General features: G+C 41.6%; 3 protein-coding genes across 6 annotated transcripts; 1 reads left to right on the forward strand and 2 right to left on the reverse strand.

Moving 5' to 3' along the window:
• Positions 1–1,561: 1,561 nt before the first annotated feature.
• Positions 1,562–37,806, forward strand: LOC130907507 (NACHT, LRR and PYD domains-containing protein 12-like). Of its 4 annotated transcripts, XM_057822812.1 has the most exons (13): positions 1,566–1,922; positions 2,041–2,079; positions 8,880–9,178; positions 9,598–11,485; positions 21,231–21,401; positions 23,713–23,886; positions 24,033–24,206; positions 24,289–24,462; positions 36,030–36,203; positions 36,359–36,532; positions 36,925–37,095; positions 37,169–37,342; positions 37,415–37,806. In XM_057822812.1, the coding sequence occupies exons 3-13, from the start codon at positions 9,148–9,150 to the stop codon at positions 37,449–37,451; spliced, it is 3,342 nt and encodes a 1,113-aa protein (XP_057678795.1). In that variant the 5' UTR covers positions 1,566–1,922; positions 2,041–2,079; positions 8,880–9,147; the 3' UTR covers positions 37,452–37,806. The 4 variants fall into 4 exon arrangements, with proteins under 4 accessions (XP_057678963.1, XP_057678879.1, XP_057678795.1 ...); XM_057822896.1 differs by lacking the exon at positions 2,041–2,079 and having other exon boundaries at positions 1,563–1,922; positions 21,288–21,401; XM_057822721.1 differs by lacking the exon at positions 2,041–2,079.
• Positions 37,807–47,245: 9,439 nt separating this feature from the next.
• On the reverse strand, positions 47,246–50,006 carry LOC130909495 (uncharacterized). Its single transcript, XM_057826088.1, has one exon. It carries the CDS (start codon positions 49,607–49,609, stop codon positions 47,663–47,665), a length of 1,947 nt encoding a protein of 648 aa, XP_057682071.1. The 5' UTR covers positions 49,610–50,006; the 3' UTR covers positions 47,246–47,662.
• Positions 50,007–57,427: 7,421 nt separating this feature from the next.
• On the reverse strand, positions 57,428–58,966 carry LOC130909550 (uncharacterized). The gene has a single exon (XM_057826223.1). It carries the CDS (start codon positions 58,914–58,916, stop codon positions 57,534–57,536), a length of 1,383 nt encoding a protein of 460 aa, XP_057682206.1. The 5' UTR covers positions 58,917–58,966; the 3' UTR covers positions 57,428–57,533.
• Between the last annotated feature and the right edge of the window lie 7,607 nt (positions 58,967–66,573).

The raw sequence follows: 66,573 nt of genomic DNA on the forward strand, positions 1-66,573 counted from the left end.
GTCAACCCCAGAATCCCCGCGTTACCGTTACAGCAAAACAAAATGTCCCTTTAGCAATGAAAATCGCTTACCGTGACAAGTGAGTGGGAAGCCAGCAACACTCCAGTAAAGCGGCAAAAGGACAAAGCTGGGCGATCCGTACGCTTAATCCATCAGCGGACTTCACGGGTCGCCCGGAAACGTCCGCTTTTGTAAGGACGCACCCCTCGGAGGCGGAGAGGCCAACTTCCGCCTCCGAGCTGCGCGGCCCCGTCCAATGGTGTTGGTGGTGTTATATTTATATAGCGCTTCATTACAGCTACTTTTGGTTCAGCCCCCTTGAAAAGGACTTTTCACATGGGACAAATGAGCTGTGCTGCAACAGATGTAAATATTATGGGTGCAAAACAAGTTATCTTGTGAGATTCTCTCCTAGCTATGGAACTCAGGCGCGTACTATGGTACAAAACAAGTTATCTCGTGAGCTAGCTATGGAACTCAGGCACGTACTAAGGTGCAAAAAAAGTTATCTCATGAGATTCCCTACTCAAGCGCGTATCCTAACTATGGGAACAAGGTGAAAAACAATAGAAGTTGTTACAATCTATGTCACAGAAGCAATCATACATCACAAAGGCATAATGTAATATTTTCCCCCGTCAGACATTAACACAGCCCATTGCCCATTGGACAAATGAGGCAAAAGCCCTCCTGCAGGGTGAAGTGCCACCAATCTTCAGGTTGAAGAAAAGGAAATATAATACCATCGCTGAGGGGGTACAAGACAAAGAGATGTGGACCAGAGAAACGATCTAATATATCTTCAATAAGACAATAAAAAAATGTTTAAAAAGTATAGCACATTACAACAATGTTGTCATTTCTGATGATGAATGAATGAATGTTTGAAATAAAGCACCATTACTTGGAGCAGTTGAAGTAGTTGCACTCTCATTAATGATTTTAAATGGCAAAAGGTAAAATAAGAAAATAGATTTGATTGCACTATAGAGAGATTTTTTTTTTTTGCTAGATGAAACTGTTGTTATTAAGCTACAGCATATTAATGTGTCCCCTTTTTAAAATGCAAAAAATTTTAAATATAACATCAATTTCTAAAATTTCTTCACTATCGGAGTAAATTTGACAATTGACTAACTAAAGCACACACTGTGCGGGATCACCCTCTCGAATCACTGGCGATTTTTCAGGACTCATAAACCTTGATTGCATTCAAGTGTATTTTAATTTTGATGTGCCTGTGTGCTTGACAGTGATTGCGCACGCCTAAAGAGTTAATCTCACGTTTTTCGCTAAATTAATGGAGTACGTAAGTAAAATATTATTTCAATCATAATTAATGAGTGATGTCAAAACAAACAAAAACAAGACGTGTGAAAAGTAAAGTCATTACATTTAAATGGACACAAGTGGCTGTTCCGGTTTTGCGGAGCCCAAGCGCGGCTTTATGATGTCATTTCCGGTCTGAGAGCTGCGATATTGGATCATTTCCTGTCTGCGGGATGTGTACTGAGACGAGCAGCGCAGGGTACAGAGAGAGGCGGGTTGCAGCTAGACTCTCTTGGAATTTTGTTACATTCTGCATATCTACATTACCCAAAATGAGCGCGAAAACCCCCACAGTATTAAACAGATTGTCATTATCAAGTTAAATGTGAGGAAGATCAATAAACTGTGTCGGAGAAAATTGAGCAATGTCACGTGATGAGTCATAGAGAGGAAACAACATGCTTTCAAGTAAGCATTTCAAAGCAGCATGCTTCTAAGTCATTGGGCAGATAAAGCTTGCTGATGTGGAAGTGAGTTTTTTTGTTGTGACTACCGTCAACAACATCAGCTCAACAGCAGATTACAAAGTTCAAAGACAAAGTCATTCTGTCGTTGTCTCCTGCGTCAAGACTCATCGGTTGCCTGGCTTCAAGGTACCTGTTGGTTTATCGCACAGTTATTAGTTAAAAAAAAAAAAAAAACTAGCAAAGTGGTTGCTAGCGCCACATTGGACCTTAAATATTCCTCTCTTGCTTGGACCAAAATTGGCAGAGCGTAAGCTGCTAGAGGAAGACGAACGTTGGAAAGCCGGTAATCCTTTGATTCTACGTGACAATAACTAGATAATTTCATTTTAGCCATGCCCATAATAAATGTGTCGAAGACTGTAAGCTATAACTTCGGAAGCTAACGTGCCAGTTAGGCTACACCAAGCTAACGTTTGAGCGAACATGAAAGAGAACCTTAACTTTACAGCGCCGAACACGTCAAGACTTTTACTTATCCATATAATTTGGCATCAGTACATGAGAAGCTGTTTGGCATTCGCATTATCAAGAACGTTGACTTTTGGAAAGAAGCACCTTTGAAGTTTGCATTCAGCTAGAATGAGACACTCAGCAGTTAAAGTGCATGTGACACGAAAAAGCGTGTTTATTTCATAATACACGCCGTATTTTATGCTCCTGAATAATATGGACCGCTTGGATGTGCGTGGAAGCGATCGCTATATTTAGTTTTTTGAATCCCGCGCTGTGAAAATGAGTAACTTCCGGCTTCGGTCTTGCATTGAGGAGGAGGGCGCTGTGACGTGTACGGTAGAAGGCGTCCTCTTCACTATACAGCGTACTGTTGTGTATGAGTACGAAGGATTCAGCTGATTTTGCGGATTAATACGTTTATTTTTCGCATCACGCCAGCCAAACGGCTGCAGAAAAATCATTTTGTATGAGGGAGAGGCGTAAGCGCCTTTTTGGAGATTCAAAAGGTTCCCATTCACCATGGATATTTGTCAAAACAAGCCCGACTACTGTGGGACCATTGGACTTACAACAGGGGTCTCAAACCGATTCCACAAAGGGCCGCAGTGGGTCCTGGTCTTTGTTCCAACAGATCCAAAACAGACAGTTCAACCAATGAGGTTTCTGCTAAAGTAAGCAGCACCTGACTGCAATTAACTGATTACACTTGTTAGACACCAGATTGGTGAAAAGGGATTGTTCTCGTTTGGTTGGAATGAAATCCAGTACCCACTGCGGCCCTTTGAGGACCGGTTTGAGACCACTGACTTACAAGGAAGTGAGTAAACATCTTAGTTAGTTTAATGTCAAATATTAATACAGCTATTACATAGTAAACATTACAAATTTTCTTTAAATAAAGGACTACTTACGTTTGATCATTGATAGGCATGTAAAAAGCTTTCCTCATGCACGTTTGCTGCACAACAACTGAAGCCACCCTCCTCCGGGGAACGATCTGTAAATTGCTCTCCGCCGGGCGGTTTGCCGATCCGCGAAGACAATCGATAACCCAGTAGTCATGTCAAATAATCCAGGCTAGTTATGTGTGATTTTCCGCTTCGAAGACTTTGAAACATCACTCGGTTCGGGTTAGCATGTCGACTAGCTGTCACGCCTTTTGGTTTGTTTACATTCTCCGAAGCCGGGGAAGGGAAATGACATGTGTCCGGTTTAGGTGTCATAAAATATCGTTCGGGAGGTGCGACAGTAAAGGTGAAGTTGACAGTTTTGACCATTATGGAGTAATTTTGCCATGTCGTCCTGAATAAATGCATTTTTATTGTTTCATATTCCATTTAGCACAAGACTTATTTGTCATGACCATGCCATTTATTTAGCTATTGGGGGAAAATACTTGGATAAAAAGAATATCCTGGAAAAACAGGAGTAGAGAGACTGAAACAATGACATTTTGCGGCTCTCTTCGTCGCGTTTTCCTCATTCTGAATAATTCCCCCTCAATGGACGGAATAGTAAAACCGATTAGCTCAGTCTACCGCTGACGTCATCCACCTGTTGGGGACGCTAAAGCCCTATAATGGTAGGCGTGGAACATGTGAAGCAGACGAGATGATCGGGCGACAAGGTGGGGGCGTCCACTGGCTTATGAAGATGGCTGATTGTCATTGCCAGCAGCTGTGGCCGCTCTACTCGTCTGGCGTCCAACCTGCAATCAATAAAAACACTCACACCTGCCAAAGGTGGGCCAGGGCTCAGGAGGGAGGGGCCGAGGCCCTAACATTCTGAAGAAAAAAAATATGGAATCACTCCAGTTTGAGTAGAAAATACAGACACCCAGTTAATTTCCTTTCCTTAATCAGGCCCCTACCTCAGATTAGATCTGCTCGTTAGTCAGGAGTTAAAAACAGTGCAGTTATCACACCTTGGAGGGCTGCTGGACCAAGTGGATTCACAAGAATCATGGCTCCAACAAGAGTGGTGTCTCTTTAGACCAGTGCTTCTCAATTATTTTCTGTTACGCCCCCTCCAAGGAAGACGTAATTGTTTCGCGCCCCCCCCCAAACTCTCTGCCGCCACTGTAAATAGTATCATTTGTCTATAAAATTACTATTATAAATACACAACCTTGTGTCCTTTTTTTCTAATGAAGAAAAAAAGTAACATAGATCAACTTATAATAAAGTATAACTTTATTAACATTGTTTTGTTTGTAACAGAGAAGACTTGACGCGCATCAATTTGCCTGAATTTCAAAAAAAGTCACATACAAACTGTAAAAATACACTCAAGGTACATTTTTGACCATTCGATACAGAAAAATAAAATGTAATAAAATCAGTAAATAATAACAAATTCAAATTGATTAGAAACATTCACTCATGGAGACGATATGCCAAAAAATTTGACCGAAAAAACAAAACTGAATAAAAGAAAGAAAAAAAAGTGTCTTTGGACGGAAGGACAGTTTTTATTTTTGCTGCTCACAGTATTACCTCCTTTGTAATGGTGTGGAGTTATTTTGCAATGAGCATGCTAACAATGCTGACTGGTTTACTGATATAACACTGACAAAGCAGGACGATTGTTGGCAATATTCGGCACGTTTTCGCTGAAAAACAATCAAGCGGCTTATCAATGAGATTGGGGTCTAATGTCTTTAAGTGGCGTCTTAATTGATTTGGCTTCTGGCTGTACGCTATAATTATTTTTAGACACCGTAAACAGTGGTCTTTCCTCATCACCCACTGTATTAAAAGTCAAAGCTAAAAGGCAAACGGCACGAAAAAAGCGCATTCTCGGCGGCCGAGGTAGAACCGTAGGTGAGGGCGGTCGTCGTGACGATCCCAAGCCGAAAATGGCACTTCTCGGGCGGAGACGTGAGAACCAGAGAAGACAGTGGGTCGCTGCGTGAGAATCCAGTCGGAAAACGGCTTTCGAAAACGGCGGCGGCGCACTGCTCTTCATATCTGTTTTCTGTGTGCTGAGTGCTCTTGCTTAGTTCGAAAATACTGCGCGCACTCTGAAAATGAGAGCGCCACTGCCACCCACTGAGTGGACACTTTATTCCAGTACGGCAAAAAGGAAAAAAAAAGCATGTTCCCCGAGGTCACATGCGCCCCCCCTGGCATCGCTCTGCGCCCCCCAATTTGAGAAGTACTGCTTTAGACCAAGGAGAGGATCATCAAACTTCTTGAAGATAATGCTACATGTATGGTTGCCAAAGATGTGGGCTGTTCACAGTATAAAAAAATCTGGACCAAGTACAAACAGCATGGCAAGCATGTTTTTTGAATTGTAGCAGGGCAAGGTTGTTAAAGTTAAGCGTACTCGTAGACATCCAAGCAACTAAAGGCCATATGTCTTGAAAACAGATGATGTACAACAAGATGAAGAAAATGAGGTAATAGGAGGAAGCTGGAGTCAAGGTATGTGACAGAACTGTGCTGAATCGCCTAAAGGAAATGGGGATTTCATACAGGAAAGCTAAAAGGAAACCATCATTGACACTTAAACAGACATGAACAAGACTGCAATGGGCTAAGGAGAGGCAATCATGGACTGTGAATGACTGGATGATGGTTATTTTCATTGTTGAGTCAAGAATCTGCATTGGACAAGGTGATGATGCTGGAACTTTTGTTTGGTGCCGTTCCAGTGAGATTTACCAAGATGACTGCCTGAAGAAAACATTAAAATTCCTTCAGTCCTTGATGATATGGGGCTGCATGTCAGGCAAAGGCACTGGGGAGATGGCTATGGTTTAGGGGCAGTTTACATGGCGACTCTGCGACTCGAAGACGCAATAACTGAGTAGCGGAATTGCCTCGCGTGCATATGGTGTCGGCGAAGACGGAAGGCGAAGGCAAAAAATTCTGAATCCTGCCTCGAAAGTGGAAGAATTCGATTGAGGGGGGCTTGCTTCGTGAGCATATCAAAGGCTACTGCCGCGCTGATAACGTCAGCATTGGGCGTGCGCAGCGGTGCTATTTAACATTAAAAACTGCAAATGGCGGAACATCAGTTTTAATTTACTATTTCAATAATAATTTTATATTTAAATATGTTGAATGTTTCCATTTTGTGCCTTTTGGAGCAAAAGGAAAATGCCATTGCTTCGAATGGGCGGCCATGTTTTCTTCCGGGCTGAGGAGCCACGTGGGCTCGGAGCGCATCACTCGCTGTCGCCTTGTAAATCTGCACTGCCCCCTAGGGCCTTGCATGAATACTACATCGTTTTCATGCGGAATTGCGACATTATTTGAATGGAGACGAAACCATGTAAATGCACATTTGACATTTTTCGTCTTCTCGGAGAGTCACCATGTAAACCGCCCCTTAATCTTCAATAAATGCACAAGTTTACGTTGAAATTTTAGACCGCTTTCTTCACCTATGTTCACACCGGCCGCGAAATATCGCGTGACAATGCGTGCTGCGTGCGATGCCGTCGGTGTTCACACCGAAATCGCGAGAAGTCAGCCCGCGAAACTGAATAACTTCCGGTTCAGCCCTTGTTGTGTATCCGGTTGCAACAATTCAGACGCGTAGGCAAAAATAGCATACAAAAGATGTCGATGATCGTGAGACTTGCTGCTCTATATTTGCTGTTAAAACTTCACCGAAGAAGAAGAACGTCGGCGCAGGATGTGGGTTCACAGCACAATTCGACAGCACCGCGAGCTCAGTGAATACCACCGGCTTTTCAACGAATTGCACATGGATGAAAGCCGCTTTCAGCAGTACACCAGACTGATCGTAGCCCAGTATGACGACCTATTGTCTCGTGATGGTCACCACATGGTCACCGGCAAGACACCAACTACAGGCTCGCCATCTCTGCTGGTGAACGCCTTGCGATATTCCTTCGGTGAGTGGAACCTGTGAATTAATATTTGCCATTTCCAAATGCTGTGTTTGAAATAGGTCATACAAACAATTGACCCATTGACGCCAAAATTTAAGAATAAAAAAAGTTTAATTTCGGTTCTTTGAGTATGTGCTAAATCAAGTTGAAATAGTTAATCAAAATACATTTAAATACTACTAATAAATAAATACTTTTAAAAAAAACGTAAAAGAGATACGTTTAATTTTATGTATGCAAATGTGATATGAATGTTAATTTTGCTGTCCTTGGCATCTTTATTTCATTTGTGCTGTAGCTGTTAAGTAATTTCAATTTACACTTTACAGTATTTTTAATTCACTTATCTTGCCAATGTTTGGATCAGTTAGTTTGGCTTTGTTCCTGTTTTCTTTGCCCCTCGTATTAAAACTGTGAGGTCGTTTCATATACCCATTGCTTGTTCCTAGTCACAGTAGATAGTGTGGCATTCTAATCGCTTCTCATTTGATGTGTTGCAGGTTTGTGGTGACTGGGGACTCGTACAGGTCTATTGCAAACAGTTGGGGTGTTCACGGTCTCAAATATTGTGCCGCAAGTTTCAGCAGCCATTTGGGAGTGCCTGGTGGGAGAGTTCATGGCTGTGCCCAACACTGAAGGGATGGAGGTCCAATGCCATAGATTTCGAGCAACGCTGGGGTTTCCCAAACTGCTGTGGAGCCATAGATGGAAAAATGTCATCATAAAGGCACCTGACAACTCTGGATCACAACTTTTCAACTACAAGGGTACCTTTTCCCTTGTATGGTTGGCAGTTGTTGATGCCGAGTGTTGTTTTAGTGTTATTGATGTGGGAGGTTACGAGAGGACAAGTGTTGGAGGCATCCTTGCAAACTCCATTTTTGGCAAGGCTCTGGTGTCTGGAAAGCTTGGATTGCCCACTGACCTAGCTCTCCCAGTTGCAGAGCACAAAGGACCCCATCCTCATGTTTTTGTGGCTGATGAGGCCCTCCCGCTGCGCAAGAACCTCATGAGGCCCTTCTCTGGTCGAAGCCTGACTTTCCCGGGCCTTGTGCGACCTGAAAATTATGAAATTGTGTATGAAAGCATCTTGTGGGCTTCACAATTACATTAGGATATCCACACCAGAAACAGCTGAAACACCGAATGCCACAGCTGATGTCGATTGCCCTCCTCTCCCTGAAGAGAGGCCATTGCAGTGCGGGAAGCATTCATCGCCTATTTCACAAATGAAAGTGCATTACAGTAGCAAGAATGTAAAGTTTTTTATCATTATACCGCATGGACTACATTTAGCATGTCAGCATTATCTGTAATGGCGTGCCCTTTTATTAAAATTCACTTGTACTGGCAACTCTTGTTCTGTTCTTTGTGCGCATTAATTAAGAGCCTGGAAAAAACAAAGCGTATGGCGTTCGGCATTTGTATATTGACTTCAACATAGCACATTGCGCCTTGGTGCCTTGCTCACCTTTAACAGTAATTATTTCCCTGGTAAAAAGCCAGGGTGGCATTATCAGGCAAATGTTTAAACTTTTTAAATCCTGATGGTGCTCCGCATTTTCAACATGCGTGATATACATATTGTCTGCTAACTTATTCTTTTGATGTGGGTTTACTTATTTATTGTGCATTCGTGTGTGCAAAAAAGCGTGCAATGACCGCGGCCCCAGGGATAGCTTGCTTTGGGCACCAAGAAACGCCACTGGTCACATCACTCAAATGGTTTACGAGCTCAAGTTAATAAAAGTTGTTGTCCGCAGATACACGATCGTTGGTCACTTCTCTCGCGCATTTACAAGGAGAAAGGATGGATCTGGACACTGAGCGAAGCTGCTGTTGAAAACGCTGATGGATCTGAGGGAGGACAATTTCGAGTACTTCAAGTTCTAAACAGACCTGCCTAAAAGCGTAAGTAAAAACCCGTGCCGTGTGTACATTGCTGACAAGCTGGTGATCAAGCACGGCGAGAAGACTCTGGATGAGACCATCAAGATTCTGGAGAAGATAGGCTACAAGAACTTGGCCAAGATGTTGCATCACAACAAGCTGCAAAGAAGAGGTTAGTCCCCAAAGTAGCTTCTGGGGTTAGAACGCAGGTGACATGAAAACTGCAGAAGTCAACCGTGAGATGAAGAAAAATTACTTGTCCCGAAACCCTGACCCAGTCTGCATGAAATTTGAGTTGGACTGATTCAATTGAACCTCCATTCTGAAATACTGCCCCAGGTGTTCCTGGTACCCTGGAAAATGATTGGAGCCTTATCAGTTTTCTCACAAATTGCATATGTTTCACTTAAGCACATATTGCAAAAAAAACAGGTGGACTTTGAGTTTATGGAGAGCTTTAATCAAAAAGGCTACTGCTCTCTCTAGGTGTGATGTTTCCCTATTCATGTCTCTGGTTGCTGTGTGCCCTGGGGTTGTATTCAAGGCTGTTTTTTTTCCCGTCCATAACGGGTCACCTCTGCTTTCTTGCAGGTGCCGTCTATGATGTTCAGATTGCCAGATTAAAGGCGGACCTGCAAGGCAACCTGCAACGTATATACAGCTATGTTCCCGAGGGCAACACCGAGCGCTGGCAGCAGCAGCCTCTGGCGGACGTCTACACAGAGCTGGACGTCACCTATGGGGCCGAAGTCAGCCCCGACCAACAACATGAGGTCCTTCAGATGGAGACGCGTGCTGCAGCGGCGAAGGAGTCTATCCTGCCGTGTGACATCTTTAAAAGCCATGACGGGAAGCCTCGCCCAATACGCACACTCCTCACCACCGGCTTTGCGGGAATCGGCAAAACCTTCTTGGTTCAAAAGTTTGTGTGCGACTGGGCCAGCGGTAATACAAATAAGGATGTACACTTCATATTTCCCTTCGCCTTCCGGGAGTTGAACACGGACGAAGGGAAAAGCTTCACGCTGGCAGAGTTCGTACGGCGGTACGTTTGCGAGAGCAGGCACATGAGCAAGGAGACGCTGGACTGTATATTTTCCGAACTGCAAACGTCCGGGAAGCGGGACTACGAAAGCAGTGGGATCAAGATCTTGTTCATCTTGGACGGACTGGACGAATGCAACTTAAAATTGGACTTGAAGAATGAGTTGAAAGTAGACATGGACGTGACGGAGGCCTACCCGCTGGAGGTGCTCCTGGCGCACCTCATCAAGAGGAACCTGCTTCCCTGCGCCCGGGTTTGGATAACCACCCGGCCAACGACGGCCCACGATATCCCCTCCGACCTCATCGACAGCAGAACCGAGGTGAGAGGATTCAGCGATTCCCAGAGGCTAGAGTACTTCAGGAAAAGATTCCCAAATGAAGAGCGCGTCACGAAGCACATCCAGAAATCTCGCACCATCTTCATCATGTGCCACATGCCCATCTTCTGCTGGCTCACCGCCACAGTTCTTCAGGAACATTTGGACAAAGGGAAGGAGAGAGAGCTTCCCACGACGCTGACCAACCTGTACTCAGAGTATGCTTTTAACCTCTTTGAAAAGTTCAAGGAGAGACAGACAACGGAGTACTTCGGAGACGTGAAAGCACTAGCAAAGCTGGCATTTCACCACACCATGAGTATGCGACAGATCTTCTACGAGAAGGACCTGGCGGACAGCGGCCTTGATTACAGCCGAGCCGCAAAACACTGTGGAATATTTACACAGGTGTTTCAGGAGGTACGTCCGCTGCGGAGAAACCAACAGGACAAGATATTTCAGTTCATCCATCTGACCATCCAGCAGTATATGGCCGCACTCTACGTGATGATGTGCCTCTTCCACGACAACAACAATGTACTGGCTGATTCAGAGCTGGCACCAGATTTTTTTTTCCAAGAGGAAGAACAAGAATCAGAAGGAGAAGGAACAGAATCATATGGTGAAGAAAAAGCAGAAACAGAAGGTGGTGATTGGAAAATCATAGAGGTCTTCCGGTCAGCTCTCCTGAAAGCCTCAGAGAGCGAAGGAAACTTGGACCTGTTCCTCCGCTTCCTGTTTGGGCTTTCTGTGCCGTGCAACCAGGAACTAGTGGGGGAACTGCTGAAAGCTCCACAGGACTGTGGGCAAAGCAGGTCAAAAACAGTCAAGTTGCTTAAGGATAGGATAAAGCGGAACCCTCCAGAGAAGAACATCAACTTGTTCTACTGCTTAAATGAGCTGAAGGACGACTCCTTGCTGAAGCAGTTACAGAAGAAAAGACGTTCAAGATGTTTCGACTGGCAACCAATGACAAATGACATGTGGTCGGCCCTGGCCTTCTTCTTGCTGACAGACGACGAAACCATGGAGTCCTTTTGCCTTCGTGAATACGACGCTTCGCCTATATGGCTCGAGAAGCTGTTGGTGGTGGTCAAGGCTTCTCGAAAATCAAAGTACGTGTTTTTAAAGTCTTAAAGCACAAAATCAAGGCACATATCCAAAAACAAGTGCAACAAGTTGCAAATCATGACGACTAAACAAACCAACAACAACTGCAAATCACAAAACGGACAAAAAAAGTTTAAAACCATTGCATATCACAGAACCTAACAAATCCTCAACAAATATTGGCCAGCTTTCTTTCTGAAAGAAAGAGGACTCTGGCATGAAAATGGGTCAGGGATTAAAAAGGTGAGAAGGGTGTGGAGGAAATACAGGACTGTCTCAGATAATTAGAATATTGTGATAAAGTTCTTTACTTTCTGTAATGCAATTAAAAAAACAAAAATGTCATACATTCTGGATTCATTACACATCAACTGAACTATTTCAAGCCTTTTATTATTTGAATATTGCTGAATTTGGCTTACAGCTTAAGAAAACTCAAAAATCCTATCTCAAAATATTAGAATATCATGAAAAAGTATACAAGTAGGCTATTCAACTAATCACCTGAATCATCTAATTAACTCGAAACACCTGCGAGGGTTTCCTGAGCCTTAAAAACACTCAGCTTGGTTCAGTAAACTAAATCACAAGTATGGGGAAGACTGCTGATCTGACTGCTGTCCAGAGGACCATCATTGATACCCTCCATCAGGAGGGTAAGACACAAAAAGAAATTTCTCAAAGAGCAGGCTGTTCACAGAGTGCAGTTTCAAAGCATATCCACAAAAAGTCTGTTGGAAGGGAAAAATGTGGCCGGAAACGCTGCACAACCAAGAGAGATGACCGCAGCCTTAACAAAATTGTGAAGAAGAGCCGCTTCCAGAATTTGGGGGAGCTTCAAAGACAGTGGGCTGAAGCTGGAGTCCAGGTATCAAAAGCCACAGTTCACAGACGTGTCCGGGAAATGGGCTACAATAGCCGTATTCCCATGGTCAAGCCACTTCTGAACTCAAGACAACGGAAGAAGCGTCTGACTTGGGCTATGGAGAAGAAGCACTGGACAGTTGCAGAGTGGTCCAAAGTCCTCTTTTCAGACGAAAGCAAGTTTTGCATTTCATTTGGAAGTCAAGGCGCCAGAGTCTGGAGAAAGGCTGGAGAGGAGCAAAATCCAAGTTGCTTGAAATCCAGTGTGAAGTTCCCACAGTCAGCAATGGTTTGGGGAGCCATGTCAGCTGCTGGTATTGGTCCACTGTGTTTCATCAAGTCCAGAGTAAATGCAACTGTGTACCAAGAGATTTTAGAGCACTACATGCTTCCATCTGCTGAAAAGCTCTATGGAGATGAGGATTTCATTTTCCAGCATGATCTGGCACCTGCCCACAGTGCCAAAACCACCAGTAACTGGTGCACTGACCATGGCATCACTGTCCTTGATTGGCCTGCTAATTCCCCTGACCTGAACCCCATCGAGAATTTGTGGGGTATAGTTAAGAAGAAGATGAAAGACACCAGACCTACAAATGCAAATGAGCTGAAGGCCGCTATCGAAGCATCCTGGGCATCAATAACACCTCAGCAATGCCACGGGCTGATTGCCTCCATGCCACGCCGGATTGATGCAGTAATCCGTGCAAAAGGATTCCCAACCAAGTACTGAGTGCATCGATGGACATTTTCAAATGTTTGATTTAGTTTTGCTGTTATAACATTATTTTTTTACTTGGTCTGAGGAAGTATTCTAATTTTTTGATATAGGATTTTTGAGGTTTCTTAAGCTGTAAGCCAAAATCAGCAATATTCAAATAATAAAAGGCTTGAAATAGTTCAGTTGATGTGTAATGAATCCAGAATGTATGATATTTTTGTTTTTTTAATTGCATTACAGAGAGTAAAGAACTTTATCACAATATTCTAATTTCCTGAGACAGTCCTGTATGTTCCGGTACACTGTACAACTAGGGCTGTCCCAAACGAATAATTTTCTCCAGATTAGTCAACCAACTATTTTTACGATTAGTCGAATAATAATTTTCCCCCCCTTTTTTTAATTTATTTTTTTACTAATTTAGCAATGAAATTTTTGATGACGCTTATTAATTCAAAAAACATTTTGGAACACTTAAATTCATTAAAGTACAAATAAACACATAAATAACAACAATAAATCAGAAATAAACAACGAGGTCAAATGCTGCTAGCATTAACTAGTGCCAAAGAATGGAATGTAAACAGATTCAGAACACTGACTTCATTTCCAACATGATTCGAAACAATTCTTAAAAAAATATTTAGCATTAATATAGTATACTTCTTCTATATATAATAATATTATAATCATTGCCAATCAGATTTTTCATAAAGGGTGTCATTTTAAAGCTATTCTTCTATTCTTAGTGTAGAATCTGAATTTTGAAGTATATGGATTAACTCCAGAAATCATTATTTATATGACGAACATGACCTGCTTTTATTTGGAAATGTTCACCGGAAGTACTTTCGCTAAACCGCTAACAGTAAGCTTTACACTGCGCAAAAATAAGCTTTTTTTGTCAATGCATGAGCTGTCAGTTATCATTTTTTTCTCATCTTTTCCCTTGCAAATGCTGTAAACCAGCGATTTTTCATGTTTGAAGTGTCATATTTTAACCACAAATTTGCGTTTCGTGGCTGCACTCTTCTCGAATGTGCAACCGGCGCTACTTACGCTACTACTGCTATTCTTTATCCCACAATACTCAGTGCGGGTGAAGTAGGACAAAAAATAGGAAGCGACTGTCCGGTTGCCATGGGAACGAACGGATAAATGGGAACCTTTCTAACAGTTGTGGTAGGAGGGTTTTGTATTGAACACGGGGGTACCAATGCTGCGAGATTTAAAGCAGAGATGGTACTGTCCTGCTGTGTTGGGTATCATTATAGCAGAGAAGACAGCAGTAAATAACAACAAGAGTAAACTGTAACCCGATCTACCCACAGCCTCAAGAGATCTTATGGAGTCAAAAAGTAAGGGTTATGATTGCATATTATTTTGAAAATCAACCGGATCCGCCCAATTTTTACACAAGTTACTTTCGGTCTGCTCGATCCTACCTAGTAGTATTGACGCGGGAGGGCCGTGTCTGCGTCAAATAATAAACTCTGCCGTTCTTTCCGCGTCAGACGTGTCTAATGAAGGAATTCAGCCCCCCCAGCCAAGTCGCAGAAACAGCGACAGCCGAACGGAAACGGTGCTCCGCTGAGACTGCTCCCGCAAGCCAACTGGTGGGGCGCTGACATTCTGCGCATTCCCTTCCCGTGTTAACTCTTTGTACTGACTCCATGTTCCAAAAGTTTGAAGAAGGCTCGCCGAAAACAGGTTGACAATTAAAAATAGACGACGGAGGAACAATTCTGGATCCAGGGTCGTCAAAACAACGGCTACATAGCAATGATCCCAAGCAGCGAACCGTTTGTTATCTCAGTGTCCAGACTTTTTGAAAGCTACGGTGGAGTGGGCCGGGCCGAAGGTGTGGCTGGGTGTTGTCCTGGGATAGTCCCTCTGTGGCCGGTTTTGGACGGTTAGGTTCGTGCGTCATTCTTCGTGGCTGGGACGTGGTTGCCTCAGCGATCGACGCTGGTCTTGACGTCCCAAGCGCCCGCTATCAACTTTGTTATCCTGCCTGAGCGAGACGCTACTTGTTTTAGGATAGAGCATCCTGCTCTTTGTCCTTGGAGTGGCCGGGAGAACTGATTGCGATAGTCGGTGCGTCAGTCTTGTTGACGTTGGGCTTCTGTGATGAGATGACGTTGTGTATCTATTCTGCTTCTTTTCATTAAACTATGGTGTGCTATTTATTTTATACTAAGCGCTTTAGAGTAGTACAAACAATTCTACAGTACATATCAGAAATGATACCATTCCCTGATTGATTGTATTACGTGTGTTAGAGGAATGCAAACAGTTATACGGTGCCTACGAGAAACGGTACCATCTTTTTCATTTCCCCCTCATGAGCCCTGACAGGGCTGATAAGGTGATTCACTTTACTGTGTCCAAGGCCATGGAGTGAAGTCTGCCTAAACTATAGTTAGATGCTTTACTATAATGAATGTGTTAGACTAATGCAAACAACTATATGGTGTGTGCGAGAACGGTACCTATTCCCTTCACTAACAAGCGGCCGCACTGCGACTGGTGTGCATTGGCTGATTGACTTTAATCCTGTGGCCAGACATAAAAAAAACATAAAAGAAAAAAAAATCAACCACTTTTATGGTGTTGTAGGAGGCTTTTGAAGATAAAAATTAAGTGTTTGCAAAAAAAAAAGTTTTTGTCAAGTTTTATGAGAACGTTGTAATCTTACACAGCTGGCTAAATGGGATAGCAGGATTTCCTAACTCTCACACTAGTTGTACTCATTTGCCACGTTTACATGGAGCCAAATATTCCAATTACAATCGGAATATTTGTTCAAACCGAATAAATGTGTTCCATATAAACACCTCATTCGGAAAGAACAGGCCCAAACCGAATGGAATTTCATTCCGATTCACAGGGGTAGAATATTCCTTTTCCCAAACCGATTAGAAGTAAAATTATATCATGTAAACAGGGAAGCGGAATGGTGTCTGGTTGCGTTCTTTCTGCGCATGCTCCGTACTGACGGGGTGACGTCACTTTGTGACGTAAGTAACGTCACTTGCAACATGGCTTCCAAGCACACGCACAGCGCACCCACACAACTTTTTAAATGAACGGCGTATCATTCTGAAGTTTTGTTTCCACTTGAAAAGTTAAAACAGCAGCCGATCTGACGATCGATCTCCGTGTTTTGCAACGTGACGCTTTGTTTTGATTAATCCGCGCATGTCAGACGGCAGTTGTCAAACGTCCTTTCGAAATAAAGGCAGACATGTAAACGCTGGATCGGAATAGATGAAGTGATATGTAAACAGCTGATGTAAAATTTCCATTCGGAATGATTTGAATCGGTATGAATAAAAGTCAGCATGTAAACGTGGCTAGTGTCAAATCAGAAAGGTACAAATGTTTAAAAACAAAAAACACTATGGGTTAATTTGCATTGGTTGATTGCTTGTTACATAGCCCCAGAACAGTACACAATGTGAATAACAATTTCAACAGTAGTCATATTTTTAAGAATAGCATATTTATTTAAAAACATCACATCAGCAACAGATGAGTGCTGTGTGTCTATCTCCCAGTACATTCGCACTCCAGCCATTTGGACCAGGCCCATCTTCACATACATGCCCATCATTCGTTCAATTTCCTCGTTGTTGCATTCGTTCAATTTCCTCGTTGTTGCTGTTTATGAATCTTCCATGTTATTGAAGGCTGTACTGATTTGTGTTTACTGTGAGTGACTCAATCATGTCTTCAGACAAAAATTGTCGGAAGTATTCCACTGGTGTGTGGAGGGAATGAACATCTTTGGTGAGAGGTGGACCAGAGAAATCCGAATCAGGGCTGATGAAAACGTTTTTCTGCCAGCAATATCTGTCACGGGGCATGGCATGTTTGGCTGGTTGGGGCTCAATGTCCTCATTGGCTGGGCAGTCAAGTGGGTAGATGGTCACTTCTTCATGGGTTTCATCAAAGTCTGTGTCCACATCACTCTATTTGGGACATCATCGATGACCTCCTGCACAGTGTAGAAGGTCTTTCTCCTTGCTGAAGACATTCTGAAATGACAAAAAATAAACGGAAATAACATTAGTACATGGGTGGGGGGCAAAGTAACCTATTTACACATCTCACTAGTCAAGCAATACTGTCTGGCCAACCTATTGTGCTCTTATTATCAGGTGACAATGTTCAAGAATGTGAAACCATCATCCCTAAAGGAATGCATGTTGCATTTCTACAAAGATGATAATGTCTGCGAGAGGAATGCATTTCCGAACGCTGTCACCTTTTCTGGAACAATGCAACAGGCACCCTTCAGCATCCCCCCAGATCTAACTCCTTAGACTATGAAATGAGCCAACATAATATACACTAGGGTTGTTCCGATCATGTTGTTTTGCTCCCGATCCGATCATTTTAGTTTGAGTATCTGCCGATCCCGATATTTCCCGATGCGATTGCTTTTTTTTTTGTGCTCCCGATTCAATTCCAATCATCCCCGACAAATTTTCCCGATCATATACATTTTGGCAATGCATTGAGAAAAAAATGAATAAAACTCGGACGAAGATATACATTCAACATACAGTACATAAGTACTGTATTTATTTATTATGACAATAAATCCTCAAGATGGCATTTACATTATTAACATTCTTTCTGTGAGAGGGATCCACGGATAGAAAGACTTTTGACCATGTACATTGTGACTAAATATTGCCATCTAGTGTATTTGTTGAGCTTTCAGTAAATGATACCGCAGCCATGCCCCATTGCATGATGGGAAGTGGAACCATGATGAGAAGTGGAACCATGACTGTGCGTAGTGCTAGCAATTCATATATCTTCTCTGCGTTGGGAAATAAAATAAGATGTTAAGAAAAAGATCAAATGCGACCTTGTTTCCCCACATTGCTTCCCATGATATTTCTAATCGTAGGGAGAGGGATTGTAAGGCTTTAGCCAATTAAAATAAGCTTTCAAAGGCTGCCAAAATTCACTCTACTTATTTTATGCTGCCTTTTATCTCCCTATAGAGGTAAAATTCCGCCATTACAGATTGAGCGCGACAATGCGTGAGTGGGTTGTGCAACGCATGCATTAATTACTTTAAGTTAATTTTAACGTGATACATTTTTTAAAAAATAAATTACCGCCGTTATCGGGATAAATTTGATATCCCTACCTTAAGCCTAAACTAAAGACTCTGGATGAGTGTAACATATTATGTCTGTAACGTTAAATACAATTAGAAAACGATTTAATAAAATATATATATATATATATATATATTTATATATATATATTTATATACACAGTATATTTTAAAAAAGGCATGGCCGATATTTTTTTGCCGATTCCGATACTTTGAAAATGATCGGGACATCTCTAATAGGCACAATACGTTCCGGCCAACCTATTGTGCTCTGATTATTAGGTGAGAATGTCCCAAGAATGTGAAACCAACATCCCAACAGGACCACTTATCATCCCCCAGAATTAACTGCTTAGCCTATGAATTGAGCCAACATAATAGGCACATATGTACAAACAGAATGAGAAACTGAACTATTGAAGGCAATTACAATTATAAGCAGTAGAAAGTGATTTGCAATATATTTCGGTAATACAGCTTCTTGTACAGTGGGTTCCAAATAGCACTGGTTTGGAAATTACAAATAAATTCAAAGCCTATATAATACACTATATCTGGAAAGTGTAATAGATATGTGTAATTTTAAAATATACTGTGAAAAATAGAAGGTCCCTGTCAAAATGTCTATTTAGGTCTACACTTAGCCAGGTAACTTGTAAACCTACACAATGGCCATTTTGACTACCCAAGGGCCAGAATTGTAAAATTACAACATATACAAGATGCTCTAATTTACATTTGATGAATGTATTTCACAATAATTGCATATGTACATGGTCTAGTAAGTGCAATGATAACAAAAAAATATTAAAGGCATTCTTCTTAAATCTGTTAAATCCAGTCCAAGGAACCAAAGTGTTTCTACTCAGCCGAAGTTCTGCAGATTCTGAAAGTCCTGGAACTGAGGGCAAGGCTTATATACAAATTTTCTATCCACACCCATTGTGAGACTGAACAGTATGACCCAATGACTATGCTAATGTGCAAAAAAAACAAAAAAAAAACATTTCTACCCTTTTTTACAAAATGAAAATGCTTTAATTCTGCTACGCTGGCCTCTATAGACCCTTCTCACGTGACGTCACAGCCACGCCCCCGTGCCATGTTGTCCGGATACTAGTCATGTTAATGCATTAGCGCTTCGTAAATTCCTCCTATTATGGTGTGTTTTTCTGCTCGTTAACATTAATAATCAAAATGGTGAAGTCGTGTGTGGCGGTCGGTTGCAAAAACAGAGAAGATAGACGGAGAGACTTGAATTTTTACCGTATTCCGAGAGACCCGAAGAGGAGACCGCGATTGACTGCTGCAATTCGACGAGAAAACTGGGCTCCAAACGACTACCACAGATTATGTAGTAGTCATTTTATATCTGGTAAGATGCATTTAATATATATTTAGAGGGTTTTGGGCTGACAACCACAATTAAGATCATTGCTAGGCTAATCGCCGACAACATACACGTATGTATGTAGTGAGTGCTATCGCTAATCCATATAAACATTAAAAGCCCTAGCTCCATTGACAAATGACATGAAATACATTAGACTTGACAGTGGATGTTAGCAAGAACAAAAGATTTTGAATTGAAAATTTCGTAACTCACCTTCCGAGCACAAGATTCCTGCCGAATTTTCGTGTACGAGGACCTGTTTCACCCAACCAGCAACGTAGCATTTATAAGCCTCCAAGCTCTTAAAGTTTTTCAAACTTTCGTGAGAATAGGCTGATTTTGTGTGGACAAGATAGTTGTAAATATCATGATATCAGATGTCAGGCGAAGCCAGCGGGTCGAAAAACATCGATTTAGGCATCAAATACGGATCTGGCGAATGGATAAACTGAAGCTTTTCCACGTAACGCCTTTTATGCAACGGATCCAATGAGTTTACAGCGTCAGATAACACCGGGGCTTCCATGAATTGCTCTATAACTTGCTCGACTAATTGAAAACAATGAGAATAGGTCTGAAAAAGATACAATATGGCGGCCGGAAACAGCGACACGCCCATTTTGTGACGTAGGTGAGTAGGGTCTATAGGGTTTAACAGCCGCATTCCACTGCAATGTCGCGGCGGCAACGCCCAGGCGTTGTAGACGTTTCTGGTGTGTTACCGCAGTTAGGTTCGCGATGAGGGCAAATACAAATAATAACTCCTGTTCTTCAAATGCTCATCACTGAGGAACAGAAAATAGAAGAAAAACTTAAAACTTTCACGATTAAAGATAGGAATCAAAGTGTTGATTTTTGTATAGCCAAATGCAAAATTCTGTGGTGCTTGACAGATCAGCCAAAATAATCGCAAATGAACTGAAGCAGATGTCTTCTGAAAAACAGCTGGGAGTAAAGGAGTTACGAAACCGGAAATGGTTGGCACCGGTGCCGAAGTTGAATCGTGGCTGTTAGGACTAGAGGAAAGACGCATTTCAAGAGGCCTCTTTATATCGGCGTATGTTGTTTTGTATTTTTATTTGATGATGGCCTTGTCTGATTCATTGCAAATTTTTCATGCTGTTAAGAGGAACATTTGTAATTTCAATGTATTTTATGCTCCAAGTAAGTCATTGATATCTGTATGCCAGCAAAGAAAATGCTTACCTGAAGTTCATCCTGAAACACTAGCAAATTCAGAATCTTCAAGAATGTCAAATGCGTCGAAATTCTAGTCAATTCCAGGTTTCCATGTTGAATAAAAAACAAAAGGAACGAATCAATCATCGTGGTAGTACAGCCTTGTCGACGACATCCAAAACAAATGAAGAATGTGTCACAGCTTGCACATGATTGTTCCTGGTGCTGATATATTAACTAGAAAATATATATATATATATATATATATATATATAATGAGATCGATAAAGCGATTAGTTTTCAGATTTGTCATTGGGTTTTGTGATTTGCTCTTTTGTTAACTGTCATCTTGAAATACAATTTATTATTATTGTTCAAGGAAGCGTGCAAAAGTCAGAAGGGGTTATGTTTCGCTTGCCCTCACGTCTTCCTCCTTATGCCTGTGTTCTCCAGTCTAAGTTTTTGTTGCCTGAACAAAGGCAGCTGTCACCTGCTGGCTTCCGTTCTCAGCTCTCCATCCAACCTGAGGCATCTGGACCTGGGCTATAACCACCTGTCGGACAAGGGGGTTGAGATCCTCTCGAAAGGACTGGCCAGCCCACACTGCATCTTAAAAGTCCTCAAGTAAGTAGCAGCATCTTTTCATAATCTTCGGTGGGTCTGCTCCTTCATAACTTTTAGCAGGTAATTACAGTGGGGAGAACAAGTATTTGATACACTGCCGATTTTGCTGTTTTTCCCACTTGCAAGCCATGTAGAGGTCTGTAATTTGTATCATAAGTTCTCCAACTGTGAGGGATGGAATCTAATACAAAAATCCAAAAAATCACATTGTATAATTTTTAAATAATAAATTTGTATTTAACTGCATGAAATAAATATTTGATACATTACCAACTAGTAAATATTTCGGCTCCTAGTTCTTTTTTAAGAACCCTCCTGTTCTCCACTCATTACCGGATGTACAGTGCCTTGCAAAAGTATTCGGCCCCCTTGAACCTTGCAACCTTTCGCCACATTTCAGGCCTCAAACATAAAGATATAAAAATTTATTTTTTTTGTCAAGAATCAACAAGTGGGACACAATCGTGCAGTGGAACAAAATTTATTGGATAATTTAAACTTTTTTAACAAATAAAATACTGAAAAGTGGGGCGTGCAATATTATTCGGCCCCCTTGCGTTAATACTTTGTAGCGCCACCTTTTGCTCCAATTACAGCTGCAAGTCGCTTGGGGTACGTTTCTATCAGTTTTGCACATTGAGAGACTGACATTCTTGCCCATTCTTCCTTGCAAAACAGCTCCAGCTCAGTGAGGTTGGATGGAGAGTGTTTGTGAACAGCAGTCTTCAGCTCTTTCCACAGATTCTCGATTGGATTCAGGTCTGGACTTTGACTTGGCCATTCTAACACCTGGATACGTTTATTTTTTAACCATTCCATTGTAGATTTGGCTTTGTTTTGGATCATTGTCCTGTTGGAAGATAAATCTCTGTCCCAGTCTCAGGTCTTGTGCAGATACCAACAGGTTTTCTTCCAGAATGTTCCTGTATTTGGCTGCATCCATCTTCCCGTCAATTTTAACCATCTTCCTTGTCCCTGCTGAAGAAAAGCAGGCCCAAACCATGATGCTGCCACCACCATGTTTGACAGTGGGGATGGTGTGTTCAGGGTGATGAGCTGTGTTGCTTTTACGCCAAACATATCGTTTTGCATTGTGGCCAAAAAGTTCAATTTTGGTTTCATCTAACCAGAGCACCTTCTTCCACATGTTTGGTGTGTCTCCCAGGTGGCTTGTGGCAAACTTTAAACGAGACTTTTTATGGATATCTTTGAGAAATGGCTTTCTTCTTGCCACTCTTCCATAAAGGCCAGATTTGTGCAGTGTACGACTGATTGTTGTCCTATGGACAGACTCTCCCACCTCAGCTGTTCTGGCCTCTATGGAAGAGTGGCAAGAAGAAAGCCATTTCTCAAAGATATCCATAAAAAGTCTCGTTTAAAGTTTGCCACAAGCCACCTGGGAGACACACCAAACATGTGGAAGAAGGTGCTCTGGTCAGATGAAGGTCCCGCTGCTGAAGCCAGTGCATGTCCAGACACGTCTGAAGTTTGCCACTGACCATCTGGGAGAAGGTCATGTGGTCGGATGAGACCAAAATTGAACTTTTTGGTCTAAACTCGGCTCGTCGTGTTTGGAGGAAAAAGAAGGATGAGTACAACCCCAAGAAAACCACCCCAACCGTGAAACATGGAGGAGGAAACATCATTTTTTGGGGCTGCTTCTCTGCCAAGGGTACAGGACGACTGCACCGTATTGAGGGGAGGATGGATTGGGCTATGTATCGCCAGATCTTGGCTGACAACCTCCTTCCTTCAGTGAGAGCCCTGAAGCTGGGTCTTCCAGCATGACAACGACCCAAAGCACACAGCCGAGGCAACTAAAGAGTGGCTCCGTAAGAAGCATCTTAAGGTCCTGGAGTGGCCTAGCCAGTCACCAGATCTGAACCCGATCGAAAATCTATGCAGGGAGCTGAAAGTCCGTGTTGCCCGGCAGCAGCCCCGAAACTTGAAGGCTCTGGAGAAGATCTGCATGGAGGAGTGGGCCAAAATCCCTGCTGCAGTGTGTGCAAACTTTGTCAAGGACTACAGGAAACGTTTGGTATCAGTAATAGCAAACAAAGGTTACTGTACCAAATATTAAGTTCTATTTTTGTGATGTATCAAATATTTATTTCATGCAATTAAATGCAAATTTATTATTTAAAAATCATACGTGATTTTCTGTTTTTTTTGTACTAGATTCCGTCCCTCACAGTTGAAGAGAACTTATGATACAAATTACAGACCTCTACATGCTTTGCAAGTGGGAAAACCCGCAAAATCGGCAGTGTATCAAATACTTCTTCTCCCCACTGTAACTCATTTGTTGCAGGCTGGTTTACTGCGGAATCACAAAGCAAGGATGCGTTGTTTTGGCCGAGGCTTTCAAGTTAAACCCGTCCCATCTTCAAGAGCTGGACCTTTCCAAAAACACTCTGTGGGGTCAGGGGGTGGAGATCCTCTTAAAAGGACTGGCCAGTCCACACTGCAACTTACAAGTCCTCAAGTAAGGAGGTCCTCTTGTTCATAATCTTTTGTGGTTCCGGGCGACAAATCAGTAGAATCACTGCCAAACCAAGGAAAAGGCAGATAAAATGTGACCCTCATTCGAACCTTTATCACTTTAACCAGTTAATAAACTTTTTTTTGCAGGCTGGCAGAGTGCGGGATCACAAGGCGAGGATGCGTTTCATTGGCCGAGGCTCTCCAGTTCAACCCTTCCCATCTTCAAGAGCTTCACCTGAGAAACAATTTTCTGTTGGACGAGGGGGTCGAGATCCTCTCAAAAGGACTGGCCAGCCCATACTGCATCTTAAAAGTCCTCAAGTAAGTAGATGCTCCTGTTCATAATCTTTTGTGGTTCTGTTCCTTCAAAACTTTAAGCAGGTAATTAACTCATATGTTGCAGGCTGGATTACTGCAGAATACAGAAGCGAGGATGCCTTGTTTTGGCCGAGGCTCTCAAGTTAAACCCCTCCCATCTTCAAGAGCTGAATCTGGGCTTCAACGATCTGTCGAACATGGGGATCGAGATGCTCTTGAAAGGATTGGCCAGTCCACACTGCATCGTACAATTCCTTGAGTAAGGACCTCCTCCTATACATAATCTTCTGTGGTTCCATTTGACCAATCAATAGAATCACTGCTGTTATCCGCAAAGGGAACGATTAGCTCATCACGGTTGTATGAGACGAACGTCCTCGTTGACGACATTCAAAACAAATGCGTTTCTGTCGGTAATATCATCACGAGAAAATGAAATGTGTTAGTTTTTGTCATCAGATATTCAAACAAGTTTTAGTCCAGTAGTATTTGGCAGATACACAAGGTTTTAGAAAAAAAAGTTTCTATCAATTTTGAATGAACGTTGACAGACAAGTAAGCATTTATTTTTTAAATTTTTGGGGTGAAATTTGCTCAATGAATGCAGTGAAATAAAATGGCGTACCACACGAATGCTATTTTTGGACCGCAAAGCTGCATGACATCACCATCGTAAACCGGAAGGGGGTCAACATAGAAGCGCGCTCGCATAAGACCCATTCAAGTACTGCTGGTTTTCTCTTTTGTCAAGTTACAACAGACACGAGCAGCCGAACACACAAACTCAACAAGCGACAAGACTCAACAAGAACATCCTCTACAGTGGTGACCCTGACTTCCCTCGCTGAAGTCTCAGGGGCGTTTTATGAACATGAAACGATATTGCGGACGCTGGCTTTCTCAGCCTAACTACCGTATTTTTCGGACTATAAGTTGCAGTTTTTTTTTCATAGTTTGGCTGTGGGTACGACTTACACTCTAACCCTTAGATGCACAAGTTACTGGACCCTACACTCTTCCATAAGTGGGTCAAAAATGACCCACATTAGAACCAAGTGTTTTTGTGCCATTTTGGTGAAGAATAATCACTTGTACATTAATTAGTAGAGATGCCGATCGATCGGGTCCGATCACGTCATTTTCAAAGTATCGGAATCGGCAAAAAATATCGGCCATGCCTTTTTTTAATATATATATTAGGGCTGTCAAACGATTACAATTTTTAATCGAGTTAATTACAGCTTAAAAATTAATTAATCGTAATTAATCACAATTCAAACCATCTATAAAATATGCCATATTTTTCTGTAAATTATTGTTGGAATGGAAAGATAAGACACAAGATGGATAAATACATTCAACATACGGTACATAAGGACTGTATTTGTTTATTATAACAATAAATCAACAAGATGGTATTAACATTATTAACATTCTGTTAAAGCGATCCATGGATAGAAAGACTTGTAGTTCTTAAAAGAAAAATGTTAGTACAAGTTATAGAAATTTTGTATTAAAACCCCTCTTAATGTTTTCGTTTTAATAAAATTGGTAAAATTTTCAATCAAAAAATAAACTAGTAGCCCGCCATTGTTGATGTCAATAATTACTTACACAATGCTCATGGGTGCTGAAGCCTATAAAATCAGTCGCACCCGAGCGCCAGCAGAGGGTGGCAAAACTCCATATAACACAATTAACAAGTGAGCGTTTCACTGTACCGTCATTTAAATGTGTCTGAGCGGGGCATCTGCGTTAATTGCGTCAAGTATTTTAACGTGATTAATTAAAAAAATTCATTAATGCCCATTAACGCGATAATTATGACAGCCCTAATATATGTATATTTAATTAAATCATTTTCTAATTGTATTTAATGTTACAGACATAATATGTTACACTCATCCACAGTCTTTAGTTCAGGCTTAAGGTAGGGTTATCAAATTTATCCCGATAACGGCGGTAATAATTTTTTAAAAAATGTATCACGTTAAAATATTTAACGCAATTAATGCATGTGCTGCAGGACCCACTCACGCATTGTCGCGCTCAGTTTGTAATGGCGCCGTTCTACCTATATAGAGAGATAAAAGACAGCATAAAATGAGTAGAGTGAATTTTGGCAGCCTTTGGAGCCTTTTTGTAATTGGCTAAAGCCTTACAATTCCTCTCCCTACGATTAGAAATATCATGGGAGGCAATGTGGGGAAGCAAGGTAGCAATTGATCATTTTCTTAACACCTTATGGAATTTCCCAATGCAGAGAAGATATATCAATTGGTAGCACTGCACACAGTCATGGTTCCACTTCCCATCATGCATTTGGGTTGAATGGCTGCAGTATCATTTACTGAAAGCTCAACAAATACACGAGGTGGCAATATTTAGTCACAATATACAAAGTCACAAGTCTTTCTATCCGTGGATCCCTTTCACAGAAATAATTTTCATAATGTAAATGCCATCTTGAGGATTTATTGTCATGATAAACAAATACAGTACTTATGTACTGTATGTTCAATGTATATATTTGTCTGAGTTTTATTCCTTTTTTTCCCCTAATGCATTGCCAAAATGTATATGATCGGGAAAAATTATCGGGAATGATTGGAATTGAATTGGGAGCAAAAAAAAAAGCAATCGGATCGGGAAATATCGGGATCGGCAGATACTCAAACTAAAGCGATCGAGATCAGATCGGGAGCAAAAGAACATGATCGGAACAACCCTATTAATTAGTATTTAGGGCCACACAAGAATGATTTCATGCTTGAAACTTCTTTATGATTCAATTAACATTTTTTTGGGAGAAAAAAAACAGAACATCAAAAGACTTTATCCTTCCTTGTATTTTATTATAATGAATAATGAATGAATGAATGATGATTTGGTGAGACAGCGGTGCTAAGCCCTTGTGGAGACACTGACCAATTTCTGAGGATATCGTGGTTCTGTATTCTGCCCTGGGTTGGAGGTAATTCTCTCTAGTAAGAGCCCTACCAACTCATTCTGTTGGCCATGATTTGGACACTTAGTGGAATCTTATGAGTCAGATTGATCCTGTTCAGTTGGATTTCCAGGTGGACAACTGCCACTGCCACCTGAACAATTGTCTGGGTCCTCATCATTAGACATTTTGGACACTCGAGTCAAACTGCCTCTCCGTCATCCAACATCTGTAGGACCATTTCAGCTGTAGATCTAGCAGCTATGACATTTTGGATAAGGAAACATAAGACTAGTGTTTTCAATAGATCAATATGTAGCTGTATAAATAAATACACACTATACTATATGTACAGTAATGTTAGCCAACCTAGGCTAGGTTCGATTCGATTTTTTCGTGTTTTTCCGACTCGACTGAACAGGAAAAGTCGTATAAAAGTGGACCATTTCAAATTTGAACAAGGTCACTTTCGTAAGTGGTTAAATACCCATCCGGGCCACATTTTTCTAGAATGTGGCTGCGGTCCTAACTGTCAAGTCCCCCATATTGGAATTCATGCAGCAATTAACATCAGCAAAGAGGAAGAGAGACTGGTTGCTATGGTAGCGGTGCAGCTTTGCATTAGTGTTAGCGCCTAGCTTGAAGGAGGCTTTTGAGGAAGGAGCGGGCTTGACAACAGTCATAAAAAAATAAAATGGGTTGAGGATAAGCCTGACAATGCTCGGTTTTCTCTCTACTCCAGTGCTCCTGCGCACGAGCACATGTGTGATACTATAACAGGCTCAATGGACAAAGGCAGTCTGAACAGGTACGCAAAAAAAGCAGATGTGACAAAAAATTGGAATTGTGCATTAGGACCTACGGTATGAACCTAGCGTAGTTAGCTAGCTAGTTATGAAGTAGATTAATTTGTTGATAAAATAATAACAAAAAGAGTCATGAAAGACACACACACAAAATACTATATGAACATAATACTTAAAGTACACGTATCAGCTCTTGCTGTGTAAAATAATCTTCTTAAGGAATGTCATGTTTTACATACCGAGTCTGTGTGGTCCACGGTAAATTTATTCCTGACAGCCAAAGTTGATAACAATGAAAGATTCCCATTGGATTCCATGGAAAATGCATGTGGGTCATTTTTGACCCGCTCGTGGAAGCTTAGGGTAGTAATACAAAAATGCCAATTTCTTCAAATGTGTAAAAAAATCATAAAAAATTTGAATGGCATTATATCAAAAACATGTTTTTTTGACGAATACTTGGAATATGAATTGATAACAATTTTTCATTCTGAAGATATTTCAAGAAAACAACCTCACCGGGTCATTTTTGACCCACTTATGCATCTAAGGGTAAAGCAGCGTTTAGCAACCTTTTTGGTGTGGAGTTCCACTTTGAAAATTTCCTGTCAATCAGTGTGCCACACCAAAATTAATGACGCAAATCCAAATGTTTATATCCAACAGAGTGTAATTCTACTCCAAAGAAAACAACACAGATATACAGTGCCCTCCATAATTATTGGCACCCCTGGTTAAGATGTGTTTTTTACCTTCTAATATATATATTTTTAATTCAAATAATATGTGACCATAATGGGAAAAAAAGAGAAAAATCCAACCTTCAATACAAGTGCATTTATTCAGTGGGGAAAAAATCCCACATAAAGAAATAATTATTTAACATCAAATAATGTGTGTCACAATCATTAGCACCGCTGGTGTTAATACTTTGTACAACCCCCTTTTACCAACAAAACAAGGTCTGGGGACTGAGATGGCCATGGGAGGAGCTCGATTTTGTGTCTGGTGAACCATTTCTGTGTAGATTTGGCCATATGTTTAGGGTTATTGTCTTGCTGAAAGACCCAGTGACGACCCATCATCAGCTTTCGGGCAGAGGGCAATAGTCTTTGATTTAAAATGACCTGGTATTTCAAAGCATTCATGATGTCATGCACTCTAACAAGGTTCCCAGAGCCTTTGGAAGCGAAACGGCCCCACAGCATCACTGACCCACCCCCATACGCACAAAGCACACGGTCCCAGTTGTGCTTTGGTCAGATGAGACCAAGATTGAGCTTTTTGGCAACAAACACTCTAAGTTGGTCTGGCATGCCATGAAAGATGCGCATGCTGAAAAGCACCTCATACCCACTGTGAAGTATGGGGGTGGGTCAGTGATGCTGTGGGACTGTTTTGCTTCCAAAAGCCCTGGGAACCTTGTTAGGGTGCATGGCATCATGAAAGCTTTGAAATACCAGGACATTTTAAATCAAAATCTGTTGCCCTCTGCCTGAAAGCTGAAGATGGGTCGTCACTGGGTCTTTCAGCAAGACAGTGACCCTAAACATATGGCCAAATCAACTCTTACATTTTGTCTTGTTCACTAGCAACTTAAACAGTGAATTCTATGCATAATTTTAGATTTTATATTACAAATATAAAAGATGCCTACCTTAAACCCCCGCTAACTCCAAAATTAAGCCTAATGTAAAAAATTCTTAACTTCCCTTCGAAATAACGACCTAGCCGTTAAAATCTTGTCTATAAAAGTTGAAAAGCAATAAAACAACAAAAATGAATTAAATGAACAAAAATCCTACAACGTACAGTTGATGATGAAGTGTGTCCAAACTTTTGACTTTTGTTTCAGTCTTCAACATGCCTCTCCCCCCAGTCCCACAAATGTAAAACTCCGCCTATGATTACAAACTCTAACTATAAAATGTACATAATTACACATATTATAAAGGCTGGCTACAAACTGTAGACGTGCTGGCTGTCTCGTTACCTGTCGGCTTTGTTTCAAGTTTTTTTTTTGTTTCGCGACGTGTTGTGCTGTATTTCCAAGTGCTTCCATGTTGAATTGGCTGTCGAGTATATAGCGGTCGACAGTCTTTCTTAGCCAGCGCAGTTTGCAACGCACTGAGATATTTTTGTCATCTTTACTGGACGGGTATGTGAAGTGATGGCTGTATCTCCAGTGAGCAAATGCAGCCGTTTGTTGTATCTCTCCGGCTCCTTAACTGTTAGCATCCTGATAGGTAGCCAGGCTATGCTGTTGACCGTCTGAGGTTGCCAGGCTATGCTGTTGACCGCCGTGGCAGACGGCGCACACACAGCATGGTAATACACGTGACACGTTTTTTTTCCGATGAGTGTGATGTCACTCCCAAACTAGGCATGTGCCGGTTACCTTCACGGTTTACCATGCTATGAAAACGTCGCGGTTACAAAAGCACTAAAATTTTCCGTCATACAGTAGTACGTATTCGTTATTTTTCACGTGTCAAAAATGCAGCCAGAAGTGGCTTGGTGCGGCAGCGCTTACTCCTTCCCCTGTTTGATGCTGCGTGTGTCAGTGACGCTATTCCAGCAAACCCAAAAACAAACACTCCAAACACAAGGCGTACTTTTCGTGAATTTATGGACACCTCAAATCATGGTAACTGATATATACAAAATGAATACATTTAAAACGTTGTCCAATCGTATTTTTCCACGTGTAAGTAGCTTATACAGTTTAGCCTAATGAAAAAGTTCGCCAAAAACAACACACATTTTCCTTTCAAATTCAATACACAAAGTTACTAAAAACTTACAAAGACAAATGTTAGGCTAGGCTTAGCTAGGAGAGCAACTTCATTGAGGTTAATCACAGCCACAAGTTTGAATGGTGGGGGTGGGAGATAGTGTCAAAGATCGCTAATTGCGACAGATAATCTTGTCCTAAGCAAAAATTCTCAGGTCTCACTCCCATTTTTTTTTTAGATGAATGCATTTGCCAGCATATTAAATTTGGTGAGTAATGTTTTCAATCGTTTTCATATTTTGCTGTATGACAAAGTTACTGCCGTTGGTTGCAGCTTGCGTTGAACACTGCCAGAGCTAGCCAAATCTCCGGTGAAAAAATAGCTCCCGTTAAGTTAGCATCAAGCTTGTGTATTTAACGGTAATATAAAAGCAGTGTTGTCAGTAAAGCGTTACTGAGTAATGCGTGAGTGTAATCTGATTACTTTCTGTCAGTAAAGAGCAATCTAACTTGTTCATTTTTCTAAATCAGTAATCTGATTAAAGTTAATTTTAATTATTATTATTATTATTATACTTTTAATAATTTTGTTAATGCCCCATAATGTATGTAGAATGAAGAATACTGTAGTCATGGGAGTGACATCACGTCATTTTCTAATCGGGGATGGAAAAAAAACGGGTCACGTGTATTACCATGATGCGTGAGCCGTGAGCACTGGGAGTTTGCGGCCAAAACAACATAGCCTTGCTACCTCGCCAGGATGCAATGAAAGAGGGATAGACTACAAATGGCTGCATTTGCTCACTGGAAACACAGCCATTACTTCACATTTCTGTCCAGTAAAGATGACAAAAATATCTTTGCGCTGGCTCAAAAAGACTGTCGACCGCTAAAAGCATCCAATTCAAGCACCACTTGGAATTACAGCACATTTAACAAGACAGCCAGTACTTTTTGACACAGCTCGTGCTCAATCCTCGGTTCAAGCTCAGTTGTTGAAGGTTTTGAAAGGTTTTTAAAAAATTCTAAATACCCATCATGCCTCCTCAGCTGTAGTTTTGGCTAAGCAAAGCAAAGGGCTGTCTCTGAGGTGCTATAGTCACATGATCTGTTCAAAAATAATTTGGAAATACTTTGAAGGATTCTTGTTCATTTCATTCACTTTTGTTGTTTGTTTTATTGCTCTAAAACCTTTACAGACAACATTTTAATGGCCATATTGAATGGTCTTTATTTTAAAGGGGAAGTTCAGAATTTTTTACATTAGGCTTAATCTTTGAGTTAGCCGGGGTTTTATTAGTCGTTGGAATTGATTTGAACAAATTCTGTGCAGTTTGCCAGTTATTTGTTAGTTTCAGGGCTCCGGAGTGGCTAAGCTAGCGCGAGTCAATGGTGGTTGAGATCAACTCCTTCTACTTATTTAACCCCCGCTAACGCGAATATTAAGCCTTATGTGAAAAATTCAAATTGTCAATTTCGCCTCATGTAGGAAGTTTCGCCAATAGAGGACATTTTGGCAGAACGCCGGAACATATTTCCTCCACACCCTTCTCACCTTTTTAACCCCTGACCCATTTTCATGCCTGATTCTTCATTCTACGTACAGTATGAGGCAACAACAAAATAGTAACGCACAGGCAGTGAGGCAACTAACATTAATCAGATTACTGGCTTGGAAAAACAAACGCGTTAGATTGCTCGTTACTGAAAACAATCAGATTACAGTAACGCGTTACTGACAACACTGGCGGCGGCGCATGGCATGTCACGTGAATGACACAAAACACGGCTCGGACGCCATCTGAACAGTATGCGCACGATTTTAAAAAAACAAAAAAAACGCGCGCAACCATTAAATGTAGAGCTGAAACGAATACTCGAGCAACTCGAGTAACTCGAGTTTAAAAACTGATCCGAGTAATTTTATTCACCTCGAGTAAACGTTTATTTTGACAGCTCTAAGCGTCACGTTTTGCGCGACTACTTTTAATGCAGGACAACGCGCTGATGTCACGTGCGTAGAGGAAGAAGCCAAAAAAAAAACTTACTGCAGCCGACAGCCGCTACAAACCGACGTTGCTAAATACTAGCCCGCACGATGCTACGTTGGTAGCAGGTAGCGTCTGATGAGTCTCATAGAGATCACATGTATGTTGAACTAGATGCGAAATGACAGACTCGGCCACGTCTGGGCAGCGTTAGTAAACAGCCGCCATCTTAAAGCAGTAGAGCGCTAAGCGCTAATAAATAAGATTAATGTTACTGTCACTAGCTCACGTAAAGTTAGCCCTGCGGAGGGCTAGGTTTCTATTAATTATAACCACTGTCGATGTGTGGCTAACGTGTCTTACATACAGGCTTTAACATAACAGCGTTGTGGAGTGATGAGGGTGTGAAATAAAAACTCAATAATGCTAACTATCAATTTTAACTCAGTAGTCATTGCTGGATAAAACACCAAGTTGCACGGGTCCCTAATGTGCTCCAATACAGCCTGCATCATACATTTATTTTGAAGACTGCAAAAACTCAAAATCCTATCAGGACTTACAGTTTAGACTAACTTAAAACTTAACTAGAACTTAAAAATGGCTTGACACAAATAGAAATTCAATTGAAACCCGAGGGAAAAAAGCCTAACTTTTAAGTGATGTGTGTTATCAAGCGTAACGGCATTTTTAGGAATATATGTATATATATATTCATTCATTCATTTTCCATGCCGCTTTTTCCTCACGAGGGTCGCGGAGGTGCTGGAGCCTATCCCAGCTAACTCCGGGCAGTAGGCAGGGGACACCCTGAACTGGTTGCCAGCCAATCGCAGGGCACATGGAGACATACAACCATTCACGCACACACTCATACATACGGACAATTTAGAGCAGGGGTGTCCAAACTTTTTGCAAAGCGGGCCAGATTTGGTGTGGTAAAAATGTGGGGGGCCAACCTTGGCTGACGTCCTTTACGTAGAACAATATATTTAAGCAAAGTTTGGCAAGCCGTTCTGTTTGTCACATTTGCTTTATTATAGGGCTGCAGCTATCGAACAATTTAGTAGTTGATTAATCGATGGACTAGTTAGTTCGAATTATCAAGTAATCGGATAAGGAACATGAAAAAGAGCTGAGCTGAGCCTGAAACAATATATATATATATATATTTTTTTTTTAATGAGGATCTGTGTACAACAAAAGAACAATTGGCTAACTTGGACAGAAAAAGTTTGCTAGCTTAAATGCTATAAAATGCTCGTTTTTGTTGTTGTTGTTTTTTTATAATGCTCTTAACAAGTGGTTCAGACACATATTCCCACACAAAGGCTAAATATACCAACAAACTAAATTAAGAATGCATTAAAAAAACATTCGCTCAAACAAAAACTCAGCTTATGTTGGTCTTAACAGGGAGGAGTTGGATTCAGCCATGTGAAAAGAGGCAGACCAGAGGCCAGTGTATCCACCCTCGTCAGTAAAATTAAATGCAAACACTTTTAAAATCAACCATTACAATGTCACTTCAATTAAACGAATACTCGAAGCAACAAAATTTAGTTCGAATATTTTTTTCTAGTCGAATACTCGAGTTAATTGATTATTCGTTGCAGCACGTAGTTTTTTTTTTTTTTTTTTTTTTTTTTAATAATTTCAACAATTTGCAACTAGCCTTTGTGGCGTTCTCTTTCGACTCTCGGGCTCTGGCGAAATACTGCTGCTGTGAAATTAAAACTAGCTTCAAGTTGCTTCAATTTCTCGCTACATATCTACCCTGTAATCTTGTTGTACATGTCAGCGTGTCTTGTTTGGTAATATCGCCTCATATTGAACTCTTTAAAAACAGCGACTGTGTCTTTGCAAATGAGGCAGACACAGTTGTTGCTTATTTTAGTGACGAAATGGTCCAGTTTCCACCTATCCTTTTTTTTTTTGTTGATTGTCGCCATTTTAGAAAATTGGGAGTAAAGGGTCACATGTGGTAATGTTGCTTAGAGTGCTGCTCCCTTTTAGTGGGTAAATGAGGAGCAGCATTTAGTGTGTAAGCTACTTCATATGCTTGTAGCAGTACTGCTGACCAATTTATTAAGTCTGTGTGCGGGCCAGACGTTATTGATTTCATGACAGAGGCTGGGGGCCAGACGAAATCTGACCACGGGCCGCATTTGGCCCCCGGGCCGGACTTTGGCCATGTCTGATTTAGAGTGTTCAATCAGCCTACCATGCATGTTTTTGGGATGTGGGAGGAAACCGGAGTTCCCGGAGGAAACCCGGATTGAACCCTTGATCTCAGAACTGTGAGGCGGACGTGCCAACCACTCAGCCACCATGCGGCAATATATTTATTTATTTATTTATTTAATTAAGTAAGATCCAAAGGTTTTTTTGAGTGGAAGCAGTGAATTAGTCTTTTTTTTTTTTTTTAAATTGTAGTTACATCAGAGATGCAATTTTGGCTGTTTTCAAAATTATACATCGAAAATAAAGACATTGATTGACTGAAAATGGTTCAAGATTAGATGAAATGTCTTGTTTTCTCATGTATATTTATAATTGCTCTTCACCCAAAAATATATTCGTTTTATCCGATTACTCGATTTATCGATAGAATTTCAGTCAATTACTCGATTACTATAATATTCGATAGCTGCAGCCCTAATTAAATGTCTCGCGATGTGAACTTATGACAGAAATGATGGCGCGTTTCCGTCTCGTCAGATGTAAACTGCCAACCTTTTCGTCATGTCATTGTCAGGAATGCGGGCAGGCAGGTGTGTGTGGACCCAAACGCAGGAAAAGTGAAGCGGGGCATAAAAGGCGGTGCAAAAATGATTTAATTAAGGCCGACAGAAAAAACAAAGTACAAACCAAAACTGAGGTGATCCCAAAAAACACAGTAGCAAACAAAACTCAGGTCACTAACAAAAGGCTTGATATCAAAAAGTTACGTCGAGGAACACAAGGACTTGGACAGAGAAAACTTGAATACTGATGAGCACATGGGCATTGACATAGACTTTGACGATGACACAACAAGGAGTAAAAAGAAACTGGGTGCTGATATACACACACATGCAGACAAGGGGTAACGAGACAAGGAAGAGCTGGGTAATACAGGAGGACTCACTAGGAGCAGGCACGACAGGTGAAATCAATGGGTAATCACAGGGACAAGTCACACTAAGAAAAAACCTACACACAACCTAACAGTCATTGAGATTTGCTTTTTTTGTATGTGTGTCGGCTTGTTTTGCATCTTGAAATAAAATCTATTCTTATTACTCAAGGCCATCAGACGTTATGTTTCGCTCGTTCTCACCTTTTCCTCCTGCCTGTGCGCTCCAGCCTATCTGCTTGTGCCCTGGACATCGGCAGTTGTCACCTACTGGCTTCCGTTCTCAGCTCTCCATCAAACCTGAGGCATTTGGACCTGAGCGATAACCTTGGTGTGTCGGACGAGGGGGTGGAGATCCTCTCGAAAGGACTAGCCAGCCCACATTGCATCTTAAAAGTCCTCAAGTAAGGAGGTCCTCCAGTTCGTATTCTTCCATTGAGCCACTTGAGTAATCAATAGAATCACTGCTGGTAATTAGCAAAGGGAAAGTTAAGACAAAAAAGTTACTTTCAGAAGAACCTTCATAACTTTAGCCAGACAGTTATCTCATTTGTTGCAGCCTGTCCTCCTGTGGGATCACCAGGAAAGGATGCATTTCATTGGCCGAGGCTCTCAAGTTAAACCCCTCACATCTTCAAGAGCTGGACCTTTCCCAGAACTCTCTGTGGGGTGAGGGGATGGAGATCCTCTCAAAAGGACTGGTCAGCCCACACTGCATCTTAAAAGTCCTCGAGTAAGGAGCTACTCCTGTTCATAATTTTCTGTGTCTCCGGTCGACCAATCAATAGAATCACTGCTGTTATGAGCAAAGGGAAGTATTAAGTCATCGACTAATGTCCATGTTGACGACATCCAAAACAAATAAAGACTACGTAACAGCCAGCACATGAGCGTTCCCGTTGGTGACATCATCACTAGAAAATGAAATGCATAATATTGAGAAAATGACTGGTTTTCAGATTTGTCACTGGGTTTTGTGATTTGCTCTTTTTTGTTTAATTTCTTTGTCGTCGTATTTTACATCTTGAAATAAAATCTATGAATATTATTCAAGGCAGCATACTAAAGTCAGCAGGCATTGGGTTTGGCCCGCTTTCACAACTTCCTCCTGCCTGTGTTCTCCAGACTAAGTCATTGTCACCTGGACAAAGGAAGCTGTCGCCCGCTGGCTTCCATTCTCAGCTCTCCATCCAACCTGAGGCATCTGGACCTGAGCTGGAACGATCTGTCGGACAAGGGGGTTGAGATCCTCTCGAAAGGACTGGCCAGTCCACACTGCATCTTAGAGTCCCTCACGTAAGGAGCTCCTCCTGTTTGTAATCTTCCAGGTTCCCTTCCTCACTTCAGGCAGTTATCTCATTTGCTGCAGGCTGAACACCTGCGGCTTCACAGATCGAGGTTGCGTTTCATTGGCCGAGGCGGTCAAGTTAAACCCCTCCCATCTTCAAAAGCTGCACCTGTGGGGCAATAAAACAGGACAAGAAGGAAAGAGGGCCTTCTTGGACCTCCGAGAGGATCCCAGCTTCTGCCTGGAGATTGGCGGGTAACATGAAAACAAGATAGCTTTTCCGAGTGTTTATTCATCTTCAAATCCGATTTTTGTGTCTTTCTTCAGCTTTGAATTTTCAAACTATGAACAACATTTGATTTGACCTCAAGAGCACCGGGTGTCAGCGCTATGGGTAAAAGTGGCCTCGATCACCGAAATTGAGGAGCTTCGCCCGCAGGTGTCGGGTTCTAGACATCCAATCCATTTGGACTGGGACGGACTGACCAAAAGGATTAAGCACCGTCAACGGCAGCCAATGAATTCAATAAGTACCCTATAAAGGGTTAAGTAATGTTTTTCACAAATTAAAAAAGTCCCACGTACACTAGAAATTGTTTTGCTCATTTTGACATCAATGTCATGATCATTTTCACTTCATGTCAAAAAAGATGATCTAATGTTGTTTTGTACAAGAACAACAGTATAACCGTAACCTGAAGTAAAAGTTTTTTTTTCTACTTTTTTCGTTTTGTTTGTGTGACGGCCATGGCCCTTTTATTATTGTTTTTTAAAATTCTGTCAGTCAGCTGATTGTCGCCTCCGCCAGCTGGCTGCCTCTCCTCACAACGTGACGTAAGCTGATCGACGCCGGATGGACAGACGACAACGCTGCCGCTGATTGGCCAGGAAAAAGGTTGCCAAGCTTGAAAAGTCAGAAGCTGTCAACTGACAGCTGAAGTCACATTTGACAGCATTCCTGCCGCGGTCCTCCTCGCCAGCTGTTTGCTCGCCATTCATTCTCGTGTGCATTTGATCGGTACTTTGTTTTCGGTGAGATCTTTTGTGTTTATTCGTTATTGTATTGTTTTTGTTCACGACTGTAAGTAAGAGCACTGAAGCAGTAGGAGTAAGCTGCCATTGCTGTTCAAGCCGCTTTCTCCTGTTTTGTTTAGAGTAGGAAGCTAGGGTAGTGTAGTGTAGTAGGGTAGTGGTTGTCTTTTTGTTCTTTCCTTTTTACGATCAGGGTTTAGTTGGTGGGTGGGGTTGAAGTCTAGATTCCTTTTGTTCGTTGTTTTGGCCTGGGTTTACCCTGAAGCCACGCTTCTTCCACATTTTGGATATATTGTTCATTGCGAGTTTGACTGTGTAAATAAATTTGTGCCACTTGTGTGGCTCGTTTTATGTTGGCGAGCCGTCCGTGGGACGTAACATAAAATTGGGGGCTCGTCTGGGAGTCGGACCCGGGACCTCTCGCAGTGATGGTACCCGTGCTCTTTTGGCCGTGGTGTTTTGTGTTCGCTTTTCATTTGTCACTTTTGACCTCGCACAGTGCTGTTCGCTTCCCGTTTGTCATATTTCAGGTTCCACAGTATTCTGTCCGCCATATTCGACATGGAGGAGTTTGCGCTTTTTCCGTCAATCGATAAATTGGATCGCTGCAGTAAAGCCGACCTTCTCTTGGTTGCGAACCTATTTGACATTCCCGTCCCTTAAAACGGGCGGAAGATAGAGATAAAGGCCTGTTTGTCAGAGCGTCTCGTGAAGATGGGTGTGGCTACGCCTGTTGAGGGGGAGGTGAGCGTGGCTGCTGCTGGCTCACGATCCCAAGCGGGCGCGGTTGACTTCACTGCACCCCCGCCGCCTTGTACTTGAGTGAATATTTTCAGATGACTACTTCTACTGAAGCAATATTATTTGGAAGCAGGATCTGTTGTAGGCAGATATGTAGGAGGGGGCAGTCAGAAATGTAGAGGGGGCATCATATGTACACATCATGCTCCAGCCACCCCGTGGCCAGTACTAACAGTAAGAGTTTACAGCGGCCCCTGAGTTGAACTCAACAATCAAGCATTGGTGAAAAACTCCAAAATCGCATCATCCACTTTGATGGCTCTTGAAATTGAGCCATAAAATTTCAAAAATATCACCCACCTCATTACATTGCTCATCTCCAGCTATTCCACTCACTATAACAGAGTTTGTAATAGATTATCTTTAAATAACATCCATTTCAAATAACTTGTGAAAATGAACAACGACAAAAACTCCTGGCTCCAGCATCATCACCTTGTCCAATGCAGATTCTTGACTCTTGACAAGGTGATGAAACTGGAACTTTTGTTAGGTGCCGTTCCAGTGAGATTTACCAAGATGACTGCCTGAAGAAAACATCAAAATTCCCTCAGTCCTTGATGATATGGGGCTGCATGTCAGGCAAAGGCATTGGGGAGATGGCTGTGGTTAAATCTTCAATGAATGCAAAAGTTTACATTGAAATTTTAGCTTTCTTATCTGTCAAGTTCAAAAATATCAAAAATAGATCCTTAAGTAGACATTTGTAAAATTACCCAGAAATAAGGAGAGAAGACACTTTTCTTGGCCAAGGAGAGCAAAATGTTACTCGTGAGTCACCAAAATTGATCTAAAGGAAAAAAAATCCTTGGTATTTAGGGGTTTGTCCTAAACAAAAATGGATGCCGCCCTGAGGGAAGGGAGAGCAAGCTGGAGACACCCATGTGGTTTTCGATTGGATATGTGTGTGCATGTAGGTGGAACTAAGTGAATACACGTGTGGAAGCAAGAGCTTATGTAAACAATCATGTAAACAGTCAAAATAATCCAGACACTTCAGTTATGCAACGCTGCGGCCATGGAAGATGTCCTCGGATGGAAAATTGTCCTCGAAGGTCTAGACGAAAGTCCAGACGCCAGGTGCTGAAGATGCCTCGGAAGGTCTAGTTACGCAATGATGCGGCCATGAAGCAAAACAGTTGTCATCTTGACCCTCTTTTACTCTTTGTAACACTTAAGCATTATACTACAACCTGGTATAGCAAGCAATAATCATTTACTGATTATATAAGTAAGAAAAATATGGCAATATGTATTATTTATGGTATATATGAGCACAAGCAAATATTCAATCAACCAACCAAGCAAATATTTAATCAAACCTCGATAATTACCTCAACAATTGAAAATATGTTCGTCATTTTCCAAGATGGCAATGCATCATGCCACAGATCTAAAACTGTTGAAGCATTCATTGGAGAAAGACTCATCCAGTCAATGTCATGGCCTGCAAATAGCCCAGATCTCAACCCTTGTGAAAACCTGTGGTGGAAATGGAAAAAAAAAAAAAGGTCCACAGCACGGCTCCAGCAAGGATGATCTGGCACTGCAATCAAAGAGAGTTGCCACCAAATTGATGATGAATACTCATAAGTGCCTCAGAGACTGCAAGATGTCAAAAACCAAAGGTGGCGCTACTAAATACTAGAGATGTGTTTTGATTTTTATTTCTTTGCTTGTTTCTCATGATTCCATATTTTTTTCCTCAGAATGGAGTGATTCCATATATATTTCCCTGCACTTGCTCATGTAACATTTACTGACCCCCACAATGTTTTTTTTTCCAATAAATTTCTTTTAGTGTTTCTGAATGCTAAAGAGTTGCACTTTTGAACTAATTATTTTTTTCAAGCTTTTTATCTGAGTTTGTTCTATATAATAAAATGTCTGCGTGAGTACTCGTCCGAGACTGGTGATTCCATACTTTTTGCTAGGGGTTGTAAAAAAGATGCACCGATACTAGTATTGGCGGGGCGGCCGATCCAGCATTAAAAGGGTGGCATCGGTACCAGCACGTACCAAAATAGGGTGCCGATACCATTTACCGGTTCAGTATTGTAACACTTGACCGCAGCCGCCTTTCTCATGGCGCTCACTACTACTGTGTTAAGTGATCTCACGTGATCACTTTGCATGCCAAGCAGCTTTCGCTATTGACCTGCTCCAGACCAATGAGAGCGGGCCAATAGCCGATCCTAACCAATGCCAGGGCAGCTTTTTCATTTGGAGGGAAAAGAAAAACTAGGAAAAGAAAATGTTGGTGGTCTGGAAATATTTCAGCATTCAATCTCCGTCAAGTACAATGGTGGAATGCAAGATTTAATTATGATAATAATAATACACGTGTAGAGCGCCGTAGAGCGAAACTGGATTGAAACTTTTCATAAATGTCATTGGTAAAATTCTGTTGTCCATTTAATGGCTGAAATGTGAACAGCATGGATAGTTAGCTCTGACTGGTTCAGATGCATGTTTTTTTCGGAACAACAAATTGGGGGAGGGGGGGGGACAAGCTTGATGAATTGATACAATAAAATAGGGCAATGCAAAGGAAAAATGATCGGATCTTCAGGGAAAGAAAGGAGTTGAAGAGGTTTATATTATAATTAGGGCTGTCATAATTACCGCGTTAATGCGCGGTAATTTTTAAATTAATCACGTTAAAATATTTGACGCAATTAACGCACATGTCCCGCTCAGACAGTATTCTGCCTTTTGGTAGGTTTTACAGCAAGGCTTTTTGTGCTGTCTAACAGCGAACTCTTGTGGTCGCTTTGCAAAATGGTTTATTGTTGTCTTGCCAGTTCAATATGGCTGCAGGACGTCTCGGGCTGACGCCTACGTTGTAATGTTGTGCTTATATGATCCTTGGACAAAATTTGTCCGTTAAGTATGGTTGTTGTAAATAATGCACATATTATGTTAGTAAGCGAAATGTTATATTTTTTGTATGAGACGCTTTTTGTTTATGTTTTGTGAACCTGTATAGCGTGCTAAGCTAACGTTGTTGCTAATGCAATGCTTGTGTACTTTTTTTTTTTGTAGTTTTACGACAGTCTAAAGAGGACAATGGTTTGAGGCCATTTGATTAAATCAGATGAAAAAGAAAAGTCTGATTATTATGGCGTCGTTCACTAGCTGTCTAGCTTTGGAAAAAGTAGACGCTTCGGAGTGAGGACAGCATAGACAGATTTAAATGACAGTAGAGTGAAATGCCCACTAGTCCTCATGTACCGTATGTTGAATGTATATATCCATCTTGTGTCATATCTTTCCATTCCAACAATTTATTTTACAGAATATATATATAATTTACAGAAAAATATGGCATATTTTATAAATGGTTTGAATTGCGATTGTGATTAATTACGATTAATTAATTTTTAAGCTGTAATTAACTCGATTAAAAATTGTAATTTGACAGCCCTAATTATTATATTTTTTTATTGTGTAGCGTGGTGCAGACAGACGTAATGCTCAAGTCTGTTGCCACACATTTATTTTATTACCCTTTTTCTTGTAAAAAATTAATTACTGTTGAGTTAATTATCGAGGGTTGATTGAATATTTTCTTGATTGAATATTTACTTGTGCTCATACATACCTAACACATAATACATATTGCCATATTTTTTCTTATTGATATAACCAGTAAATGATTATTGCTTGCTATACTAGGTTGTAGTATAATGTTTAAGTGTTACAAAGAGTAAAGAGGGTCGGGATGACAACTGCCTTGCTCCATAGCCGCAACATTGCGTAACTAGACCTTCTAGGACATCTTCAGCATCTTACGTCTAGACTTTCGAGGACAATTTTCCATTCGAGGACATCTTCCATGGCGTTGCATAACTGAAGTGTCTGGGTCATTTTGACCACTTTACCTGTGGCCTTGCTTACACACGTGTATTTAGTTAGTTCCACCTACATGCTCACACATAGCCAACCAAAATCACATGGGTGTCTCCAGCTTGCTTTCCCACTCCCTTTAGGGCGGCACCCTTCTGTGATAGGACAAACCCCTAATAAAAAGAGCAAGGAGGGTTTTTTCCTGAGATCAATTTTGGTGACTATACAGCGTAATCTAGCATTTCTCTGTCTAGTCCCTCTTTGCTCTCCTTGGCCAAGAAAACTGAGTGTCTTCTCTCCTTATTTTTGGTTAATTTTACAAATGTCTACCTAAGGGTCTATTTTTGAACTTGACAATTACCACCTGCTAACGCGATAAATTTGACATCCCTAGAACAGATAATACTTATGTGAATAAAAGGAAATATACTGTACATCTACATTACCCAAAAAGAGAGCGAAAACGTCCACATAATGGCACCGATTGCGATGATAGCGTTCAATGTGAGGAAGAGCAATCGATTGTGTTGGACCAATTTAAGCAGTGTCACGTGATGAGTCGTAGAGAGGAAGGAACATGCTTTCAAGTAAGCAGTTTAAAGCAGCATGCTTCCGTATCTTGGGCAGATAAAGCCAGCTGAGGTGCAAGTGAGACAGTTTTTTCAACAACAGCAGCCCAGCAGAAGATTACAGCAGCGTTACAAAGTTCAAAGACAAAGTCGTCCTGTCGTTGTCTCCTGCGCCAAGACTCGTCATTTGCCTGGCTTCAGGGTACGTGTTGGTTTATCGCACCATTATTAGTTAAAAAAAAAAAAAAAAAAAACTAGCTAAGTGGTTGGTAGTGCTGCAGTGAATGACTAAATATTCCTCTCTTGGACCAAAACTGGCAGAGGCTAAGCTGCTACAGGAAGACGAATTTTGGAAATCTTGTAATCCTTTGATTCTATGAGAACATAGGCCCGCAATAAATGTGGCACAAAGAGAAAGCTATAATTTCAGAAGGTAATGCTAACGTAACTATCATGCTGACTAGGCTACACCGAGCTAAGGTATGCACCGACGTCACAAAATCACGTGCTCGCTGTACGGTTCCGCCCCCTTGTCCGTCATTTTGTCTCTTTATTAGCATTGGTCTCAATTGATCCAGCAATTTAAAATGCATTTCATGGAAGACCCGGTGCTTTCGGATGCCGTAAACGCACTGGATGTGTTGCATAAAAGGCGTTATGTGGAAAAGCTTCGTTCTATACAGTTGCCAGATCCATATTTGATGCCCAAATCGATGTTTTTCGACCCATTGTCTTCGCCCTCTCTGCCTGACATCTGCTACGTTGATATTTACAATTATCTCGTCCACACAAAATCAGCCTATTTTCACGAAAAACTTTAAGAGCTTGGAGGCTTATAAATACTTCGTTGCTGGTTGGGTGAAACAGGTCCTCGTCCACGAAAATTCGGCAGGAATCTATCTTGTGCTTGGAAAGGTGAGTTACGAAATTTTCAATTCAAAATCTTTTGTTATTGCTAACATCCACTGTCAAGTCTAATGTATTTCATGTCGTTTGTCAATGGAGTTAGGGCTTTTAATGTTTATATGGTTTAGCGATAGCACTCTCACTACATACATACATGTATGTTGTCGGCGATTAGCTTAGCAATGATCTTAATTGTGGTTGTCAGCCCAAAACCCTCTAAATATATATTAAATGCATTTTACCAGATATAAAATGACTACTACATAATCTGTGGTAATCGTTTGGAGCCCAGTTTTCTCGTCGAATTGCAGCAGCCCATCTCGCTCTCTTCTCTCTGGGTCTCTCGGAATCCGGTAGAACTTCAAGTCTCTCCGTCTTCTCCGTCTATCTTCTCTGTTATTGCAACCGACCGCCACACACGCCTTCACCATTTTGATTATTAATGTTAACGAGCAGAAAAACACGTCGTAAATAGGAGGAATGTACGTAGCCGTAACAGGTTAACACTATGTGTTGACGGACAATTGGGCGGTACCATTCAGGAGAGCGGAGTTGTGACGTCACGTGGGTAGGGTCTATAGAGGAAGACAAACTTTAGAAATCTCAAATATTAGCTACGCCCGCAATAAATGTGGCAAAGAGAGCTAAAACTTCAGAGGCTAATGCTAAACAATGCTAATGTGCTAGCTCGGCTACACCTAGCTAAAGTTTGAGTGAACATGAAAGAGAACCTAAACTTTGACTACGTCAAGACTTCTACTCATCCATGCAGTTTGGCATCAGTATATGAGAAGCTGTTTTGCATTGTTTTAATTAAGAAAGTTGACTTTTGTAAAGAAGCACCTTTGGACTTATGATACAATGAGCCACTCAGCAGTTAACATAATGGAAGGAGGAAAGGAAGAAAGTCTTTTGACAAGTTTGGAACAAGGAAGGTCTCGTAGGCTAACTGAGAATGGATGAGAAGAAAAAAATGCAAAGAAGCATTTGATTGAGAAGACAAAGAATGAAAGATATGTCTAATCAAATGAATGTAATAGACGTTTTGATGACGGATGTACAAAACGTACATTTGGTGCACTATGGAATAGAAAATGAGTGTGTTGAGGAATTCAAATGTCTTTACAAAGAAATATTAAACCTCCTGTTTGAAGATGAACAATCGCTTGACCAACAGATCCGGCAAAATTTTTAAAGTCCCGCTCGTGCTGCCGCGTTATCAACACGTTTGATAGAAATATTGTCCGCTTTTTCTTTTGATCTGGTCTTAAAAATCGTTTACTTATTTATTGTGCATTCATGTGTGCAAAAACCAATTTTTTTACGGCGTGCAATTGTTCATCACAGATACCCAATCGTTTGTCACTTCGTTCACATGTTTACCAGGAGGAAGGATGGCTCTGGATAGTGAGCAGAAGAAGCTACTGTTGAAAACGCTGATGGATCTTGGGGAGGACAATTTCAAGCACTTCAAGTTCTACACGGACCTGCCTAAAAGGGTACGTAAAACCCCCCGCCGTGTGTACATTGCTGACAAGCTGGTGATCAAGCACGGCGAGAACACTCTGGATGAGACCATCAAGATTCTGGAGAAGATAGACAATGTTGAGATGTTGTGTCGCAACATGCTGGAAATAAGAGGTTAGTCCCCAAAGTAGCTTCTGGTGTTAGAACCACAGAGACTTGAAAAAGGTTAACCATGAGAAGAGGAAAAATGAGTTTTCCTGAAACCCTGACCCAGTCTGCATTCAATTCGGGTTGGACAGATTTGGTTGGACCTCCATTCTGAAACACTCACCCAGGTGCTCCCTGTACCCTGGAAAACAATTGGAGCATTATCAGTTTTCTGAAAAATTGCATGTTTTGCTTCTCAAACACATACTGCACAAAAGCCAGGTGGACTATGACTTGATGAAGAGCCTTCATCAAAAATGCTTCTTCTCTTTCTGGGTGTGACGTTTCTCTATTCATGTCTCTGGTGTCCATGTGCTCTAGGTTTGGCACAAGGGCGTTGTTTTTTGTACATACTGTAAGTTGGACGTCACCTATGGAGCCGCCGTCAGCCCCGACGAGCGACATGAGGTCCTTCAGATGGAGACGCGTGCTGCCGCGGCCAATGAGTCAATCCTGCCGTGCGACATCTTCAAAACCCATGACGGGAAGACCCGCCCGATACGAACACTTCTCACCATTGGCTTTAGAGGAATTGGGAAAACCTTCTTGGTTCAAAAGTTTGTGTGCGACTGGGCCAGCAGGAATACCAGTCAGGACATCCACTTCATATTTCCCTTCACCTTCAATCGAGCGAACCACTTTTGAAGTCAGCAGATTACTTTTCTAAATGTGATAGGTCATGTACTGTCTTCATCATAGAGGAAAAAAACTTAAGAGAATGTTTTTCATCATTTTGATGAGTTCTATGTAGGCGATAGAGATACTGTAAATTGGGATGCGTTTTTATTTGTTTTAAATAAAAACTGTCCAGATTTTGTGTTCAGTCTTGATATGAGGGTCAAATGTAGTATGATTTTTTTTTTTTTTAGACTATATTAATTTAAGTTAAACAAATGTAAATAAGTTGAGGCCAGTTAAAGTACTAATTTTATTTTGGCTGTATTTGATAAAAATGAGTTTGACAAACTCAATTTTATCATATTACAAGGAGTTACTTAGTTTGGGTTGGGGCTATATAAATTTAATGGATGGAAATCCTGCCCAAAATTAATTTGTGTTCATCCAATGAGTTATTTTTTTCAGTGATATAGCATATGAACAGAATTTTCTGTGGGCCTTGCAAAATCAGTCAAAATCCAGTTAAACGGCCGAGAGCGAAGGGGGGTGAAGATGGCTGGGACTGAATGAGTTAAATGCGATGGTTAACTTACTTATTTTCCCCCCTTCTGGCATTGGTTGCATACTATCCTCATTAGAATATGAAAACCTATAAATATTTGGGTGGTTTTATTCAAGCAGACACTTTTTTTTTCATCTGTTTGATTTTTACAAAGATCAGATCACATTTGATGGTGATTTTAAGCAGAAATGTGACAAATTCCAAAAGGTTCAGATACTTATTCATACTGTGTATCGCCTACTCAAATTTTTTATCGTGACAGGCCTACTGATATCAACAGGACATGTCCCTGAAATGTCCTCAAATCAACAATAAGTGACCTGAAAGAGCTGGTTCTATCACATCAATGTCCCACTTTAATTTCTCCAGAAATTGCAGGTTCTAGTTATGAACAGTGTTGCTTTATTATTGACAAACGTTTAGAGTAAGCATACAGTCAACTGCAATTATTGTTTAGTTTTTACACACACAATTAATTACCCTAATGCTGATTCAACAAAATATTCCACCGACATAACAGTGTATGTAAGACGGCGATGTCGAGCAAAACAAAAGAAGGCGCTTTTACATTGCCGTGGCATCATCGGGGCGGCTCGGCAGACAGTTCATTGCTTCGCCTTCCGATTTGTCTTCCCCTACCCGACGTCTGGGCTTGCCGCATGGCCTTCTCGAGCAGTACCAAATCAGTGTTCCCATAATAGCCAGCACGACCATCAGCCCCACCTGCAATCCCACGATACTGCCCGCACTCAAAGTGTGCCACAGGTAGAAAGGGTTGTCAAACGGGTAGCTCTCCTTCCGGTCCACCGGATTGGTGACGATGCACGAGAAGTTGGCGACCGCGCTGGTGGTCCGGTCGATCAGTTTCTCCCTTTCTCCAATTTGTGTTTCCCCTCCAGGTTGGGTTCTCCAAGAATAGTTGACGGGCCCCACGTCAGTAAGGCGTATGTCACAACGTAGCGTACAGTTGTCGGAGCGGGACGTGCACGCCAACGAGGTTACGTTCACTTGCGGCGTGTCCAGGCGGCGGATGAAGGTGGCTTCGAAGACTTGGTCCAGCTTCTCATTGTTGAGCAACAGCGTGTACCTGCCCACGTCTGTCGCAACCGCGTGCGAGATCTCTAGCACGCCGGTTTTCACATCCAGATTGGTTCGCCCTTTCATGTCTTTGCTGTAAGAAGGCAACTGGCATCGATCCCACTTGACCAAAAGAGTGTTGTTCCGCTTCCACTCTAGGCTCTCGAAATGTCCTGTAATTTCGGGCCGCAGTGTCAAGGACTGACCCTCGGTGAAGTAGACTGGCAATACCACGACATTGTCTGTGCTCCGATTGTTGCACTGGTAAAAAGGGTTGCCTATAGGGTCGCTCTGCTTCCAGTACACTGAGTTCGTAACAATGCAAGAGAAATTGGCGATAGTGCTGTTCATCTGGTCGATGCGTCTGTCCCATCCTCCTTTTTGCATTTCACCACCGGGTAAGGCTTGCCAATAAAATTGGACAACCCCCACCTCGGTAAGGCGTTTGCCACAATGTAGCATACAGTTGTCGGAACGGCACGTGCACAACAACGGGCTCACGTACACTTGCAGCTTGTGTGGGCGGCGGATGACGGTAGCTTCGAAGACTTGGTCCAGCTCCGCGTTGTTGAGCAACAGCGTGTACCTGCCCGCGTCCGACGCGACCGCATCCGAGATCTCCAGCACGCCGGTTTTCACATCCAGAGTGGTTCGCCTTTTCACATCTCTGCTGTAAAAAAACAATTGTCCTTTATCCCACTCAACCAAAGGGTCAAGGTTCCGCTTCCACTCCAGGGTCTCGATAGGATCTTTAATTCCGGGGCATAGTCTCAAGGACTGGCCCTCGGCAAAGTTGACTGGCAATACCACGAAATTGTCCGTGCTTCGATTGTCGCACTGGTAGAAAGGGTTGTCAATAGGGTCGCTCTCCTTCCGGTCCACCGGGTTCTTGATGACGCACGAGAAGTTGGCAAAGGCACTGTTCATCCGGTCAATGCGTTTGTCCAATCCTCCTTTTTGCATTTCACCTCCGGGTAAGGCTCTCCAAAAATAGTCGACGGGCCCCACGTCGGTAAGGCGTTTGCCGCAATGTAGCGTACAGTTGTCTGAACGGCAGCTGCACTTCAACGGACAAATGTGAACTACCGGTGCGTCTATGCGGCGGATGAAGATAGCTTCAAAGACTTGGTCCAGCTCCACGTTGTTGAGTAACAGTGTGTACCTGCCCGCGTCCGACGGAACCGCATCCGAGATCTCCAGCGTGCCGTTTTTCACATGAAGAGTGGTTCGCCTTTTCACGTCTTTACTGTCAAAAAGAAAACTTCCGTCCCACTCGACCAAAAAAGTGTGGTTCCGCTTCCACTCTAGGCTCTTGACTTGTCCTGTAATTTTAGGCCGCAGTGTCAAGGACTCGCCCTCGGTGAAGTAAACTGAGTCCCAGGCGGCAGAGCGCACAAGCAATAAAATCAGAGCAAAACAAACTTGTCGCTTCATGCTCGCTCTCGGTGAAGTAGACTTGCAATCTCACGATACTGTCCGCGCTCAAAGTATGCCACGGGTAGAAAGGTTTGGCGATAGGGCCGCGCTCCTTGTCCAATGCACAAGAAGCCGGCGACTGCACTGGTCGTCTAGTCGATGAGTTTGTCCTTTTCTTCTCTTTGCGTTTCTGTTTCAGGTAGGGCTCTCCAATAGTCGACGGGCCCCGCATCAGTAAGGCTATGTCGCAATTTAGCGTGGGAGCTGTCGGAATGTACACGCCAACGGTCTCACGTGCATTTCCGGCATGTCCAACTGCTTTCGTCCCACTCGACCGAAAAAGCATGGTTCTGCTTCCACTGCAGCCCCTCGACGGGCTCCGTAATTTCAGTCTGCAGTCTATCCCAGATGACAGAGCGCACTAGCGATAAAATCAGGGCAAAACAAACTTGTCGCTTCATGTTTGATTACCTTGCAGATTTAAAAGAACTCAAGATAAAGTGTACTTCGTCAGTCCTAACCGTTTGAAGGCATCGAATCGAAAGCGGGGAGGATGCACTGCAGTCAGCCAGCGGGCGTTGCAGTTCATGTGGTGAAACACGGACCTTAAAATGAGGGCACCCGCATTTTTCAAGCATTACGGTCATTCATTTCAAAACATTCAGACAAGAGTGGCAGTTTACTGTCGTGTGCGAAAATGGGTGTGACAAAATATCAAAAAGGTGATATACCGTGATACTTTGTAGCCCAAAAGGCTATCGATATGCTTCCGCAGTGAAAAGATGTATTGTTTTAAAAAGGTGTCACAGTTTTTCTCAAATGGCGTTATTATTGGAATTAAAATCATATTTTGAGACGATTCGACTATATACAACAATTTGGCAAAATGCAGATGATGAGAAATGAGTCTTTAAATCCAGTGTTGTCACAGATTACTTAAAAAAAATAATGTAATTACTGATTACACCTCAAAAAAGTAATCTAGTTACTTTAACAATTAATTTATTATCAAAGTTACTAAGTTACTTTAAAAGTAACTTATCAGTTACTTTTTACCAATTTTTCTCCTTTTGCAACATAAAAATGACAACAAAAAAATGTCATCGCATGTAATTGAATTTTTAATTTAAGGCTTAATCTTTGAGTTAGCGGGGGTTTAATTAGCTGATGGAGTTGATTTTAACCACCATTGACTCGCGCTAGTTTAGCTACCCCGGAGCCCTGAAACTCACAAATAACTGACAAACGGCACGGAATTTGTTCAAATCAACTCCAACGACTATATAAACCCCCGCTAACTCCAAGATAAAGCCTCATGTCAAAAATTCTGAACTTCCCCTTTAAAATAACCTAGCTGTTAAAATATTGTCTATAAAAGTTGTAAAGCAATAAAACCAACAACAAAAATTAATGAAATGAACAAGAATCCTACAACGTATTTCATAATGGGTCAAAATCATTTTTCGAGCACATCATGTGACGAGCACCTAAGAAACTAGCTTTTGCTTTGCTAAGCCAAAACTACACCTGTGGAGGCAAGATGGGTATTTAGAATTTTGGTAAACCTAAGCTTTCAAGCGCAACCAACAACAACTGAGCTTGAACAGTTTTATATATACGTATGTATATATACAGTATTAGCCAAAAGTTTGGCGACACCTCAAAGGTGGATACTTTGAAAAATGTACAATATAAAACCTGTTTTCAGTTATTTCACTTGTTTGCCATTCCACATGTTCGTTCATAGTTTTGATGTATTCAGAGAGGATTTACAATAGTAATGAAAATATATCAAACGTAAAAATCTTTAGGTGTGTTCAAACTTTTGACTTATGTTTCAGTCATCAACATTTATTGCCCCCAGCCCCAGAAAAGTAAAACTCCGCCTACGGTTACAAACACTGACAATAAAATGTGCATAAAGGCTGGTTACAAACTGTAGAAGTGCTGACTGTCTTGTACCTGTAGGCTTTGTTTCGAGTTTTGTAGCGTTGTCCTATAATTCCAAGTGCCTCCTTGTTGAATTGGATGTAGAGTTTTTAGCGGCCGACAGTCTTTTTCAGCCAGCGTAAACTTTGCAACGCACGGAGATATTTTTGTCATCTTTACTGGACAGAAATGTGAAGTAATGGCTGTATTTCCAGTGAGCAAAGGCATCCATTTGCGGTATATATCCTGCCTTTCACTGTTAGTCTCGCTGAATCGTCAGAATGCTGTTGTTGACTGCTGTGGCAGACAGCCTCAAACAGCATCGTAATACACGTGACCCGTTTTTTTCCCCCCCGATGACGTACATGACTACAGTATTCTTCATTCTATATACACTATGAAGCAAAAACAAAATAATAACGCACAGGCACTAGGGAAACTAACTTTAATCGGATTACTGGCTTGGAAAAATGAACGCGTTAGATTATCCGTTACTGAAGAAAGTAATCAGATTACAGTAACGCGTTACTGACAACACTTTAAATCTGCCGTTTAGCTCCTCCTGTCATTATAGCGCTCTGGCCCCTCCATCTGGGTGATGACGTCAGTGGATTAGCAATTTCAGCGGCTTTAGAATTGAGGAATAAGAATGGAGGAATAGAATACAATTAGCATGGAGGAGAAAGATCCAGAATGACAAAAGGCGACAGATAGCCGGCCGATAGCAGACTGCAAAATTTCATCATCGATCTTTCCAACATTTTTACAGGATATTCTTTGTATCTTAAGTATTTACCCCCAATTGCTAAATAAATTATATGGTATTGAAAAATTACAGTCTTGTGCTAAATGCAATATGAAATATTAAAAATACATTTATTCAGTATGACAGGGCTAAATTACTGCATGATGGTCAAAACTGCTGATTTCTTAAACCTCTGAAATGATATTTTATGCCACCGGAGTTAATCCGGATCTTGTTATTTCCCGCAGCGACTTGGAGACTTAGAGCTAGGCTACATGCTAATCTGAACCGAGCGGCTCTTCCAAGTCTCTTCCTCGCCTTTCGAACTCGAAAAATCACGCAAAACTACCCCGACTCATGTCACACACAGCGGCGGTGATGATTGCCTTCACCAATCGGCCAGCCCGATTGGCGAGCAAGTTTCGGCTTGTCGTTCCCCTGCTGTGGCCCCAGCAGGCAGGAAGTGCTCGTTGTTGGGGACGAGCAGGGGAATGAACACCAAAAATGATGCATTCTCGGTGGCCAAACCGGCCGACGTCGGAGCGCGTGGCTGCCCGAGCCCAAGTTTAGTATAGCGTTCTCTAGGCGGGCACGTGAAGAGGGCTGAAGGGGATGGAAGTCTCGGCACAATCAAGAACCGGAGACGAGAGCGGGGTGCTCCCCGGACCCAACCTGAGGATAGCGCTCTATAGGTGGGGACGCGAAGAGGGCCAAGGGGGTGGAAGTCTCGACAGAGTTGAGAACCGGAGACGGGGGCGCCCGGGCTCGGGCAGCCACGCGCTCTCGTCCTACATCAGCCAGCGACCATGTTGTGCAACAAAGCGACGGTCGTCAGCCGAGGGAGGTGGCCACTCAATTCAGTTCAATTCTATTTTATTTGTATAGCCCTATATCACAACAAGGTTGTCTCAAAGGGCTTTGCAGAGGCAATATGATACACAGTCAGAAACAGCAGATGAAATAAATAGAAATGGTATAAGTAAAGGTCAAGTCCTGGACATCCCCCATCCTTTGACCCTCCATGTCGGCAAGGAAAAACTCCAGCCCTCTCGGTGGACAGGGAGCATTGTCACCCACAAAATGCAAGCCACCTCCTTATTAAAGATCGCACTATTTGACATTATATAAAACATGTAGCTTACCCACTTCGTCGTCCGTCCATTGGTTCCCCGGTTGCCCACTCTTCACGGTGAGGGAGTAAGGGAGAGTGAGACTACACGATCGATTCGGGACAGCTCATCTGTCCTTATGTTTTAATTGAGAAAAATTTTTTAAAAAACGCGATGGACTGATGACGCGAAGTTTGAAGTCCCCTTTTCACTGTCTAAATGTGCCAGTCTATTATTTTCCCTCAAATTCACGTTTGATTGGCTGATGACTTGACACAGCCCCACCACACACACACACATATTCACAGCCCGACAGAAATTCAACATAACGCCTCCTCTGACCCCCTCAAAGACGAGGGACATGAGAATTTTTTTTTCCCGCCAGGAGCAGCCACTCTAAGCAACGTCAATGTTGTGGAGGTGGGGAACACACCACTAATTTTGCTAGTGAAAGTCCGACCTGCATCAGAGTTAGCATAACATTAATCTGTGTGAATTTCTCGAACTCAAGGAGGAAGCTGGGTTGAGAGAAATATCCTCAGGTAAGTTTTCGAATGTTAACGTTAATTAAACTAAGAAATGCGGTGAACTAAAGATTACCCCCTTATAGATAGTTAATTGATGATTAACAAGGTTGTATTTCTTGTGAACGGTGTATCACCTGAACCAATACACATAAAACTCAATACAGATTTATTTTTGCATTGACCATTTAGCCTATCAATTAATTATGTTCATATTGGTGAGAAATGTAGCCCTGACCCCTATTCTATAAATGTCCCGTCCCCAGCAAAATGTGTACAGCAGGTTATACTAGTATGTCGTCCCTACCAATGTTGAGACCAAACCTACGCCCTTGGCAGGAAGACATACTGTAGGTCAGGGGTGCACGAGTCCGGTCCTCGAGAGCCTCTATCCAGCTTGTTTTCCATGTCTCCCCCCTTTAACACACCTGAATCAAATGATTAGCTCATCAGCAAGCTCTGCAGGAGCCGGATAACAATCCTGATTATTTGATTCAGCTGTGTTGGATGAGGGAGACATGGAAAACAAGCTGCATAGGGGCTCTCGAGGACTGGACTTGGGCACCCCTGCTGTAGGTCCTTGTGATTTTGGACCATTTACCCTGACAGTCCATTCATGGCGCCCAAGTAAGTCGATGCCATTGACAGCCATGCACGTCCATGCCATTGACAGCCATGTACGTCTTAATTTCCCATTAATTTTCAATGGCAGAAAAACATGCGTGGTTGTGATTTTTGACCAAAAACTAACCATTACAGCCCATTGACATTCAACTGGCTCCCAAGTAAGTCGATGCCATTGACAGCTATGCAACAGGACATGTCCCCAAATAAACAAGAAATGATCTGATAGACCTGTTTTTATCACATCAAAGCCCCATTGTAATTCCTCCAGAAATTGAGGTTTCTAGTTATCAATTAAAATGTCCAGTGATATAAAATTGTGTCCACTGTTGTTTTATTATTGACAAATGTTTACAGTAAGCATACTGTCAACTGCAATTATTGTTTAGTGTAGAATCCAAAACACAAAAAGCCGTCTTCCTCCATCGTCTTCGTGTGTGCTGGACAGCAACAATGAAAAACTTGCTCGTTCTGTGTTCGTAAATTAAATTTAACAAGTCAATCCAAACACTTGACATCCAAACACATAAACAAAAGAGCAACTGAGAGATAGATAGAGATATAAAGATGTTAATCCAAATAGGAAGAGAGGTCAAAAACTGTTTTTGCTCTTATGCTTCCTCCTTCCTGCCCTAACGCCAACTGCCCGTCCACCCAGTCACTCCTGCGTTATATTGTACGTCGTCAAACATGACGTCAAGAACTAGTTCCACACATAAAATAAACAAACCACAAGCCCGTCCCACAGAACCAAAACAAATTATTCACAATTAACATGAATATCTAACTAAACGTTATTTAGGCTTCTCCATTTAGTTTTACACACACAATTACTGACCCTGACCCTAATGCTGATTCAACAAAATATCCCACCTACATTCCAAACAGTCTGTACAGTGTATCACAAAAGTGAGTACACCCCTCGCATTTCTGCAGATATTTAAGTATATCTTTTAATGGGAGAACACTGACAAAATGACACTTTGACACAATGAAAAGTAGTCTGTGTGCAGCTTATATAATACAGTTCATTTATTTTCCCCTCAAAATAACTTAGAATATAGCTATTAATATCTAAACCCCTGGCAACAAAAGTGAGTACACCGCATAGAAACTACGTACATCCGTAAATGTCCGAATTGAGTACTGTTTGTCATTTTCCGTCCAAAATGTCATGTGACTTGTTACAGGAGTGCTGTCAGCATTGCTGCAGAAATTGAAGAGGTGGGGGGGGGGGGGGGGGGGGGGTCAGCCTGTTAGTGCTCAGACCATACGCCGCACTCTACATCAAATTGGTGTGCATGGCTGTCAGCCCAGGAGGAAGCCTCTTCTGAAGACGGTACACAAGAAAGCCCGCAAACAGTTTGCTGAAGACATGTCAATAAAGCACATGGATTACTGGAACCATGTCCTATGGTCTGATGAGACGGGCGGGTTTTCTTGTGTACCGTCTTCAGAAGAGGCTTCCTCCTATGGGGCGCCGTTTGTAAAACAGCACATGCTGAAAATTACGATCTTTCTCCCATTTAGTGCCACGCAGTGTTAAAAATGTGGTGTGAAATGTTTTTAGTCACTTTTTTTGCATATTTACAACATTATTTAGCAACTTAAATATTATTTTTAAATAATAAGTATTGGACTACAATGTTTAAATCCAGAACTAAATATTTGTTTAAATCTTAAATTTCTCACAGTCGGCGAAGGTGGGCTGTAAGAAAATATGTCAGGCGAGTCAAATTTAGCCGAGTCTATCGACAGAGCTATTCTGACTGCAATACAAGGGTTTCCCAGTGAGAAACGTGGGATTTTTGCAGTTGAAGTTAGAAAAGTCAACCTTGCTCTCCAGTCCAACAGAGACCCCTCGTGGCTATTCTTAGTAACTTTACTGGGTTCGTGCATAAAAGTATCACTCGAAGCACAAAATACTCCTTCAATGGTTTCTCCTAAATGTGTATTTTACCTAGATATTGTTATTATCAAAATAAATAATGTCCAAGAGCCGACTGCCACCGTTGAGTAGGTTTTATTTATTTTCAAGCAACGTAAGCAAACAGTCTGAGCTGCTCCAGCTTTTATTTTGTTACTTCCGGTCTCCAGTCATGTGAATTTGCATATTACGCTAAATATTTAGTTTCAACTGTTTCCAGATTCAAGATCTAAATATTTAGTTTCAACTGTTTCCAGATTCAAGATTTAAATATAATGTTTCAACTGTTTCCAGATTCAAGATTTAAATATGATATTTAGATATAACATTTAATTTAGGATTTAATATAAAATTCAGATTTAGGATATATATTTCAGATATAAATTTCATACATATATTTAGGATATAAATTTAAAATATATACAAAGAACAAAAATTTAAGATTTACATTTAAGATTTAAATAAATATTTAGTTCTGGATTTAAACATTCAAGTCCAATACTTATGATTTGAAAAAAGTGACTGTAAACATTTCACACCACATTTTTAACACTGCGTGGCGCTAAATGTTAGAAAATGTTGTCGTAATTTTCGGCATGTGCTGCTTTACAAACGGCGCCCCATATCCTCCTGGGCTGACAGCCATGCACACCAATTTGATGTAGAGTGCGGCGTATGATCTGAGCACTAACAGGCTGACCCCCCCACCTCTTCAATCTCTGCAGCAGTGCTGACAGCACTCCTGTAACGAGTTACATGACATTTTGGAGGGCAAATGACAAGCAGTACTCAATTTGGACATTTAGGGATGTATGTAGTTTCTATGCAGTGTAAACACTTTTGTTGCCAGGGGTTTAGATATTACTAGCTATAATTAGAGTTATTTTAAGGGGGGAATAAATGAACTCTACCAGTATTATATAAGCTGCACACAGACTACTTTTCATTGTGTCAAAGTGTCATTTTGTCAGTGTTATCCCATTAAAAGATATACTTAAATATCTGCAGAAATGCGAGGGGTGTACTCACTTTTGTGATACACTGTATGAGACGACGACGTAGAGCGATACAAAAGAAGCGGCTTTTACATCTCCGTGGCATCCTCAGGACAGTTCGGTAGACGGTTCATCGCTTCGCCTTCCGATTCGTCTTCCGAGACCTGCCGTCTTGTTAAAATAACCAAAATAACCAGAATGACCACCATTCCCATGATACTGTCCGCACTCAAACTGTGCCACCGGTAGAAAGGGTTGTCGATCGGGTCGCTCTCCTTCCGGTCCACCGCGTTCACAGCAACACATGAGAATTTGGCGACGGTGCTGTTCATCCGGTCGATGCGTCTGTCCCATCCTCCTTTTTGCATTTCACCACCGGGTAAGGCTCTCCAAAAATAGTCGACGGGCCCCACGTCTGTAAGGCGTTTGCCACAATGTAGCGTACAGCTGTCGGAACGGGACGTGCACGCCAAAGGGCTCACGTACACTTGCGGCGTGTCCAGGCAGCGGATGAAAGTAGCTTCAAAGACTTGGTCCAGCTCCATGTTGTTGACCAACAGCGTGTACAAGCCCGCGTCTGTTGCGACTGTGGCCGAGATCTGCAACGCCCCGGTTTTATTGTCCAGAGTGGTTCGCGTTTTTACGTCGTTGCTGGAAAAAAGCAACTTGCCTCTATCCCACTCGACCAAAAGAGTGTGGTTCCGCTTCCACTCTAGGCTCTCGACCTGTCCTGTAATTTTGGGCCGCAGTGTCAAGGACTGGCCCGCTGTGAAGTAGACGTGCAATACCACGACATTGTCCGTGCTCCGATTGTCGCATTGGTAGAAAGGGTTGTCGATAGGGTCACTCACCTTCCGGTCCACTGGGTTCGTGACCACGCACGAGAAGTTGGCGATCGTGCTGGTGGTCCGGTCGATGAGTTTGTCCCTTTCTCCAATTTGCGTTTCGCCTCCAGGTTGGGTTCTCCAAGAATAGTTGACGGGCCCCACGTCAATATGGTGTTTGCCGCAATGTAGCGTACAGTTGTCGGAACGGCACGTGCACTTTAACGGCCAAACGTGAACTTCCGGCATGTCCAGGCGGAGGACCAATATGGCCTCGAAGACCTGTTCCAGCTCCACGTTGTTGAGCGACAGCGTGTACCTGCCCGCGTCTGACGCGACCGCATCCGAGATCTCCAGCGTGCCGTTTGTGACGTCCAGGGTGGTTCGGTTTTTCACGTCTTTGCTGGAAAAAAGCAAACTGCTTCCGTCCCACTCGACCAAAAGACTATGGTTCCGCTTCCACTCTAGGCTCTCGACGTGTCCTGTAATTTCAGGCCGCAGTATCAAGGACTGGCCCTCGGTGAAGTAGAGCTGCTCCCGGGCGGCAGAGCACACAAGTGATAAAATCAGGGCAAAACAAACTTGCCATTTCATGTTTGCTAACCGAGCGGTTTTGAAAGAACTCGAGATAAAGTGTACTTCGTCCATCCTAAAGTAAAATGATTTGCTGCAATCCTAAACGCAGCAAATCAAAAGCAGCGAGGACGTACTGCGGTCAAGCCAGTGGGCGTTGCTGTTCCCATGGTGAAATCTGCGGACCTTAAAATGAGGGCACCCGTATTATCCAAGTTATACAGTCAATTATTTCAAAACATCCGGAGTGGAGCAGAGTGGCAGTTGACTTTCGTGTGCTAATAGGCTCGGAAAAAATCTCAAAAAGCTGATATATCGTGATATTTTGTAGTCTAAAAGTCAATCGATATGCTTCCGCCATGAATCGATGTATTGTTTTACAAAGCGGATTCGGTTGATGTTGGGAAATTGTGTGAAATGTAAATAAAAACAAAATACAATGATTTGAAAATCCTTCTCAACTCATATTCAATTGAATACACTGCAAAGACAACATATTTAATGTTCAAACTGATAAACTAAATTGTTTTTTGCCAAATAATATTTAACTTAGAATTTCATGGCTGCAACACGTCCAGTAGAAGCTGGGAAAGGTGGCAAAAAAATACTGAGAAAGATGAGAAAAGCTCATCAAACACCTATTTGGAACATCCCACATGTGATCAAGCTAATTGGGAACAGGTGGGTACCATAAAAGGAGCCCCCCCCAAGTATGCTCAGTCATTCACAACCAAGGATAGGGCGAGGTTCACCACTTTGTCAAGAACTGCGTGAGAAAATAGTTGAACAGTTTAAAGAGGAAATGTGAAGTAAGGTTGGCCAACCATGTTTTTGAATAATATTAATGGCTAAACAATTATAAGCATATTTTCGTTTTTTTTTTTTTTTTTTTTAACGCAACCCTTCCAGATTCTTTGTTTAACCCATAGCAACGCCCTTGACAACGAAAATGGTTTTTTCTTCGGAAAGCTTTGGAAATTACGTCACACTGAGAAGTGCGAGGGAAGTCCGCCATAGAACAGGATTGTTTGTTGCGTTGCTTCTCGGTAAGATGCCACGGCGGTGTGTGGCGATATTTTGTTCTCATTCAAACGAATAGTTGTATGAGTGGCCAAAGGATAGCAGGGCACGTAAATGGACATCTTTCGTTCGCACGAAGTGAATGATTTTCACGCCATCATCGAGTAGATTTCTCTGCTACAAACACTTCGAAGATGCCTGCTTCCTTAACCGGTCTGCTTATGATCAAGGATTTGCCGAAAAGTAAGTGTGATTTTTGGAAAGATGACTGATGACTTTGTCAAAGCAGAGCTGCCAACTGTTGTGGAATGAACAGTAGAAGCTAGTGACGTTAGCCGAAAGCTAACTCCTGGCAATCCCCAATCATAGTTGTTGTTGCGTTTGCTAGGTTAAGCGTGTTTAAATTGTGCGTCATCTACCATCTTGTCCGAAAGAGTTAATCCACTGTCAATCGGGAAAGGGGTGTGGCTGTGCATGTAAGCGGGTTGGCGTCGCAGTAATTCACGGTCAAGTTGCCATAAGAGAGACACACCGCAGGTGAGTTTGTGCACATTTATTTGTATTTGTATTATGTATTTCTACCTTCATGCTTCAAGCATTGCATTGCATTTGTACGGTTCGGCGTTTCTTTCACAGTGATCTCTTTGATAGCCTTCTAGTTTGTGTTTTACGAGAGCCGCTGACAGGTGACAGTTGACAACGAGCGTGTTGGTTTTAATGTCTCGCAGCGAATCAACAAGCGGCGCAAGTCACGCAGTGAATCATGGGAAATGTAGTCTCGGGACAACACTGAAGTGGTGCTTTGTAATCTGTTCGCTTGTGTGAAAAAACTTCCTCACGCCATTAGACACCACTTCCTGTTGAGAGCCCTAAGCTGTGTTCGTACTGTTAGCTCCGTGTGTAAATAAAGAAATAAAGTTGTCAGCACGTCGTGTGTTCGATACATTTGTAAACAAAAAGCTCATAACAAGACACTATGCACGATCCGTTTAAGAGACGCTGGAGTAGTAGGAGGCGAGGAGATCAGCGAGAAGCAAAACTTTGTGGTCGAATGTGGCGGAGGTTCGCTATTATTTTGTTTACTTATTGATGCCACAATAAAGTGGACAAAGCCATCAACGACTCATCTCCTTCTTTTCCCCCAATGTTTTTATATTATTATTTTATATGCACGAGAGCTGCCGGATCTGCTAAAATGAACATGAAGTCTGATTATTATTTTTTTAAACAATGTCATCAGATAGACAAAAACATAAAATTATGTGCAAATGCCTGCATCTTCAAATCATGAAAATAATAACAGCCTATATCTTACCAATCTTGTAATCTCGATGGGTCTTGTCTCCATTCCATGTCAGGTAGTCTAGGCACATTGTTTGCATCCTGAGTAGCGTCTGGCTAAAACATTTTAGGTCCAACATAAAATTCCAACCTCCTCATCTTCCTCCAACTCTTCAAAAACTTGAATGAGGGCACCCTTATTATCCAAGAATTACAGTCAATTATTCAAAACATCCGGAGTGGAGCAGAATGGCAGTTGACTTTCATGTGGGTGTAACAAAATCTCAAAAAGCCGATATTTCGTGATACTTTGTAGCGCAAGAGACTATCGATATGTTTTTGTCATGAATCGATGTAACGTTTTAAAAAGGTGTCACTGTTTCAAGGGGAACCACGAATAGACGAAGAATTTTAGTTCTTAAAAGATAGACGTTAGTATGAGTTTAAATAATTTGATATTAAAACCCCTCTTGATGCTTTCGTTTTTCGTTTTGTTGAGGTCGCAGGGCTGTGACGTCACTGGACTATGCTGCCGGGCTTCCAGAGTATAACTAGCGACATAAATACAGTGGGGCAAATAAGTATTTAGTCAACCACGAATTGTGCAAGTTCTCCCACTTTAAAATATTAGAGAGGCCTGTAATTGTCAACATGGGTAAACCTCAACCGTGAGAGACTGAATGTGGAAAAACCCCCAGAAAATCACATTGTTTGATTTTTAAAGAATTTAATGCAAATAATGGTGGAAAATAAATATTTTGGTCTATCTTCTCAATACTTTGTTATGTACCCTTTGTTGACAATAACAGAAGCCAAATGTTTTCTGTAAATCTTCACAAGCTTTTCACACGCTGTTGCTGGTATTTTGGCCCATTCCTCCATGCAGATCTCCTCTAGAGCAGTCATGTTTTAGGGCTGTCGTTGGGCAACACATTTTGGAGTCACTTCCAATTGATATCAAGTCACATCCTATTGATTTGGAGGCATTCACAGTTGATAACAGGTCACTTCCTGCTGATCACCATTGGAAATGAATTGGAAATTTCATCATTATATCAAAATGGCTAACCTCTTCGGGGCAGGCTGTGGCAAGCAATGGATCGTGAATATCATATGTAGGACGATGGCTCCCAACAAAATGTTAACTACATATGAAGGTGAATGGCTTCACCTTGCTAGCGTTAAACTGGTCTTTTGGGCGTCTGCACAAGGTAATCCATTGTTCACATTTTTTCCTCTGAGTTTTTGGCTTCAGGAAACGAATAAAGAAAACATCCTTCATATGTGGACAGTCGTAATAGGATGATCTGGCAACTGCAATCAAAGAGAGTTGGCACCAAATTAATGATGAATGATGAATACTCATCAAGTCCATGCCTCAGAGACAGCAAGCTGTCATAAAAGCCAGAGGTGGTGCTACTAAATACTAGAGATGTGTTTTGATGGTAATTTGTTTGCATCTCATGATTCCATATTTTTTTCCTCAGAATGGTGTGATTCCATATATATTTCCCAGCACTTGCTCTAAAAAAGTAACATTTACTGACCACCACAATGTTTTTATTCATTTCATTCAGGAGTTGCACTTTTGAACTAATTCATTATTTTGCTAAGGGTTGTATTTAATTTAGGGCAGTCAAACTTATCGCGTTAACGGGCAGTAATTAATGTTTTTAATTAATCACGTTCAAATATTTGACGCATTTAACGCACATGCCCCGCTCAGATTAAAATAACAGCACGGTGTAATGCCCACATGTTACTTGTGATTTTTGGTGTTTTGTCGCCCTCTGCTGGCGCTCGGGTGCGAGTGATTTTTATGGCTTTTAGCACCATGAGCATTGTGTAATTATTGACATCAACAATGGCGAGCTACTAATTTATGTTTTCTATTGAACATTTTACAAATTTTATCAAAACAAAAACATTAAGAGGGGTTTTAAAATTAAATTTCTATACCTTGTACTAACATTTACCTTTTAAGAACTACAAGTCTTTCTATCTATGGATCGCTTTAACAGAATGTTAATAATGTTAATGCCATCTTGTGGATTTATTGTTGTAACAAACAAATACAGTCCTTATGTTCCGTATGTTGAATGTATATATCCATCTTGTGTCTTATCTTTCCATTCCAACAATAATTTACAGAAAAATATGGCATATTTTATAGATGGTTTGAATTGCGATTAATTACGATTAATTAATTTTTAAGCTGTGATTAACTTGATTAAAAATTGTAATCGTTTGACTGTCCTAATTTAATTTATTTAGACAGACAATGCTGAGTGGTCTCAAGACAAATCTTTATTTAAAATCCAAAACAAGATTATTCGGCTAGATTTAAGAAAAATATCAGATTAAGACGTTATAAATTTGCAGTGTGAAAGTTAGTATAAGTCAATACAGATTTATTTTTGCATTATTTATCTAGACTGTCAATTAATTAAGTTTTGTATCGGTGAGAAATGTAGCAGAGGCGTAGCAAGGGTCCCCGGGGCCCCAGGCAACAAGCAACATGGGGCCCTTCTGAGTCACGTGACACACATACATAGTCACGCAGTATAATGAACACAAAGGTGGGGGGGTGCGAGTGCGCGCGTGTGCAAGTGCGGTCGTCTTGGCCATAAAAGTGGTGAAAAGTAAGCACTTTACACTGACTCACATGGATGTACTTCTTACATTCGTTCATGGACTCACGCATTTTAACAGGTGGCCGTCATATGCTCGAAATGCACACCTTATGCCAATTCTCGCTCCCAAAATACGCAGCGCTTGTGACGTAGGACAATAACAGGACTGGTTGCTATGGGAACGTACGCATACGCAAGGAACCTTGCTGAAAAGACTATTAAAATTGCCAATAGAATAGTTTAGGATTATTTTAGATGCATTTATGTTATATTTTTCTTATAGAGTATTCGACGAGGAATACGATAGACCCATTAATAGACTTTTGGGGAAAAATCACCATTTTAAGTAGTCACATGAATAATGAGGTGGCCTGTGAAAATCTACGTAAAACAACTCGGCAAGGACTTTCCAGAGAGTACTTGGTGAGTCACTCTTTAAACAATCATGTGGTATTAATAGCTGATTGGACTTTCTTAAACATTTATAATCTACATGACATGGTTAGTGCTGATTGGGATTGATAACAGAATCGTTAGATAATCTGCCAAATGATTTCATGGTATTGAAACACACTACACTTGTCGCTGCTACAGTGCAGTAAAGCTGTGCGTGCTAAATAGGGGCCCCTGCTGGTTGGGGTCCCTCGTAGAGATGGGATGCTCGAGCCTTCCTGCCCGAATCTGATTCGAGCAAATGAAGTAGAGGCGTGTCAAAGCAGTGTTCCGTAAACGGCGTCGAGCAAGTCAAAAGTCACGTGACCCCTGCTGACGAGGCCTCGAACGTCACAGACGTGTCAGCGAGTCAGTTTCCACAGGAAAATGAAAACTCAATGGGAGCCCGTCCGCTCAATCGGTGTGGATGCAATAAAGTGGCAGAATAACGCAGTTATTCTGCGGTTTTTTGAGAGGAGGAATTTTCGCGAGTGCTACAAACATTTGCTCATTTTCAAGTCAGGAGCGGAAACATTATCACTTGAATTTCATGAAATTCATTCTGCATTGTTATACACTAGATAGCTCCATACGTTTAGATAGTTAGAATAGATACAAATACAACACATCCACCCGCCCCCCAGAAATTATACTTAATTAAAAAATAAAATGTTTCACAAACCTTTCTTTTATTCGGCTCGATTATTTCCATCTTATGATTTTGGAAATCCTTACAGTATGCAATAAATAATATTCCTGTTCCCAAGCACTGTGCTTACTGTACTGAAATATTTACAAAAAAATTAACAATACATAGTTACTTCCCAGTATCTAGGACAAGCCACTTACAAGACTAGCACTGTCGTGTATTACAAATACTACCTTGAACACATCTTCACAGACAAAGCAATGACACAGGCTTAAAAAGGTCAACTTTAATTGTGTAAATCACACTTAAAGACGACATGATATCCTGGTTGAAATAGACGACATTCACTTAAGTCTATTGAAGATATGTAATGTTGAGTCAATTTGACAACTTTAGTTTTAAAAAGAAACGTGCACTGTTTATCCAGTAGATAGAGCTCTTGCAGTGCGTCGAACGCCTCCAAACAGTGATTCAATTAAGGCAGTACTTCTCAAATAGTGGGGGGGTGCAGAGCGATGCCAGGGGGGCGCATGTGACCTCGGGGAACATGCTTTTTTTTTTTGCCGTACTGGAATAAAGTGTACTTGCACATCCACTCAGTGGGTGGCAGTGGCGCTCTCATTTTCAGAGTGCGCGCAGTATTTTTGAACTGAGGAAGAGCACTCAGAACACACAGAAAACAGATATGAAGATCAGTGCGCAGCCGCCGTTTTGGAAAGCCGTTTTCCGACCTGACTCACGCAGCGACCCACTGTCTTGTCCGGCCGGTTCTCACGTCGCTGCCCGAGAAGTCCCATTTTTGGCTTGGGATCGTCACGACGAACGCCCTCACCTACGGTTCTACCTCGGCCGCCGGGAATGCGCTTTTTTCGTGCCGTTTGCCTTTTAGCTTTGACTTTTAATACAGTGGGTAATGAGGAAAGACCACTGTTTACTGTGTCTAAAAATAATTATAGCGGACAGCCAGAAGCCAAAACAATTAAGACGCCACTTAAAGACATTAGACCCCAATCTCATTGATAAGCTTGATTGTTTTTCAGCGAAAACGGCCGAATATTGTTTTGTCAGTGTAATATCAGTAAACCAATTAGCATTGTTAGCATGCTCATTGCAAGATAACTCCACACCATTGCAAAGGAGGTACAAAAATAAAAACTGTCCTTCTGTCCAAGGACACTTTTTTTTTTCTTTTTCTTTTATTCAGTTTTGTTTTTTCGATCAAATTTTTTGGCATATTGTCCTCATGAGTGAATGTTTCTAATCAATTTTAATTTGTTATTATTTACTGATTTTATTACATTTTATTTTTCTTTATCAAATGGTCCAAAATGTAACTTGAGTGTATTTTTTAGTTTGGATGGGACTTTTTTTTTTTAATTCAGGCAAATTGATTTTTAATTCAGGCAAATTGATGCGTGTCGTCTTCTCTGTTACAAACAAAACAATGTTAATAAAGTTCTACTTTATTATAAGTTGATCTGTTACTTTTTTTCGTTATTAGGAAAAAAAAAGGACACAATGTTAGGCAGATGCGTATTTATAATAGTCATTTTATAGACAAGTGATACTATTTACAGTGGTGGCAGAGAGTTTGGGGGGGGGGGCGCGAAACATTTACGTCTTCCTTGGGGGGGCGTAACAGAAAATAATTGAGAAGCACTGAATTAAGGGCAATTGTCTTAAAAGTGGTTCATTGTTTCAGAAAGCCTCGGTTTTT

This window comes from Corythoichthys intestinalis, chromosome 1 (genome assembly GCF_030265065.1).
Source record: "Corythoichthys intestinalis isolate RoL2023-P3 chromosome 1, ASM3026506v1, whole genome shotgun sequence".
Taxonomy (NCBI): Eukaryota; Metazoa; Chordata; class Actinopteri; order Syngnathiformes; family Syngnathidae; genus Corythoichthys; species Corythoichthys intestinalis.

What these genes read in the sequence shown, in the direction of transcription:
- LOC130909550 (XM_057826223.1), bottom strand. Translation starts at nt 58,916, where the DNA reads ATGGACGAAGTACACTTTATCTCGAGTTCTTTCAAAACCGCTCGGTTA.
- LOC130909495 (XM_057826088.1), bottom strand. Translation starts at nt 49,609, where the DNA reads ATGAAGCGACAAGTTTGTTTTGCTCTGATTTTATTGCTTGTGCGCTCT.
- LOC130907507 (XM_057822812.1), top strand. Translation starts at nt 9,148, where the DNA reads ATGTTGCATCACAACAAGCTGCAAAGAAGAG. An exon ending in CAACAAGCTGCAAAGAAGAG is followed by an intron (nt 9,179 to 9,597) that starts GTTAGTCCCCAA and finishes GCTTTCTTGCAG; the next exon opens with GTGCCGTCTATGATGTTCAG. An exon ending in AAGGCTTCTCGAAAATCAAA is followed by an intron (nt 11,486 to 21,230) that starts GTACGTGTTTTT and finishes TGTGTTCTCCAG; the next exon opens with TCTAAGTTTTTGTTGCCTGA.